This window comes from Palaemon carinicauda, chromosome 6 (assembly GCF_036898095.1).
Source record: "Palaemon carinicauda isolate YSFRI2023 chromosome 6, ASM3689809v2, whole genome shotgun sequence".
Classification (NCBI taxonomy): Eukaryota; Metazoa; Arthropoda; class Malacostraca; order Decapoda; family Palaemonidae; genus Palaemon; species Palaemon carinicauda.
The window spans coordinates 91462536-91534624 of NC_090730.1; the positions used below are offsets into that span (position 1 = coordinate 91462536).

Consider the following 72089-nt stretch of genomic DNA (forward strand, 5'->3'; position numbering starts at 1 on the left):
GAGGAAGAAGAAGAATGGGAGGGCAACTGGACCAGACATGATTCCTGTAGAGGCATGGAAAGCCTTAGGAGATGAAAGAGTGGATATACTGTACGATCTCATGATAAAGATTTTTGAGCAGGAAAAGATACCAAATGAGTGGTGTGGAAGTATATTGATCCCAATCTTCAAAGGGAAAGGTGATGTCCAAGAGTGTGGGAATTACAGAGGTATTAAATTGATGTCCCACACTTTGAAGATACTGGAAAGGATGATAGATGCCAGACTAAGAGAAGAAGTAGAAATAGGTAAAGAGCAGATGGGATTCATGAAGGGGAGGGGAACTACAGATGGTGTGTTTTGTCTGAGGCAACTAATGGAGAAATTCTGGGAAAAGCAAAGAGACCTGCATGTGGTATTCATTGACCTTGAAAAGGCTTATGACCGAGTCCCAAGACAAAAGGTATGGAGGAGTCTGAGGGAGAGGAGGGTGCCAGAGAAGTACGTTCGACTGATACAAGAGATGTACCGTAGTGTATTTACTAGGGTGAGGAGCAGTGCTGGGGAGACAGAGGGTTTTGAGGTGAGAGTAGGATTACACCAAGGGTCAGCTCTGAGCCCATTTATCTTTAACATAGTGATGGACGTTTTAATAGGTAAGGGAGGCAGTACCATGGAACATATTGTATGCAGATGATATTGTTCTGTGCGCAGAGAGCAGGGAAGATCTGGAAATGAAATTGGAAAGGTGGAGGCAAGTACTGGAGGACAGAGGAATGAGAATAAGTACATCTAAGACAGAATATATGTGTACCACCAGTGAGGGGGATGATAGAGAAAGTATTCATCTTGGGGGAGAACAGATAAAGAGAGTTGATAAGCTTAAGTATTTGGAATCCTTTGTTAACGCTGGAGGAGGTATGGAAGATGAAGTTAAACATCGGGTACAGGCAGGCTGGAGCAACTGGAGAACAGCCTCACGAATTCTTTGTGACAAAAAAATACCACTGAGGTTAAAAGGAAAATTTCATAAGACAGTGGTAAGAACAACAATGCTGTATGGAACGGAAACAGCAAGCATGAGGAAGACAAAAGGAGAAGAAGATGGATGTGGCAGAAATGAGAATGCTTAAGTGGATGTCTGGGGTGACAAGAGAGGATCGAATAAGAAATGACTACATAAGGGGGTCGACAAAGGTGGTGGAAATATCAAAGTGCATGAAGGGAGGCTGAGATGGTATGGACACCTGATGAGGAGAGATGAGGACCACGTTGGGAGACATACTATGGAGATGGAGGTTCAGGGAAGAAGAAGAAGAGGGAGACCAAGAAAGAGATGGAGGGACTGTGTGAGAGGAGACCTACAGAAGGGGATTGATGAGGCAGAGGCACAGAATAGAAAAAGATGGAAACGGCTCATCCGCAACGGCGACCCCATATAAAAATGGGAACCAGCTGGGAAGAAGAAGATAGGAATGAAATAGAATTTGTAAACATAAACAGTATCTTTTCTACCTACAGTATTTTGTATGGCAATATGGCACAGGGTTTACCTAATGAAAGAAAACAATACAAATTCATATAATTGTATAAACCTTTATTTTATGCTTTTCCATACATGACATTTAAATGATCAGGGGAATTAAATGTGTCAATTGATCGAAACCAAGACATCTTTTTAATAAGTAGAAAGCAAACCTAATTACTTTATGTGTTTACATTAATCAGGAAGAGAAAAATTAAACCGAAATGTTTTTCCACTTTCACTATTAAAATCTAAAGTACTAGATATATATTTTTCTTTTTCTTCAGAATCACAACTTTTATTTTCATCCAAGCTACTCACACCTGCTTCACAACTTTCAGTTTTAATTGTTGTATCAGTGTCTGACTTCACTTTCTGCCTTAAATATTTTGATTTATTTGGAGCAGAAGTAGTTTTTAGAGATGGTGGAGCTGAAAAATAAAATATAGTTTGTTAATAAAATCTCAGGTATGATAATAGTTTATTGAAAATAAAACCCAGGATCATTAAAGATTGATATAAATTCCACAAGGTGCTGTATATCCATATGAACAAAAAATTACAATTTACGTAAACATAAACATCAGGTAATAATAGCATAAAATAAAAACTTCACCTATTTTGACTTTCTTTTCCTCATCGGCCATTTTCTTGCGATAGTCCCCAAATAATGATCTCATTAGTTGCCGCTTTCTGATCAATGGTGCTTTAGTTCCAGAAAGAATCTTGTATGACTTGAGGATATCTTCAGCTGCAATATTGTTAAGATGGTAATTAAGGGATTTTATAATGAAAACTCAGTACCTGTAATCAACCAATATTTGTGATCTTTTAATGTCCAGGTGCACAAATACTCTTAACAAGAAAATTGTTCTTCTGTGCATGTATGGGATAAGCCTTAGGATTCAGTTAAGGAAAACCTAATTCTCTTTTGACACATACATAAGCTATAAAGAATAGTGAGTTTAGTAGGTTTGTAAAATAGAAAAAGAATTGTTTTGCAACAAATATAGGTGTCTGACTCAGTCTCTCATAGGAAATACAAAAGCCTGCAACTCTAACTATAAACTTTAAATTAGAATTCAGTTATCAAATCAATCTACTCATAAAGTTTCAAAAGGAAAACTGCAGATTTATACTGCCAAAAGGTAATCTCAAGGGTGGGAAAACAAAGGGCCAATAATATTCTTCAATCTTCTAAATACATTCCAAAAAGTCTAATCCTCAATTAAGTGGAGGTGTCATGGTACTTATAAGGTAGGGGCGAAAGGAGTGACATGGTTGGAATAGGTCATTGGATCACTGATAACAATGGTTTTTGTCTACACAGATAAATCATTTACAGTTTTTAAGGTGTGAAACTGCAGAAAAATTGCTTCAGGATCTTTGAAATTGAAAAGTGTAAGAATATTCCACCCAGTCCAAGTCAGGGGTGAAAAATTTCATCTTTGCCATCAAAAATGTCATCCTCCTCCACCAACTACCCAGAAATTTTTCACTTCCAACTCACCTTCAGTGTTCTAAAGTAGGAGAGATCCCAACTTCAAGGAAAAGTGTGTTAATATCATTAATAGAGTTTATCATATAATTTCTCTCATTTTCTCTCTTACTATAAAAAATGGTATTTTTTTTTTAGAATAAATTTTTAAACATACCTACCTGGTAGTTACATATATATATATAGCTTTATCCCGCCGATTCGTCGCGCTCACGGCAGAAATTCAAAATTCGCGGCAATCGCCGACAGGTGGCCAGGTGATCATACCAGTGCTCCCTCTATCCAGGTACCTGGAACCATTCCCATTTGTCCTCAGAAATTCCATGCCCCTGTTTTCAGCGGGGAGGAGGGAGGGACCTTTTATATATGTAGCTACCAGGTAAGCGTATTTAAAAATTTATTTTAAAATGAAAATACCATCTTTAAATATGTAACTTCCCTGGTAGTTACATATATATAGCTGATTGACACCATTGGTGGTGGGTTAGAAAACCACAACACCATCGGGAATTCGTATAATTATTAACCCTTTTACCCCAAAAGACGTACTGGTACTTTTCACAAAACTCATCCATTTACCCCCTTGGATGTACTGGTATGTCCTTGCAAAAAACTGCTCTTAAAATTTTTTTTTTGCATATTTTTGATAATTTTTTGAGAAACTTCCGGCATTTTTCAAGAGAATGAGACCAACCTGACCTCTCTACAACAAAAATTAAGGCTGTTAGAGCAATTTAAAAAAATATACTGCAAAATGTGCTTGAAAAAAAATAACCCCATGGGGGTTAAGGGTTGGAAATTTCCAAATAGCCTGGGGGTAAAAGGGTTAATTGCTACAAATTAGCTGTACCAATAATCTGGTTCCTACCTGATAAGGAAGCTGGCTTCATAGTTTTCCTGCATGGCTATCCTGGCATAGCCATGGACAATGATCTGACCACCTGACCCAATAACACATTAGAAACACACTCCATAAAACCTAACTTAGACTTGCATCCCAGACCGCGGAAGGTTGCAACAACCTTCACAGAAAACCTGTGAGATCAAGTTCAAGAAAAAGCAAGTGTATATAAAAAAAAAGGTTATAGGTTAGAGGCAGTAGTATCCTCTCCAACTACGGCGCCGGAGGCAACGTACGGACCCAGGGAACAACAATCCTCATATTGGGTCTGTACCTCCTTAAGGTAACAATCTGCGAAGATTGACTTGCTTCGCCAGGATGTCGCTTCCAAAATTGATCTCATAGACTTGTTGTGTCTATAAGCCATCGAAGTCCCCACAGCTCTTACGTCGTGTGCTTTGACTTTGAGGATTGGGAAGCTTTTCTCATCACAGTTCTGGTGAGCTTCCCTTATTAAATCCTTTATAAAGAATGCCAGTGCATTCTTTGAAAAGGGTAACAAAGGTCTCTTCACCGAGCACCAGAGGTTATCTGCCTGCCCTCTCATGTTTTTGGTCCTCTGCAGATAAAATTTTAGGGCCCTCACTGGACAAAGGCCTCTTTCCTTTTCCCGTCCTACTAAATGAGTTAACCCTGGAAAGGTAAAGGATCTGGGCCATGGCTGCGAAGGATTCTCGTTTCTGGCGAGAAAACTTAGTTGTAGAGAGCAGACTGCTTTCTCTCCATTGAAGCCTACATTTTTGCTAAAGGTTTGCAATTCTCCTATCCTCTTGGCTGTTGCCAATGCAATCAGGAATAGGGTCTTCTTAGTGAGATCCTTCCACGAAGCCTTGTCGAGAGGTTCAAACCTGCTCGAGGTTAAAAACATCAGGACTCATCCAAATTCCAAGAGGTGGTTGGGTTGTCCTTCCTCTTAACTGTCTCAAAGGACCTTATGAGGTCCGAGAGATCCTTGTCTCCTGACACGTCAATATGTCTGTGACGGAAGACGGAAGCTAGCATGCTGTGGTATCCCTTGATGGTTGATACTGCTAGTTTTTCTTGTGTTCTTAAATGTAACAGAAAATCTGAAAGTTGAGTTAGAGAGGTACTGGAAGAGGAAATGTTAATTCTGCACCATTCCCTGAACACATCCCACTTGGACTGGTACACCTTGATTGTGGACGTCGTCCTCGCTCTCTCGATTGCTCTTGCAGCCTCCCTCGAAAAGCCCTTCGCTCTTGCCAGTTTTTCGATAGTCGAAAGGCAGTTAGATTGAGAGCGAGGAGATTCTGATGGTATCTCTCTGTGTGGCTGTCTGAGTAGATCGTTCCGACAAGGTAACGATCTGGGGGTGTCTACTAGCCACTCCATCACTTCTGTGATCCAGGGTCTCATGGGTCAAAACGGAGCTATCAGGGTAATGCGGGCGTTGTTCGATTCTCTGAACTTCATGACTCTGTCTAGGATCTTGAATGTGGGAAAGGCGTACGTGTCTAGTCCTTCCCACTCCCTCCCTATTATCCTCAACATTCAGTAAACTTTCAAAATACTTCGCCCACCTTTACCTTGCCTCCTCTTCTTTTAACAACCTTCCATTTACATTTTTCACTGTCTATTCAATTCTTGAACCAGCCTTCCTTACTCTCTTCACTTCTTTCCAAAACTTCTTCTTATTCTCTTCATATGAATGAACCAATCCCTGACCCCACCTCAGGTCAGCTGCGCTCTTTGCCTCACTTACCTTGCGCTTTACTTTCACATTTTGCTCTCTATATCTTTCATACTTCTCTACAGTATTACTCTGCAGCCATTCTTCAAAAGCCCTTTTTCTCTTCCACTTTTTACCTTCACTCCTTCATTCCACCATTCACTGTCCTTCCTCATGCTGCCTCTAACAAATTTCTTGCCCCACACATCATTTGCAATCCCAACAAAATTTTCTTTTACTAACTTCCACTCCTCTAAATTACCAGTTTCTCTTACATTCACTTTGTCATATGCCATTTTCAACCTTTCTTGATATTTACTTTTTACCCCTGGTTTTATTAGCTCTGCAACCCTCACTAGCTCCCTTTTACATCCACCTGCTCTATTCCCCGACTCTTTTGCTACAACTAATTTTCCTTCCACCAAAAAATTATCAGACATACCGTTAGCCATACACCTAAACACGTGCACGTCTTTCAATTTTCCAAACATTCTTTTAGTTATCAACACAATCCATTAATGCCCTTTCTACCACCTTTCCATTTGCCACTCTTACCCATGTATACTTTTTTATCTTTCTTTTTGAAAAAGCTAGAACTTATAACCATCTCTTGCTCAACACTCATATCTACCAGTCTCTCACCACTCTCATTTTCACCTGGTACGCCATACTTCCCAATGACACCTTCTACCCCTCCAGCGCCCACTCTAGCATTTAAGTCATCCATGACAACTACATAATTCCTTCTACCCAGTCCTTCTACACACCTATTTAATTCATTCCAGAACTCATTCCGCTCTTCTTCGCTTTTCTCACAACCTGGTCCATACCCACTGACAAAAGCCCAACATTCCCTACCCAACCTAACCCTTACCCACAATAACCTAGACGATATCTCCTTCCATTCCACTACTTTACCTGTTATCCATTCACTCAGCAATAAAGCCACACCTTCTCTTGCTCTTCCCCTTTCAATCCCAGACACTCTACCAGATATTTCACCAAACATCATTTCACCTTTCCATTTTATCTTTGTCTCACACAAAGCCAATATATCCATCCTTTTATTCCTAAACATACTTCCAATCTCACATATTTTACTCTCTATCGTACTACTTTACATCCATGCACATTCAAACACCCCAAAACTAGAGTGCGGGGAGCAGTCACTCTACCCCCAGCTCCATCCCTTTGATGTCTCACAGGATTATAATACAGGAGGGGGGGTTCCCAGCGCCCTCGTCCCGTCCCTTTTAGTCGCCTCTTACGACACGCAGGGATACGTTGGCGCTATTCTAATTGTTTTTATGCCCCTGCGGCCACAGGGGTACTGAATATCATAATATCAGTTCGACCAGATCACTGAACTAGAAAATTTAGCTTTTCATAAATAGAGTAGAGTTGAATTATTTGCATTTAAGAATTTAGTCTAGCGCGAAGTTAAAATGGTAGCTTTAACTGAAAAAAATAAAAAAATATAGGTTTTCATTTCCAATGCTCAATCTCAGTAAATTTCTCCCTAATAGTGTTATATTCTACACATCACCCTTTGTCTTTTAGTTAATGTTTAGGTACAGTTATCTGCATGAATTCTAACACACACCAAGGTGGGAGAATGGTCGAAATTTAGAATGTATACTGAAATTCATAGAGATACTGTACAAGGAATCACCAGTAATACTAAACTTTTTTATTTAGCTAAGTCCATATTTCAGTTATTGAAATGTTAAATATTCTATTAAAACCCAAACTTTGTCCAGTTTAGTCGTAGGACTAGACTAGCAATAGGTAAGAGATATAATTTCCTCTGGGACAAAAGGTACGTCTAGATTCCTGCCGTTGGGTTGCCCGCTTTTTCGTGCACACTTTCTTTGGCCTTGAGGTGCAGATGGTTGCCTCTGCTGCTGGGGTGTTGGTTAATTATGCATTAGGTAACTACTCGTTTGAAAAGAGTGTCCTGACTGACTCTTCTCCATCGGTTTGCGACCTCCCGAATGTCGTTACCATTGAACAAGGAGGGACCGTTCGTTGGGGGCATTCCGGAGTTTTATAGCCTTCCTCTGGAATCTTGAGACTACAGCATTTCGTCGTCTCAGGGCCCAGTTGACCCACTGGGTGACCACGTAAGGAATTCAAGGGTCCTCGCACCTAAGAGTAAGAAGGCAAATAATGTCTCTCTCCTCTTGGGTGCAGAGAAGTACTCGTTCTTCATGAGGTAACTGACCATACCCAACCAATGGTCCATCCTGGAGACGGATTGCAAGGCACATTTAGCACCTCGTTCCATATTGGCAGAGTCCAGCGCAGAGAACTGGACTGGCAGAGTTGCTAGTTTGGACAAAGATGAGCCTTGGGTCAGAGACACAATGGCTGGATTGAGTGGAAAGGGGAAAAAGGTCGTCTCCCACCACCTCATAGTACTTTCTCTGCCTTACATATGGCGGAGGCAGAAGCTTAAAGGAAACCACAGCTCGAAGAAAGCGTGACGTACTTATAACCTAAGAGTACGGTCTTTTCTTCGCTGCCTTAACCCCCCCCCTCGACCAAGGAAGGGCTACCTCAGACTTGGTAGGTCTCAACGCGTCCGAAAACTGATCCATCACCGTGTCCTTGCCCTCGGCCGGAATCTCGTTAGGCTCTTCCAGGTAACTAACCTTCCTGATGCATGCGACCACCTGTAAATAGATACCGTCTGAGTCTTTTTGCTCTAAAGGAGAAATTTTCTGGCTGGAAAAAGCTGGCAGCGCTCCGTCTGAGTGTTCAGAGCCATCGTCAAAAGGATTTTCCTCTACCAAGCTAGCACCCATAGTAGCCCAGGTGGGTGGAGGTCAACAACTTGGTTTCTTCACGCTGAAAAGTGGGCTCTGGGGGGTAGTCCGTTATGTCTCAGTCTTACAGGAGCGGAGTGGACCAATTAACGTTCCCCTCGAGTCTGACATTCATCCATAGGATGTCAGTTCTTGGGCAACGTCTTCGAGTCCTTCCTCTCTCTTGGGCGAATTTCAAATTCGTCCGATAGGGAGGAATCCTCCTTCCCGCCCTCTTCCATTGGTTTCGTGCCTTCAGATGTTTCTGGAGGAGGAGAAACCTTCGCTAGCGAAGCAGAGGGTTCTTCTCGGTCCGCTTCTATATGCCACCTACAGTTCTCTGTCAAAGAGACCTCTGTAGGGGATTTAGATCACCTACCCATATGAGGGTGGATTGTACCTGCTGTCGGGGGGTGACGGCCACTAGGTTCCTTCTCTTCCTCTTGGTCATGATCGCAATCATGCCCAACCTCTCCCAGGCTGGATCCTGTATGTCAGAATTCTTAGCTTTGAGGCAATCCTCAAACCTTAAAGCCCTCTGGATGACAGGAGGAGGAGGAGGTAGTAATTGTTTAGCTATGCTAGATCGCCTCGGGTCCGCTAGACCGTCACCCCCTAACGAGGTACCTTCAAGGAAGAAAACTTTGGTGAGGGGTTGGCTGGGATACCAACTTTAATAAAACTAAGCATTATCCTTGGCTTCCCTGGGCCTAGGTGGTATGCCCTGGAAAGGGAGAGGATGAGCAGACTTCGAATCGTGCTGTAAGTCCTGGACCCATTGCCCACCTGTCAGTCGTTCTGGTTGAGCGGACTCTACGTGAAAACGTTGACGATGATAAGATCACTGTCGCTAGGTGACGTGAGTGCGTTGATCAAATCTTCCTGAAAGAACACAGTCTTCCTATATGTTCTGGCAAGGTGAGGAATGGTCATACTGTACATCGTAGCACATGCACTTATACCATATCACTCAGGTGTGGGAGCGTGCTTGCCAAGTGAGAAGTGGAGGTGAGAGCTGTCTTGTGTCTCTCCTCCCTCTCTCAGGTGAGCATTCACAAGGTAACCGACCACGACTGTGAGGGAGGGCGGTTGGTGAGACAAGCTGGCTCACTCGCCTGCCTCAACTTGTTTCTTCTCCCTAGAGTAGGGATCTAAGGTGTGCTAAGTCTTACTCACACGCTGAGGAGCTTTGCTCTCGTAAGGGTTATTGCGCTTACTCGACTCCAGCAAATAAGCTCTCCTTCCCTCTTCGATCGGAGGTAAGGCGCACAATGCTGCGTGAGGCCTCTCAGACCGAGATGGAGTTGCACAATCCTTTATTGGTGCGTCCAGGAGAGGGGCTCTCCTGCTCACCTGGTCTCCTGAAGGAGAAGAGCGCATCGTCTTCCTCTCCCCAATGGGCAAGGGAGGAAAGGGGGCTGAGCGGTTGAGCGACAGCAGCGAGGTGGGTTCCAACTCAGATGATTTAGTACCTGTAGGCCACGTCTAATGAGAGACTAGCCTAGCATAGCACAGAGCCCTTCGCTGTCAGTGGCGGGCACGATGACGATGTGGAAGAAAAGGTGACAACCTCCTCCCATCCTAATCATTCAGCTTAGAAAAGCTGTACTCCGATGGACTGGAGCGGGGCATGGACAAGTCTAACGTCCTTCGGCAAGAGGGAAGGTCGATCAACACTTTTCCTTCTGATGGAGCCTCTCCCCATGGGTGAAGAACAAGACGATCAGGAGGCGGTGATAGGTGTCTTCACTCGGAAGGGCAGACTGCCCAACACTTGGGGGAGAACCTTCGGGCTGCGCATTCATTTCTCCTCTGTATGGGAGAACCCGGCCAGAGCATGGTAAATCTCGAGAAGTCCTCTCTGGTTCCCACTCAAAGACTGGTATATCTAGGCATGAACATAGACACCAATCTCCACAAAGCCTTCCCATCAGACGACAGGATAGCAAGGCTGAGGAGGGTCGCAAGCCCTTTCCTCAGACGAGAAGAACTTCCAGCCCAATCGTGGTTACGTCTCCTCGGTCACCTCTCATCTTTGGCTCATCTAGTTCCCAACGGTCGCCTCAGGATGAGAGCTCTCCAGTGGCGACTCAAGTCCCGGTGGAATCAGGGTTACGATTCCCCGGACGTCATGATCCCTATGGGACCTGCGGAACGGACGGACCTCCAGTGGTGGGTGACAGACGAGAACCTACGAAGAGGAGTGGATCTTCTCGTCCTCCCCCCGATTTGATGCTGTTTTCAGATGCCTCAAAGAAAGGGTGGGGGGCCCACGTTCTGCACCACAGGACCTCAGGCCTGTGGTCAGAATCAGAAAAGTGCCTCCATATAAATCTTCTAGAGATGAAGGCCGTCTTCCTGGCCCTTCAACAGTTACAACAATACCTGGCAGGTCACTCTGTGGTGGTGATGAGCGACAACACCACAGCAGTGGCTTACATCAACAAGCAAGGAGGTACCTTTTTGAAGCAGCTATCCCATCTCGCAGTAGAGATAGTGAGATGGACCAAAGTCCACTCGATTCCACTATCGGCACGTTTCACTCCAGGCAAGAGGAATGTGCTCGCTGACAGTCTGAGCAGAGCGACGCAGATAGTGAGTACCGAGTGGTCTTTGGATCATCTAGTAGCCAACAAAGTCCTGACTTTGTGGGGTTCCCCGACTGTGGATCTGTTCGCGACAGCGTTGAACTTCAAGCTTCCGCTGTACTGCTCCCCAGTCCCGGATCCCAAGGCTCTCTGGCAAGATGCCTTCCAACAACGGTGGGACAACATCGACGTGTACGCCTTTCCCCCATTCTGTCTGATGAGGAGGGTGCTCAACAAGACCAGAATATCGGTCAATCATTCAATGACCCTCATAGCTCCGCTATGGCATCACGCAGAATGGTTTCCGGACCTTCTGCAACTCCTAACGGAACTTCCGAGAGAACTCCCTCCGCGACACGAGCTACTCAGACAACCACATGCCAACATCTTCCACAAAGCCGTAGCTTCACTACAACTTCACGCCTGGAGACTATCCAGCATCTCCTCGCTGAGAGAGGATTTTCGCAACAAGTTGCGATTAGGATGCTGGACATCTGCGAAAGTCATCCGCATCTATCTACCAGGCAAAGTGGAAAGTCTTCTGTGGTTGGTGTCGTGGAAGGGGTATCTCTCCACTCGATGCCCCTATTCCAGCAATAGCGGAGTTCCTCGTGTATTTGCGACAAGAAATGCGCCTTTCAGTCTCGGCGGTGAAAGGCTATCGCTCAGCCTTAAGTCTAGCCTTCAGGCTCAAAGGAATGGACATTTCATCCTCGCTGGAAATTTCCCTACTCATACGTAGTTATGAACTTACCTGCCCTCAGTCGGATGTGAGACCTCCTCCATGGAACGTGGTTCGAGTTCTCAGGTCTCTTAAGAGACCTCCCTATGAACCATTACACCAGGCTTCAGATCGCCACTTAACTTGGAAGACGGTGTTCCTACTAGCTTTGGCCTCGGCCAAGCGAATCGGTGAACTTCATGGTATCTCATATGACATCGACCATTCAAGGGGATGGGGGAAGGTAACATTCAAATTCATCCCCGAGTTTATTGCTAAGACTCAGAATCCAGGGGTGCCGGACCCTCGCTTCAACTCCTTCCAGATTTCGAGTCTTCGTTCGGCAACAGATGACCCAGACCATCTCCTACTGTGTCCAGTAAGGAGTCTGAGGCTATATCTCAAAAGAACGGCTGCAGTCCGTCCCCAGGTGCAGGCATTGTTTGTGAGCACTGGGAGGACTAAGAGGAGGGTCACCAAGAACCCCATCTCGGCATGGATTCGTAGGTTGATTCATCTATCCCTGAATCCAGACCCTCCTCCGTCACATTGCCCTAGAGCACATGATGTCAGGGGCGTAGCTACGTCCCTGGCCTTCAAGAAAAATTTCTCAGTGACGCAGGTTCTTCAAGCTGGGGTGTGGAAGCATCAGACGATCTTCACAGCTCACTACCTGCAAGAAGTCACCCACAGGAGGCTCGATACATTTTTTATCGGCCCTGTGGTGGCTGCACAACAGCTGGTTTAAAACCTCAGGCTCCTTAGTGGAGAAGTAGCAGAAGGTTGAGGGCATTGTAACCCGGTCTTAGTCTGCATGAATGAAAAGGTTTGTCTGGCCCTATTCTTTTCTTCATCTTCCCCTCTCTTGGGGAAAGCAGCATCCTGGGTTCTCTGCACAGCTGACCTCAAACCACTGCAGGTAAACCATGATTCCTTGTGTTCCTAGTATAAAGCTAATACTGTCATGTCCCCATACCCTGACGAGGTGGTATTGGGAGAGTCCTAGCCTAAGTTTCCATTTAAAGGACTACAGGTCAACTTCTTAGGACGAGTCACACTTTATACCTTCATACACAGCTTACGTAGGTCGCAGCCCTTGCGTAGCAAGGTTCTAGCGAGGTGCAGGGACTTCTTATTGTTGCGTGCTGACACACTCAAATACTGAGTCCCCGGACAAAGCCAAAAGCCAGTACTGGCCGGGACTTTCCACCCTTCCTAATGGGTGTCACCCCTATTAAATAGCGTGGTTTTTATGTCAGTTACGGAACAAATGACAAATTTGTAGATAATTTGTATTTTTCCTAACTATACAAACCTTAGCTATTTAATCAAATTTGCCTGCCACCCCTATCCCCATTGAAGTCCTACCTCTAAGCAAAGTGAGCTCAAGCACAGGTAGCAAGCTACCCTCCCTACCCCCCGCTAACTAGCGGTGGGGTAGTAAACCCTCGTTAAAATTCTAATGGTTCGTCATTTCAGCTACGCCGGAAATAATACAGTGAACCCTCGTTTATCGCGGTAGATAGGTTCCAAACCCGACCGCGATAGCTGAAAATCCGCGAAGTAGGGACCCATATTTACGTATTTATTTAACATGTATATTCAGACTTTTAAAACCTTCCCTTTACGTAGTACTGTTAACAAACTACCCTTTAATGTACAGAACACTTAATGCATGTACTACAGTACCCTAAACTAAAACAGGCACAAATATTAAAGGCAATTTTATATCATACGTTTCCTAAACACGCCAAAAAGCACGATAAAAAATGACAACCAATGTTTTGTTTACGTTTATCTCTGATCATAATGAAGAAAAAACGTATTTACACATCTGTGTATAGGTTAGTTTTTGCATCGATTATATTGATTATATGTTGATTTTGTTATTACCAATGTTTTACTTAATTTTTCTTAGGACTTCCAAATATATGAAATGAATGCCATTTATATAATGTTTTTCTTTATGACGCCGCCTGAAACGGAAACCTTCCATTCGTTTACTGTACGCTCCATCTTCGATCGTAATAAACAAACGAAGGCATTAAACGCGCATGATGAAAGTGATAAATAATGATATTAAAAGCTTTTAGTAAATATGTCATTACAAATATTATTTACCGTATCTATATAAAATCCTACATACGTAGCAAAGCAGGAAAACAATTTTTTTCTTTTATTTTTTTTTGGGGTTTAATCAAAATAACAAACTGCCGCTAATGACCGAATGATAATTTACGAGAGAGAGAGAGAGAGAGAGAGAGAGAGAGAGAGAGAGAGAGAGAGAGAGAGAGAGAGAGAGAGAGAGAGAGAGAGAGAGAGTTGTTTTAAATGTAATAAACGAAAAAATATGGAGTTTTTATGATAAAACAAAGTTTTATGAATACTTACCTGGCAGTTATATATATATAGCTGAGTCTCCGACTGCGGCAGAATTTAATCGAAAATCCCGGCAACCGCCTTGTGGTGGTTGTGTGGTTAGATGGTTAACAACCCTTACAGGGTGGTACTTGGAATCATTCCCGTTTTCTGTTCCTCAGATTATCTTTGCCCGACCTGTCTCCTGAGGGGAGGTGGGTGGGCTTTAAAATATATATATAACTGCCAGGTAAGTATTCATAAAACTTTGTTTTATCATAAAAACTCCATTTTTATGAATAGAACTTACCTGGCAGTTATATATATATATACATATATAGCTGATTCACACATTTGGAGGAGGGAAACAGACAGAAAAACATAGTTGGGGAAACAACAAAAGAGTTGTAGGAGAACAAACACCTTGATTCATTACCTGCTAATGTAGCTGACTTCAAAGGTAACTGCCTCTAGAGTTGCTTTCCCTTAGGAGTGTTCAGCCAGGAGTAGACCTGCTACGCTGCAAACAACTCAATCGAGTCTGTCAAAGGGGTAGGACCAACAACTTGACTAGACTTCAGAAAACTACCTTCCCATATAAAAAACCTGCAACCTTACTAAAGCTAACCATCTAACCTTGCAGAAATAGATATAAACTATCTATCTGGACTGAGGGAACCGTACCACAAGACGAGGACCTCAGACAACCATATAAAACACAAACCCATATACAAGTACATAAACTAAGGTTGAGTGGGGGTAGTAACTCCTTTGCCTAATACAGAAGCCGCAACTACGTATGGGCCCAAGGTATAACACTTGTCATAGTCCACTCTTACCTCTCTGAGGTAATGAGAAGCGAAGACAGAGTTGCTCCTCCAGAACGTTGCGTCCATGATCTGCTTAACTGACATATTTTTCCGGTATGCCAGCGAAGCAGCAATGGCCCTTACTTCGTGAGCCTGTACTTTTAACAGGGCGAAGTTTTCTTCCTCACAAAAGAGGTGGGCTTCCCTAATAGTTTCCCTCAGGAAAAAGGACAAAGCGTTCTTTGACAGGGGTTTTTGAGGATCCTTCACCGAACACCATAAGGAGTTGGAAGCACCCCTCACGCTCTTAGTGTGGGCCAAATAAGCCTTGAGAGCCCTAACCGGGCAGAGGAGGCTTTCCTGTTCCTGACCTACTAGATTCGTGAGGTTAGGGACTTCAAAAGTCCTGGGCCAGGGTTTCGAAGGGTTCTCATTCTTGGCGAGAAAGTCGAACCTTAAGGCACAAACCGCTCCATTTAGGGTGAAGCCTACACGCTTCTCGATTGCCTGGACCTCGCTGATCCTCCTGGCAGTTGCTAGAGACAAAAGGAAGAGGGTTTTCTTAGTCACATCTCGCAGAGAAGCTTGCGAGATAGGCTCAAACTTCCTGGAGCACAGAAACTTAAGCACCACATCCAGGTTCCAAGAAGGGGGTCTTAAGTGCACCTGCTTCGTTGTCTCAAAAGACCTAATGAGGTCCTGCAAGTCCTTATTCTGAGATAACTCTAAGCCTCTATGCCTAAAGACGGTTGAGAGCATGCTCCTGTATCCTTTAATGGTAGATACAGCCAGCTTAGCATCCTGCCTGAGGTACAAAAGAAAGTCTGCAATCTGGCTTAGAGACGTAGAGGACGAGAAAACCTTGCGCCTCCTGCACCAAGCTCTAAAGGTCTCCCACTTTGACTGGTAGACTCTTTGTGAAGAGATCCTCCTTGCCCTGGCAATAGCTTTCGCCGCTTGTGCCGAAAAGCCTCGAGATCTAACGAGCTTCTCGACAGTCTGAAGGCAGTCAGATTGAAAGCGAGGGGGTTTTGGTGAAATCTCTCGAAGTGGGGTTGTCTGAGAAGATCTGGACTTGCCGGGAGTCTTCTTGGAAAGTCCATCAGCAACCCTACCACTTCGGTGAACCATTCCCTCGCAGGCCAGAATGGAGCCCCTAGGATCATTCGTCCCGAATCGAGGAGAGCGAATTTCCTGACAACCAGATTGATGATCTTGAACGGGGGAAAGGCATACATGTCCAGCCCCGTCCAATCCATCAAGAAGGCGTCCACTGCAACAGCTTCCTCGTCCGGGACTAGGGAGCAGTAGTTGGGGATCCTCTTGTTTAGACCGGAGGCAAAAAGGTCTATTACTGGTCTGCCCCACAACTTCCAGAGGCTCCGACAGACATGCGGGTTGAGAGTCCACTCTGTAGGAAGGACTTGTCCCCTCCTGCTGAGCATGTCTGCCCTGATGTTTCTCTGCCCTTGAACAAACCTTGTCAACAGCTGGGTCTCGTTCTCGTTCTCCCAGAGGAGAAGCTCTCTCGCAGTTGAGAACAGAGAGAGGGAGTGAGTTCCCCCTTGCTTCCTTATGTACGCGAGAGCTGTGGTGTTGTCGAATTGATCTCCTCAGTCTTTCCCGACACCGAGGTTTTGAAGGCCTTGAGCCCTAACAAAATGGCCATCAATTCCTTCCTGTTGATATGCCAAATGACCTGACTCCCTTCCCAAATACCTGAGACCTCTTTGTTCCCTAGTGTTGCTCCCCAGCCTGACTCGGACGCGTCTGAGAATAACACTAGGTCGGGGTTCTTCTTGAACAAGGAGATCCCTTTTCCCAGCAGAGCTGGGTCCAGCCACCACATTAAAAGATCCTTGATCTCTGTCGGAATGGGAAAAGAAAAAGTGTCCTCCTGGATCTTTCTGTTCCAAACCTTTGCGAGGAAGTGTTGCAGAGGCCTTAGGTGCAGTCTCCCCAAAGGGACAAACTGCTCCAGGGAGGATAGAGTTCCCAGCAGACTCATCCACTCCTTCGCTGAGCATTCCTGCTTCCTCAAAAAGTCTTTGACTTTGTCCAGGCACCTGGTCTGCCTCTCCTGGGAGGGAGAAGCCTGAAAAAGAACTGAATTCAGAACTATCCCCAAACAGAGAATAGTCTGATTCAGCTCGGTCTGAGACTTCCCCCAGTTGACGATGAGTCCCAGGTCCTGAGTGATCGTATAAGTTTTCATTAGGTCCTCCATACATTTCTCTTTCGACTGTGACCGGATCAGCCAGTCGTCTAGATAGAAGGAGACCCTTATCCCCTCCTGGTGTAACCAGCCTGCCACATTCGCCATTAGTCTGGTGAAAACTTGGGGAGCTGTGCTGAGACCGAAGCAAAGTGCCCTGAACTGGAAGCACTTGCCCTGGAACACAAACCTCAGATATCTTCTCGAAGACGGATGAATGGGGACGTGAAATTAAGCGTCCTGCAGGTCGAGAGAAACCATCCAGTCTCCTGGACGAACTGCAGCCAGCATTGACTGAGTCGTCTCCATGGAGAACTTTGTTTTCTCCACGAAGGCGTTCAGAGAGCTGACATCTAGGACTGGTCTCCATCCACCCGAGTTCTTGGGAACCAGAAACAGGCGATTGTAAAAGCCTGGGGAGGCGAGGTCTTGAACTGGCTCTATTGCTCCCTTGACCAACATCTGGTCGACTAGCTCCAGAAGAGCCTCTCGTTTCCCCGCGTCGGTGTACTGAGCCACTAAGGCTAGGGGAGAGTCTGAGAGAGGTGGTTTCTTTAAAAAGGGGATCTTGTAACCTTCCTTGACGACTGAGAGGGACCAGGTGTCCGCCCCTCTCCTTTTCCAAGACTGCCAAAAACAAGACAGTCTTGCCCCTACTGGTGTCTGGAGGACTTCCATCTCATTTTTTTGGACCGGGGCCTAAACGCACCCCTGCTGGTCCTTGGCCCTGACTCTTGTCTTCTCCCCCTAAAATCCGCTCTCGAGGAGATCCTGCCCCGAAAGGGCTGTTGAAACTTCTTCTCCTCCTTCTTCAGAGGAGCAGGAGCAACAGGTAAGGTCTTTTTAGCCGACCGAGACAAAAGGTCCTGAGTAGCCTTCTGAGCCAGAGAAAGGGAGATATCTCTGACCAGAGCTTCAGGAAAAAGATGACGTGAAAAAGGGGCGTAAAGTAGCTCCGACTTCTGGGCAACAGTCACAGATCTAGAGGTGAAGGAGCACAAAAGGGCCCTCTTCTTTAAGACCCCTGCTGAGAAAAGGGAAGCCAATTCATTAGCTCCATCCCTTAGAGATTTGTCCATGCAGGACATGATACTCGTCAGGTCCTTCATGTCCTCCAGGAGTTCAGACTTCCTGGCCAGAGTCCCGAGAGACCAGTCCAGGAAGCTGAAAACCTCGAAAACCCTGAAAATTCCCTTGACGAGGTGATCAAGCTCCGACATGGACCACATCACCTTGGCAGAATTTAAAGCATGCCTTCTTGCCGAGTCCACAAGAGCCGAGAAGTCACCTTGGGAGGAGGAAGGCACTCCTAACCCCAAAGGTTCCCCTGTCTCATACCACATACCGGCCTTGGAAGCGAGCCAAGACGGTGGAAAAGAAAAGGTGGTCTTGACAGCTTGTCTCCGTTCCTTCATCCAATCATCCACTTTAGCGAGAGCTTTCCTGGCCGAAATTGAAAGTTTCATTTTGATGAAGGCCGAAGACTTAGTAGCTTTCTTCCTGTTAAATTGAGACTGAGGAGAACGAGGGGCCGAAGGTTGAAATTCCTCCCCATAAAGTTCCAAAAGAGAGCGAGAAAGAACCTTGTAATCACTAGAAGAGTCGGCAGGTTTTTCTTCCTCTTCCGAAATATCTTCGAGGTCCTGCTCAAGGATAACATCCCAAAGAGTTGGGCTGCCAGCAGTCTGGCAGCGAGAGCTGTTTGAATCCTGGCGCCGAGCGCCGCTAACATCCAGTCGGCGAGAAGCGGTATCGTCACGATGACGAGAAGCAGTATCGTCACGATGACGAGAGGCAGTATCGTCACGATGACGAGAAACGGAAGCGTCCTGATGATGCAGGCTGCCTTCGCCTTGAAAATGCAGACTGCATTCATCCTGTTTCCTAAGAAACGAGGCAGTAACGTCCAGGCGTTTCGAAAGGGAAACGGAATCGTCACGGCGCCGAGAACGAGAGGCAGTATCGTCCTGGCGCCGGGAGAGGGGGGAAGGAAATTCCTGGCAGCGTGCCGATGAAGAGGGTGTGCGTTGTCGTACGGCCGACGAAGTGCGCAGAGGTTTCTTGGGAGAGATACTAAAATCTCTCTTAGAAGAAGATCTCTTAACAGGCAAAGAGAGGTCCTTACGTCTGACGGACTGAGAAGGGTGGCTGAAAGCTTTAACTAACGATGAAAGTTGTTCCTGCATAACAACCATGAAAGCCTTAGCAACCTCCGCTGGCTCTCGCGGTGCCGAAGACGGCAGTTGTCGTACGGCTTGACTGGGAGCGCTGGCAGAAGAAGTAGGGAGTCTAGCAGGATTAATTGGGCTAAGGACTCTCTGTTTAGCCCTTTTAACAGGAACATCGAAATCGTCTTCCGAAGGATCAGGGTCTCTGCTACTCGAACCGGGAGAGGGAGAGCGAGACTGCACGTCCCGGTTCCACCCTCTCTTCATTGGTCTTGATTCGTAACGCCAATTACGTCTGGGAGAACGATCAGGCGAAGACACAAACGTATCCGACACGCCTTTCCTACGGCGGTCAAGAGCAGCCTGGGAGATCGCAACAGGACTGTCTGAGGCGACGACTGACCGAGGATAAGCACCTCTCACTCCCTTTCGGCTTTTGACGTACCTTCTCCCTTGGTCCTGGGAGCTTGGTAGAGGTCTAGACCTAGGGGTATGATAGATTCGATCAGTCGCCACCAACACTGCACTTTCACAAGCACTAATTTCACCTACACCCTTACCTTTAAAGTCCTCCAACTGTGCTTTAATGGCCTCCAATTCAGCAGCTAATTTAGCATACCCAGGGTCATCCGTAGGCACAGATCCTGTAGAAGGGGCAGGAGTCACTACATTTGGGGAAGGAATACCTTCCAAAGGGGTTACAAGCAAAGGGTTAATAGATAAATCTAAGCTAGGCTCACTAGCAGACTTTGACTTTGATTTAGCTCTTCTAACTCTATCAATCTCAAGTTTGCGCACATAGCGCTTCATAGCTAACCAATCATCATCACTTAAAACCTCGCATTCCTTGCACTTATTATCTAAAGCACATTCAAACCCCCTGCAACCCATACAGATAGTGTGAGGGTCAACCGAAACTTTCGGCAACCTCACCTTGCAAATATCATTCGCACAAACACGATAATGAATTTTCTCACTCATGATAATAAAGGAAAAAAGACAAAAAAAACAAAAACAACACGATTGCCAAATCCCAACACAGTGTACTTCACCAAAAACGAAGTCCAAAAAGGCGATGAAGGGAAAGCGATCCGAAAAAACTCTGAAAGGCGGACCAACGATGTTGTCGATCCGGCCGGCAGAGATAATCTGAGGAACAGAAAACGGGAATGATTCCAAGGGTTGTTAACCATCTAACCACACAACCACCACAAGGCGGTTGCCGCGATTTTCGATTAAATTCTGCCGCAGTCGGAGACTCAGCTATATATATATAACTGCCAGGTAAGTTCTATTCATAAAAATGATAGGTTATAACATGTATATTCAGACTTTTAAAACCTTCCCTTTACGTAGTACTGTTAACAAACTACCCTTTAATGTACAGAACACTTAATGCATGTACTACAGTACCCTAAACTAAAACAGGCACAAATATTAAAATGTTAGAATATTAAAGTAGTATAAAAAGATAAAGATTGTTACTGTACTCACCACGAAAGAAGTTGAAGAAAAACTTGAATGATGATGGCGATGAATTTGCTGCACAGTAGAAATAATGATGATGAAGCTGATGATGTCTTCTACTGTGCAGACAATGATAGTATTTTACGTCTCTTCAGACGGAGGTGTCTTTTCCTGGGACACTTCTTCAACTTCTTCCTGGGACACTTCTTCAATTTCTTCTGAAGGCATAGTAGCAGGAGGAACTGGCTCTTTTTTGCGAGGCTGGAAGAACATTGTGATCGAAAGTTGCTGCCGCTGCTTCTTTTTTCGCTCGAAGAGCATCCTGTGGGGAGTCATGTCTTCATCGATTTTGTTGCAGAATTCCATAGAACGAACCATATCCTCGTCCCACTCTTGCGACAATTCTTTCAACTCCTTCGCAAGGTTGCAGAGCTTGACAAGCCGTTCTAATGTTAAGTCCGTTTCTTCAACATTTTCTTGGGTCTCTTCCTGTGTTTCACTGTCTTCTTCACTGGCCGATTTCGTCAGGTCTTCGAGGTCTGCGTCAGTTAGCGGCTGGGAATGGCAGTCCAACAACTCGTCGACGTCTTCAGTCATCATGTCGCCAAACCCGTCACCTCCAATTATCGCAGCCAACTGCACAGATTTCCGTATTGCAGTGTTGAATCTCAGCAGGTTTAAATCCCTCGTCATCGTAAACAATCTGGGGCCACAACTTCTTCCAGCTCGCATTAACAGTAGCATTCCTTTCAGTGCCTTCTGGATGTTCTGCAAGCACGTGGCTATTTTGTACTTCCGCCAGTACGCTTTCAAATTGAATGTTTCATCCTCATCATCTTGGGCAGCATCCACACACGCAACGAGGTCCGCCAAGGTATTCTTCGTGTAGAGGGCCTTGAACACCCTGATAACTCCCTGGTCCATCGGTTGAATTAATGATGTTGTGTTGGGTGGCAGGAACTCAACCTGAATGCCCTCATGCAACAGATCAGTTGCATGTCCACCAGCGTTATCCATAAGGAGAAGGATCTTAAATGGCAAGCCCTTCTCTAAGAGATATTTACTGACTTGTGGGATAAAACACTGGTGGAACCAGTTGGAGGTCAGCATCTTCGTAATCCATGCTTTTGGATTATGCATCCAGTACACAGGAAGGAGATTCCTATTCTTATTTTTCAAAGCGCGAGGGTTTTTCGATTTGTAAATAAGCCCCGGCTTTAGCAAAAATCCAGCAGCATTGCCACAAATCACGAGGGTAACACGATCTTTGAATGCTTTAAAGCCAGAGGCTTTGGCTGCTTCTTTGAACAGGAAAGTTTGCGACGGCATTCTCTTCCAAAACAAGCCGGTCTCATCCATATCAAACACTTGTTCGGGCTTGTATCCACCTTCAGTGATAATGTTCTTAAATGTCTCATTCGCTTAAGTTTCAGCAGAGGTAGGGTCAGCGGAAGCAGCCTCGCCATGCAGGGAAACGCTTTTCAGGCCGAAGCGTTTCTGAAACTTCGCGAACCATCCTTTGCTAGCGGAAAAACGTTGTTTCTGAGGCTGGGAATCAGTGGATGTCCCTGCTTGAGATTCATCTAGTACATCATCTTCATCTTCTTCAGCATGGTCGCCATCGTCGTCTTGAGGTTCCTTTGCCGCAAAATTCTCATACAAACCCAAAGCCTTGATTCGGATGGTGTTCGTATCCAAGGCTATGTTTTTCTTCCGGCAGTCGGCAATCCACACTGCTAAAGCACCTTCCATACGGACGATCGTTTTATTACGAGCGGTAACAACTCGCTTCGCTGACCTGCTAAAGGTGATGGCAGCCGTCTTTCTAATGTTCGCCTCGTCCTTCTTAATGTAGCGAACGGTGGATTAGTTGACTCCAAAATGGCGGGCTGCGGCCGCGTAACTTCTGCCTTCTTTCAACATATCGAGAAGTGTCACCTTCTCGGCAATCGTCATCATTTTTCGGTGGCGTTTAGGCTCACTACCAGCCTTAGTAGAAGCAGAACGCTTGGGAGCCATTGTAGGGGTTACCTATACACAGAAAGTTCAACAAAAAGTTCAACTTCAAACAGTCACGCACAGCACAGATTAAAGTTACAAAGTAACGTAGCAGCATCTACCCGGCGAGAGAGCGGCAAACAAAGTGGCCGCGAGAAGATGCTAAGGATCGGAGAAGCGGTCAAAACACCAATCACAGGCTAGATTACAAAACTTGGGAGCTGATTCGTCATCTATCAGCACTGGAACCAATCACAGTCCGTCTTACATGCTACGTAGTACAGTGATGCCTCAGGATAAGAAATTAATCCGTTCAGGATGCGGTTTCGTATCCTGATATTTTCGTATCCTGAGTCGCGTTTTACATGCAAATAGCCTAATCCGTTCCAAGCCTTATAAAAAGTCACCTTTTCTTTCATAAACACGCTAAACTGTAGTAATAAACATGCAATGCAGCCATTTCTATCATTCAATAATTAACACAACCGTTAAAAACAGCCTAATCCATTCCAGAAACCACTATGAGATTATTCAATAATGTAGTTATAGCCAAGTTATCCCCCCCAAGCCCAAAGAAAACGGTCCGTTTTCTTTACTACTGTATAAAAGTTACGGTACTGTATGTACGTAAAGCATTTAGATCAGTGAAGGTGTATTGTTACCTGTACGTACACCTAAATTAATGATTGATACCTGTACACTCTGAAAAAAAGGTTACAGTTAATTAGTGTAACAAAAAAGTTGAAACTTACCTTTTGATTGAGACGATGTCCGATAGCGAAGTCGCGGCAGAGGAGGATGGCATAAGGCAGAAAACGTAACAAGTGACAGACTACGTACAGTAATTTACACACTTAACACATTAACACTTAAACTTTACGAAATAAAAAAATGGCAGAAATAATTAACACTTAACATTACGTATGGAAAACTATAAAATGAAAGAAAAAATTACTTTAACACTTAATGGTAACATAAAACTTAAAATTGAATTTTTTTTTTTTTTTGCTTTTTTATAACTTTACTTTTTCTTATTTTCTAAATCTCTTCTACTTCTTCATCACTTTCTTTTTTCTGTTTCTTTTCTTTACTTTCACCTTCTACTTCTTCATCACTTTCTTTTTTCTGTTTCTTTTCTTTACTTTCACCTTCTAATTCTTCATCCCTTCCTCTTTTCTGTTTCTTTTCTTCACTTTCACCTTTGTCTTGGCCTACTAATACCGCTGGCCTCTTTAATAAGAAACTATCTATTGAAGCTTGTTTCTGCCTACTTTTCAACACATTTCTAAAATCCGTTAGGCAAACGTCATTGCAGTGTTCAAGCGCACGGTTGGTATAAACTTTTTCTGGATGTTCCTTTTCGACGTAGTCTGCCATTTTATGGAAACATGCAAGAATTTCTGCCGTTTTCAAAGGTGCAACATCCTCCTCATCACCGCTAGAGAACTGCTCTTGAACATCACTCACTTGCATCGTCTCCAACTCCTTCAAGTCGTCCGTCGTCAATTCCTCGTGGTGCTCCTCGATAAGTTCATCGATATCTTCCGCGCTAACTTCCAGCCCCATGGACGTACCAAGATGTACGATGTCAGCCACCTCAGACTGCTGAATTGGTTCAGGATCGTCAACGATCTCGGCTTCTCCTCCAGGCTTCCCGAACCCCTCGAAGTCTCGTGCAGAGACAGCATCAGGCCACAGCTTCCTCCAAGATGAGTTTAGGGTACGCCTCGAAACTTCCTGCCAAGCGAGATCGATGAGTTTGAGGCATATCACGATGTTGAAGTGATCTTTCCAAAATTCACGCAGAGTGAGGTTTGTACTCTCTGTGACTTGGAAACATCTCTTGAAGAGATGCTTCGTGTACAATTTTTTAAAATTAGAAATAACTTGCTGGTCCATGGGCTGGAGGAGAGGGGTGGTGTTAGGCGGTAGATACAGGACCTTTATGAAGGAATACTCGGCCAGAAGATATTCCTCGAGGCCAGGAGGGTGAGCTGGAGCATTGTCCAACACCAGCAGACATTTCATAGGGAGGCGCTTTTCTTCCAAATATTTTCGGACAGTCGGACCGAAGCAGACATTCACCCAATCAATGAACAGTTGCCTCGTTACCCAGGCTTTTGCATTCGCCTTCCACATCACGGGAAGGTTCTCCTTAATGACTTTGTGGGCTTTGAAGGCTCGGGGATTTTCTGAATGGTACACCAGCAGGGGCTTTATTTTGCAGTCCCCACTGGCGTTTGCACAAAAAGCAAGGGTAAGCCTGTCCTTCATAGGCTTATGTCCGGGTAGCCTCTTCTCCTCCGCCGTGATGAACGTCCGACGAGGCATTTTCTTCCAGAAAAGCCCAGTTTCGTCGCAATTGAAAACTTGCTGCGAACTGTAGCCTTCCTGCAGAGTCAACTCGTCGAACGTTTTAACAAAGGCTTCGGCGGCCTTCGTGTCCGAGCTGGCTGCCTCCCCATGCCGTACCATTGAATGGATGCCAGTCCTTTTCTTGAACTTCTCGAACCACCCACGAGAAGCCTTGAACTCTGAGGGTTCCTGCTGGGATGTTCCTTCTCCTGCTCCTTCTTCGGCCTGAGCACGCACGAGATCACCGAAAATGGCGGAGGCCTTCTGGCAAATTGTAGTCTCAGTGATGGTGTCTCCTGAGATCTCTTTGTCCTTGATCCACACAAGAAGCAGCCTCTCCATCTCGTCATGCACGTGCGTTCTCTTGTTGGAGAAAATAGTGACGCCCTTAGAAGGTGTTGCTGCTTTGATGGCCGCCTTCTGCTTCAGGATGGTGCCTATCGTAGACGGATTCCGGCCATACTCCTTGGCGATCGCACTTAAACGCATGCCAGACTCGTACTTTTTAACGATTTCAAGTTTCGTCTCCATCGAGAGCATCGTCTTCTTCTTCTTTCCTTCGGCAACATTCTTGGGACCCATGGCTACAGTAATACGTAATATAATACACTACGTAACGTTATATACAGTCTATGTATAGTAAACACTAATACAGTACAGTGCACTGTAACGAATTTTTATTAACGATAACACGTGGCGTACGAATGTACTGTATATTAACACTAAGTCAAACAAGCGAAAGCACACAATGTGTGTTAACGATACCGCGGTCGGAACGAAAAAAGAGAGAGAGAGAGATGAACGCCCGTGCGTAGGCAAGCTGGGATAGTTGCCGACCAATAGGAAAGCAGGATCTTATGGCGTCAGCTAGCGTCTGAGTAGGGAGATAACCAATGGGTGAGCGGGAGGCTGTAAGTGAGTCTACCCAAGTTCAAAGTCAGGCGGCGCGCGCTTTTTAAAATTACTCTCGGCGAAGAGTTGGGATCCCGTAAGGTTTTCGTATCCTGAAATTTTATCCGTATCCTGGGGCATAAAAATCTTCGAATCACTTTTCGCATCCTGAATTTTTCGTAAGCAGAAACTTTCGTATCCAGAGGTATCACTGTAGTTACAAATTCAAATACAAGGTACTATATACAGTATGCTTTACGTACGCTATTTTACGCTTGTTTTGTTGTAGGATATGTACGCTTATTCGAGATGTGATTTTTGCAACAAAGAATATTATTGGATGCAGTATTACGTACGTATACATACAAAAGATTCATGGAAAAGATGCACATCCATTAACATTTGTAGTAGTAGCCATCAGCAGCCTTACACCATTCAAATATGACAAAGTCAGACTGCATCTGATTTGCGTTTCATGTTCGATTTAATTTTACTACGTATACTGAATTATCGTATGATCACATTCTCTTTTTGTGTTTTATTTCTTTCTGTACTGAATCATATGTAATGCAATGAACCATCAGTAAGAGCAGATATTACTAATTATTAATGGAATTAACGAAATATTTGGGGTCTTCATATATCGCGGCTATTTTCGAAATTTCCGGAAAATCAGCGATACAGTATATGTATATACAGTACATGCGTTATGAAAAAAAATCTGCGAAGTCGTGAATCCGCGATAGTCGAACCGCGAAGTAGCGAGGGCTCACTGTAACCCCTATTAAATAGCTAAGGTTTGTATAGTTGGGAAAAATACAAATTATCTACGAATGTCATTTTTTGTTTATTTATTTAAAAGAAACAATTATTATCGAGAGATTTAAGTTTTTGGTTTATAAAATAAGCTGTATTTCTGTTTAAGAAAGTATAGATAACATACTGAGCAAGAAACAAAACATAAAAAGTTGCATCATGCTTCTGGAGTAGCAGCGTAGGCTACGAGTCTTGAACGAAAACACAGAACACTTACCGTAAGTAAAATTCAGCTGTACTGTAGTAATATTACTGTACATGTATTACAGTAATATGCAGTGCAGTTTCAGCGAGTATTAGGCTATAGTACAGTATTACTAGATAGGAACAACTTTTGTTATGCAGAACAGTAAGGGGATGATGACGACTTGGTAAACTTAATGTTGCATCCTTCCGTTGCAATGCTATCAGCCTTTTCGTACTCACTTGTCCTACTTCTAACATTGAATTTTCTATTTCTTCGAAGTCCATTTCTTCTTTGTCCTCTTGTCCATTCGTCTGTCGTTCCTCTTCGCTCGGGCCAACTCCAGAGTTCTCTTCTTGCGTACCATCAAGGGAATCCTCTTCGGAAAACAAATTCTCCAAGTTCATCGCTCCTTCGATTCCTTTTTCTTTTCTTTCACCAGCCACTTTCTTCTTCATACTCCTGGTAGTAACACAACTAGGAAACAGAAACGGGTAGTCCTTCTCACCTATTCCCTTCAAAATAACCGAGTCTCCTGCGAGAGACTGATCCCTTGTACCACCACACTGGTTACAAACTGTGTCGCGCAATATCCTGACTGGGGTTCACTGACTCCCATCTATTGCTGCTAACATTCCTTCATAAATATATGGTTTAAAGGCACCCATGCTGTTTGGGTTCGTCCTGTTCGTTGTGTAAACGTTAGGTAGTTTATTTTCCTCTCCGTCCTTTCCCGATTGCTTCTTCATCTTCGCATCCTGTCAAGTCGAATTATCCTTCATCACTTGGGCAACTGCTTTCGGTTAGTTTGATCAACATTCCTTATTGATATGTCCTCTCTTGCCACACTTAAAACAGACAAAATCAACTTTTTGCACGTCTTTCATGATACTTGAAGGAGGACGATTCGACATTTGTTGCTGTGATTGATTGATTGAAAGTTTTCTGGCATCCTGAAATCTAAGGTCATTGACACCGATAGCATTTATTATACTGTATATGAAAAATAAAAGAGAATTCAATTAAAACCATAGAAGTTAAGAAGTCATTATAATAGTTAAATAGTTTTCAGAAGACCTGCTTCTGAAATAAATATAAAAATGCCGCTCGCATAGTAGGACACATCATGTCCAAGAATCTTGGCGAGGATGAACCTGCCATCCTCACCTCGAGCCTCAAAAAGATATCTATTTCTTAAGTTAGTAAAATTAGGGCATCCAGTCAACAAATGCCTCACTGTTAAAGGTACTAACCAATCCTCGCAATACGGTTGGTGTTGGCCCTTCAGCAGAAACTCGTGTGTCAACCGTGTGTGACCAATACAGAGACGACAAAGAGTCGTCTCCCATTTTCAGGGCATCATATTATACCTCCAAGGTGATATGATATTTGTTACTTCCCTCATTTTATTGCCATCTTGACTATCCCAGTGCTGTTGCCATTTATAACAAACCAATTCCTTGATGTAAGGTAGGAAATCATTACAGGGAATGGGATACCTCCTTGGTAGCAACTCGGATGCCGCATTCTTCACCAGTAAATCTGCCTTCTCATTCCCAGACACACCTACATGTGCTGGAACCCAACAAAATCGAACTGTTATACCTCTCCGTCCAATAATATAAAGCCATTCCAAAATCTTTAAAACAATAGGGTTACTAGAATTAAAAACTTCTAACGCTTGAAGAACACTCCTTGCATCACTAAAAATTGTAAAATTACCCTCCTTTTCCAAAGCTATTTTCTCAGTAGCGGTTAGTATGCCATACAGTTCGGCAGTAAATATGGAAGCTGTTATAGGAAGTGCACCTCTACAATTAAAATCATTACTATGTACTCCAAATCCAACGCCAGCATCATATTTGGAGACATCAGTATATATAAAAGTCGATCCCCTAAGTTCTGCAACATGTTCCATAAAAAGAGACCTGGATTCTAAGTCAGTCATATTCTTCTTAACTCCAATAAAGTATTTACAAAAAGATACGTCAGGTAATTTCCATGGAGGCGTTGATGATACCTTGAATGGAAGCACCTTAATTCTAATTATATCCAGATTGTTTAATAAATGTTTCACCCGAAACCCAAAAGGTTGAGGAGATTTTGGGTGCAACTCAAAGTATGAGTGCCTTACAAGGCTTGCAGTCTGAAAGGCTAAAGAATTAGGGAGTCTTTGCAATCTAAACCAATACCAAATAATAGAGGACATTCGATAAAGGTCCAGAGGCAACTCCCTAGCATCAACAAGGAGACTTGTGATAGGTGAGGTTCTAAAGGCTCCTGTGGACAATCTAATACTAGCATGATGTATAGAATCTAATATTTTTAACCGGCTTGGGGTGGCTGAGGAGTATATTTCGCATCCATAACAAATTTTGGAAAAAATCAAGGCCTTGTATAATTTTAAAATAGTATTGCGGTGTGCCCCCCATTGATGTATGGGACAATACTTTTAAAATATTCAGAGCTTCAACACATTTAGCTTTTAACGCTTTCAGTTGAGAAACCCATGGAAGTCTACAATCAAATATCAAACCTAAAAATTTGGCTTCCGATACACATGGGATCCGTTGACCTTTGATGTATATATCCGGGTCTGGATGTGCTCCCCGGATACGACAGAAATGTACAATAGTAGTTTTATTTGTCGAGAACTTAAATCCATTCATATCGGCCCACTGAATAATTTTGTCAATTGAAAGCTGTAGTTTTCTCTCAAATATTGCCATTCTGGCTCCAGCAAATATGGAGAGATCATCCACAAATAATGTTGAGAGAACATCCTGGGGAATGGCTGAGGATATCCCATTAATTGCTAGTGCAAAAAGGGTTACAGTCAGCATACTACCCAGAGGAACTCCTTCTTCCTGGCACCTACTCTCTGATAAGAGTTTCCCCAACTCTCACTTGAAAAACTCTATGTGAAAGAAATACCTGAATAAATAGTGGCAGCTCTCCTCTCAATCACATTTCATGAATGGTTTTAAGTATACCATATCTCCATTATTATTATTATTATTACTATCCAAGCTACAACCCTAATTGGAAAAGCAAGATGCTATAAGCCCAGGGGCTCCAATAGGGAAAAATAGCCCAGTGAGGAAAGGAAATAAGGAAATAAATAACAGAAGAGAACAAATTAACAATAAATCATTCTAAAAAAAGTAATGTCAAAAGAGATATATCATATATAAACTATTAACAACGTCAACAACGAATATGTCATATATAAACTATAAAAAGACTCATGTCCGCCTGGTCAACAAAAAAGCATTTGCTCCAACTTTGAACTTTTGAAGTTCTACTGATTCAACAACCCGATTAGGAAGATCATTCCACAACTTGGTAACAGCTGGAATAAAACTTCTAGAGTACTGCGTAGTATTGAGTCTTATGATGGAGAAGGCCTGGCTATTAGAATTAACTGCCTGCCTAGTATTACGAACAGGATAGAATTGTCCAGGGAGATCTGAATGTAAAGGATGGTCAGAGTTATGAAAAATCTTATGCAACATGCATAATGAACTAATTGATCGACGGTGCCAGAGATTAATATCTAGATCAGGAATAAGAAATTTAATAGACCGTAAGTTTCTGTCCAACAAATTAAGATGAGAATCAGCAGCTGAAGACCAGACAGGAGAACAATACTCAAAACAAGGTAGAATAAAAGAATTAAAACACTTCTTCAGAATAGATTGATCACCGAATATCTTAAAAGACTTTCTCAATAAGCCAATTTTTTGTGCAATTGAAGAAGACACAGACCTTATATGTTTCTCAAAAGTAAATTTGCTGTCAAGAATCACGCCTAAAATTTTGAAAGAGTCATACAAATTTAAAGAAACATTATCAATACTGAGATCCGGATGTTGAGGAGCCACCGTCCTTGACCTACTTACAATCATACTTTGAGTTTTGTTAGGATTCAACTTCATACCCCATAATTAGCACCATGCACTAATTTTAGCTAAATCTCTATTAAGGGATTCACCAACCCCAGATCTACATTCAGGGGATGGAATTGATGCAAAGAGAGTAGCGTCATCTGCATATGCAACAAGCTTATTTTCTAGGCCAAACCACATGTCATGTGTATATAGTATGAAAAGTAATGGGCCAAGAACACTACCCTGTGGAACACCGGATATCACATTCCTATACTCACTATGGTGCCCATCAACAACAACTCTTTGAGATCTACTACTTAAAAAATCAATAATAATGCTAAGAAACGACCCACCCACTCCCAACTGTTTCAGTTTGAAAACAAGGGCCTCATGATTAACACGGTCAAAGGCAGCACTAAAATCAAGGCCAATCATACGAACTTCCCGACCACAATCAAGGGATTTCTGTACTGCATTGGAGATTGTAAGAAGGGCATCACATGCTCCAAGGCCTTTCCGAAAACCAAATTGCAAACTAGGGAATAGATGATTACCTTCAGCAAACCTATTAAGACGTTTTGCCAGAAGACGTTCAAAAACTTTAGATAATATGGGAGTTATGGAAATTGGGCGGTAATCAGTGGGACTTGAGCTACCACAAACACATTTACATAGAGGAGTAACATTACCAATTCTCCAACAAGTGCTAAAAGCTCCTCTTCTTGCTAACTTGCGTAAAATAACAGATAACTTTGGAGCTAAGAAATCTGCTGTCTTTATAAAAAACAAAGGAAAAATACCATTAGGGTCTACACCTCCATAAGCATCAAGGTCCATCAACAGAGCTTTAATCTCACGAGATCGAAAAGCTAAACTAGTTAGTTTAGCCTCAGGAAAACAGGAATGAGGAAGTTCAAGTTTTTCATTACTCTGTTTACTGTCAAAAACATCAGCCAAAAGGGTTGCCTTTTCCTTTGGACAGTGAGTGACTGAGCCATCTGGTTTAAGTAAAGGAGGAACTGTTGCATCTACACCAAAGAGTGCAGATTTAAGGGTAGACCACCATTTATGTTCCTGAGTTGTACCAGAAACATAAATGGTGGTATCATATGCCTTTTCAAGGTCAAAAAGTACTGTAACATGGTGCTGTTTGGAAGCAAAGGCTTCACAAATAGAAGACTCAAGTCGTTGAGTGCATTTTTCTGAATCCACATTGAATCGATGATAAAATACCTTTCTTTTCAAGGTACCACATATGCCTTGCATTGACCATCCTCTCCATGATTTTACATAAACAAGATGTCAATGCAATAGGACGATAGTTTGCTGCTAAAAACTTGTCTTTACCGGGTTTTAAAAAGGCTAAAATAATGGCTATTTCCCAAACACTTGGGTAACTATGATCATGCCATATTCTATTAATAATGCTTAAAATAAATAGCTTTGTATTAAAATGTACATGTTTAATCATTGCATATGGAATTCCATCGGGTCCAGGGGCTGTATCATTGCAATGAGCAAGTGCGGAATCAAATTCTCTTTCAGTGAAAGGAGAATTATACGACTCTTCCCTTCTTGTTGCAAAATTTAAAATTTTCTTTTCTTCAATGCTCCTATACTGGTGACCAGGGCTCCTTCACACTTGCTGGATACATTTGAAAACTGATTAGCCACGGCATTGCTAACATCATTTGCTTCAGTTACATACTGACCATTCACCTTCAACACTGGTGGTGGGTTGGGGGTGAATTTGCCAGCTATCTTTTTTACTTTCCTCCATACAGAAGATGGTGGTGTTCTACTGCTAATGGAGGAAACAAAAGACATCCATGACTGGCGCCTTGCTTCTTTCATGGCACGACGGAACTGTACTCTACATTTCTTGTACATAATTAAATTCTCATCAGTTCTGCGTCTACGCAATCGTGTTAAGAGATCTTCTTGTGGCTCTGTGCAGGGCAGTTAGTTTTGAAGACCACCACGGGACTGGTTGTCGTTTGAATAACCCTGTTGTTTTGGGAATTGAATTGACTCCTGCTGTATGGAGAGTTCCATTCAGTAAGTCTATGGCATCATCAATATTTTCAACCTGTCCTGCATCCCCCTCAATTTCGCTTAGCTCACAAAATTTATCCCAGTCCGCCTTGTCAAGATTCCATCGTGGCGATCTCTGTAAAGGTGGACCATTGTTGGTGTTTATAATGATTAGTGCATGATCACTAGTATGCCAATCATCTAATGTCCTCCAATTGAAGTCGAGAAGGCAATTAGAGCTTACAATTGATAGGTCAATACATGACAAGGTACCTGTCTGGACATGAAAGTGTGTGGGCTCTCTTGTATTAAGGAGTCCCACATCTTCATTTTCCACAATTGATGATATGATATTTCCCCTCGTGTTTGCTAAAACATCACCCCACAAAGGATGTCTACCATTCAAATCTCCAAGTAAAAGAAAAGGTTGAGGGAGTTGTTGAATCACCTCCGCTAAGTTATCATACAAAATGTTATCATTTGGAGGCAAGTACAGAGAACAAATTGTATATTTTCTCCCTATATCAATCTTTACAACCACTGCCTGCAGAGGCGTACGAATAGACAGAGAAACTTGGGGAACATCTCGACGAACGTATATGAGACTTCCGCCATGGCTCCCCACTTGGTGATCATATGGTGTCCTATAACTAATATATTCGCGAGGACAAGGGGTATTATGATCAAGTTTGCTCTCCTGTAGACAAATAATTATGGGGGAATGCTCATGAAGAAGGAGCTTAAGTTCTTCATATTTGGCCCTTAAACCCTGACAATTCCATTGCAAAATGGAGGAAAAAACTATGGTTAATAATTTAGTAGACCCCTTGGTTGGAGTCTTCCCATTAGCAGTTTTTGATCTAACACTATTTCTAGGTGGTTTTATTACAGAGGGTCTTGATAGATTGGGTTTAGCATTTATGATTTTCTTTTTGTCTTTTTGATCTAATTGTTGAGGAGGTTGGTGGACCTCCACTTGAATTTCCGATTTATTTAAATCGACTTCCAGATCGGAAACATCAACAGATAAATCATCATATTTATTTGACGTCGTAATTTTGATATTTCTTATGGAAGGGGGCGAGAGATGGAGGTCTCTCTCTTTTCCGATTAGTAGGTGGTGAGCTACCAGGTTTTTGCACCTTCCCCAATACAGGTGCACCTGGTAACTTAGTGTCAGGTGGCATCTCCATCAAATAAGGCAAGGACATAGCCTGAGAGAGTTTAATACTACTGTTGGTAACGGGGGACGAAGGCTGTACAGAAATGGGCAATGACCCATTTTTAATACACTGTGGCAGAGCCTCAGAAGGCAATATGATTACCTTGTCATGCAGTACTTTATTATCAGAAGTTGTATTTCTTTTCTTAGGATTACTGGCAGTGCTAGGAGGGTTTGATGTTTCCTGTGGTAAATTTACCTTTGATTTTAAGGCCTCTGCATAGCTGGTTGATTTATTCAACAGTCTTTTTGCATGTCCCACACTTATGTGTTCTAAACTTGATTTGTTTAGGGCAGCTTCCTCCAACTTATACAGTTCGCATCTCCTATCAGTTGATTTATGATTCAAATAGCAGTTTGAACACCTGGCCTCAAGTGTACATTCTCCATAATAAGTTTTGGAGCAAATACCACACATTTTTCCATTTTTGCAAACTTTGGATGTGTCCAAATTTAAAACAATTAAAACATTGCAGAGGCTTTTGTTTGAAAGGTCGAACTTTAATCCTTTCATTTTCAATAACAATATGGAAAGGTACATCAGCATTTTGGAAAGTAAGTATAATTATTGAAGTTCCAGGAACCTTATGCTCTTTCCATACATTTAATGGACAAAGAAAGTATCTCCTCCTCTGTAAATTCGTACAGGTCTTTATTAAAGACCACTCCCCTTCCATTACTAAAATTTAGATGAGGTTTCATTTCCAATGTAATTTCATCACTGCCTGTCTGTAAGTTAGATAGTATTGCAGACTGAGTGCAAGATTTGGCATGGATGAGATAACTATTCTTCCCAAAATGAGATATATCTCCAGTTGCAATGGTTCCTAGTTTTTTTTTTAATAAACTTACATATTTTAAAATAATTCCCTATTATCCCTTTAGGTTCAGCTACAAGCCACATTGGTGGTTTGGGTTTTCTCTGTGAAGGCATGGGTACATTTCTCTCTTTTTCAAACCAATCAGAAGGTTTGTACACATCCAATTCCTTTGGGACCTAATCACAAAGAGCTCCCATGATGTTCAATTCATTAATTTTGATACTACTAATATTACTTATGGCATTAAATGCTTCATCATGACTATCAAAAGATATCAGAGTCCCATTTTTCATCTCCGAGTCTCATCCTTATTTCCTTTATCAATCCATAGCACTCAAATGCTCTATATATATCATCATAATTTGTCTCTAATGGGATTTGGGAAACATGAAGGAATCGTAGTTTACCTGTGTTACCCAAATTGCTAGATTTTTCAACATCAGCAAAGTGGTCCTTTTTAGTTCGAAGGTCGTCAACAGAATTTTCCTTAATTACAGTAGCAGAAGTCGTCAACAGTGCCGGGGGAAAGTCAGCAAATCCAGGCGATGGGGAGTCAGTATTTGTTGTTTTGTTGGTTTACCTGCTTAAGGGGACCGTCCGCCATGGGGTTTTGACATAACTTTCAGAAATCGAAAATTGTTTTATTGCTTCTATGTATGCACAAACATATCTTACATGCTCCCCAGAAGTTTCAGCCAATTATTTTTACAAATAACGAAGATATAGCGGTCTTTAAATGATGATGTCATCCTTACTGTATCGTCTGCATGACTGAGTTTGACAAAATCGTCTTTGTGTGTTATTTTTGCATATCTATAGCGATTTTTCTCTTATGTTTCAATCTATCGTACGTCTAGCAGAAATGGGAGGCATTGGTAGAGCGTAGTAGAACAAAATCTACTCCTAAGAGAACAGAAGCCAGAGTTTCCAAACACTTACAGAAGTTATAATGCATGCGTTTGTTTACTTGAAGTTCATATGTAGATTGTTTTCACAACGTCCTCGGGAACTTTATAGCAAGGCCAATGTTACCTAAGGTCATAAAAAGAACAAATAGTCAATCATTTTTCCAAACAATGAAGATACAGTATAGCGGTCTTTAAATGATGACGTCATCCTTACTGCGTCGTCTACCTGACTGAGTTTGACAGAATCGTAGTTCTCTCTCTCTCTCTCTCTCTCTCTCTCTCTCTCTCTCTCTCTCTCTCTCTCTCTCTCTCTCTCTCTCTCTCTCTGGAATTATCTAAAACTGCCATTTATACAAATACTATAATTCTCTCTTGAAGTTCGTATGTAGATTGTGCTTTCATAACATACTCGGGAACTTTATAGCAATGCCAATGTTACCTAAGGTCATAAAAAGAACAAATAGTCTATCATTTTTCCAAACAATGATGATATAGCGGTCTTTAAATTATGACGTCATCCTTACTGTCGTCTGCATGACTGAGTTTGACAGAATCGTAGTTATGTTTATATTTGCATCTCTCTCTCTCTCTCTCTCTCTCTCTCTCTCTCTCTCTCTCTCTCTCTCTCTCTCTCTCTCTCAATTTGAACTGCCATCTACAGTATATCAACCAAAATGCTATCACTCCAAAATTATATTCATGATCTCTCTCTCTCTCTCTCTTACTCTTATGTTTATCGTACTTCTGGCAGAAATGAAAGGCGTTGGTAGAGGACAGGTAAATGAAAACTACCAGCTACGAGAACATCAGCAAAGTTTCCAAAGACATAGAAATTATAATGCATGTGTTTATTTACTTGGAGTTCGTAAGTAGATTGTGCTTTCACAACGTCCTCTGGAACTTTATAGCTATGCCAATGTTACATAAGGTGATAGAAAGAACAAAAAGTAAGTGGGGAACAAGAAAAAAGAACCAAGAAAGAGGGAAACCTGAATAAGAGTACAAAGCTGAAACCTGCTAACTAAAACACTGGCAACAAGGAGAGATCGCTGGCAACTCTAACATAGGAATAGTAAACTGAGGGTTCAAATACCTCGTTTAGGGTGCATTTATGTAAGAATAAACAATAAAAGTTATCATAATAACATCATCTTGATTTCTTTAAGAAAAGAAGCGAAAATGTGTTGCAAATCTTTGGGAGCTCATAACTCAAAAACATACTTATTCACACTTAGGTACATTTTTCTCACTTATTTTTTGTTCGATATTAGAGAGAAAGATATCATTGAAAAGAAGAATAAAAATCCCACAATTCTGTCAGACAAAATTTTGATTTTCTTTTTATATTTTTGTTCACGATTATTTTCCGTCTAGACGAGAAAAAAAAATGAAAATTCATTAAATAAAAAACAGAAAGGAAAATCAAAATTCTGTCTGACAGAACTGTTCGGTTGATAAAGTAGTTTTTACGGTATAAGTTTCAATACAATTGGTATTATAGTAGTGGGGAAAAATGTACCTAAATTTTTGTTTTAAATCATGATTTTTGCTAATAAATCCAAAAGTTTTAGATCAAATGACTTGAAATTTTTATATGATGAAGGTATTATATATGTCTAAAACAATATAGAAATGGTGCAATTTGGATCATTAGAAAAAAATATGGCGGACATGGCGGACGGTCCCCTTAAGAATTTTAAGAAAGTATCATTCGTTGGAAAGGAAATTTGTATTCTCCACTATCGGCACAATGAGAGTATACTTCCCAGATGGTCCACTCCATACCCTAACCGAAGGATAGCATCAAAACAGATATAGAGGCACAGGTGTAAGCTAAACCCGCCTGTTAGGACTGAGACCAAGGAAATATGGAATCATCCGCCCCATATCTGTAATGATGGGCTTCTGGCCAGAAGCCAAGAGTCCCACCTCAAGGACTGTATCCCCCTGGATTACGATGACCCAACCCTTAAGAGTAGTTCCACCAAAAAGGTCCAAACCATCTTTGGGATGGCTGAGATCATCCAATACTCTCATATATAGCTTTGAATGCGAATACCTCCCAACCGTGATCCCTTCTCCCATTCATCTAAGCAGGCAGTAATAACGAATGTGAAAATATCCACGCCATTTAAATAAAATAGAAAAAAAAATAAATACATAAATGAACAAATAAAATAAAAATATATATATGCATACATCTTAATATATACATATACATATACATACACACATTATATATATATATATATATATATATATATATATATATATATATATATATATATATATATATATATATATATATATATATATACTGTACAGTATATATAATCATAGAGATAGGACAGCAAGACGAAAGAAAGTTGATAAAATTAGGAGAAGGTCGAAGTAATATTGAGCAGAAGAAAAAGATGAAAAAGAGAAATTTAGATTCGAACTGGGGGAGCAATTTCCCGAAGTTCGAGAGCCCTCTTGCCCGTCACCAAGATTCAGCACGGGAATGAAATGCCGTGCTGAAGCTCAATGACTTCATCAAGGCATTCTCTCACTAAGAGGGATTGCTGCTGTGGTACTAGCGCATTCTGCTTAGGGACAGTACCAGTGCTACTTCCGTTGTAACTGTTGAACTTGTTCCCATAGTTATTACTGAACTGGTTTCCATGGTTCGGCGAATACTTGACACTTGGTCGGAACGACGGTTGAAATTTCATGCCTGGGGACGGTTTACGACTGATAATATTATAATCTTCACTCAGCAAAGCGGCTTTATCAAGTTTCTTCACCTCTCTTTCTCTCTCTCTTTTTCAAGTAAGTTCGAATATGTTCATGAATTCTTCATAGATACTGCTCTAGTATTATCAATTCTTCTAAATCAGCCATCATTATAATATTCAGGGGTCATCTGATACACTCCATGATACTCCATCCTCTGGTCCTGAGATAGGGATAAGTAAGCACTGCAGCCTTTCCCAAAGAAAACACTCTGCATTAACATTGTCGCTGCGACTGTTTTAACATGACCAAAGAACTCATCTGGAGCCTCTTCTGTGAACCTTGGGGCATCTGACACATTAAACACGGGTTCGTGCCTAGCAGGAGTCGTCTCTGTTGGCGCTGTTGACTGCGCACAGGCATTCAACAGCTCCAAGTCCTGCACATGTCGTGCAATCTCTTTGGCCTCTTCCTTCTCCTTTTATTCTCGTTCCTTCTCTTTTCTTCTTGTTCTCTTTCTTTTTCTTCTATCCTCCTTGCATGTCTTGCAATCTCTCGGGCCTCTTCTCGTTCATTTTCTTCTCGTCTTGCTTCAATTTTCCTTGTACGCCGTGCTTCTTCTTTCTCTTCAGCCATCATCTCCTACTTGATTAAATTCTCCTCTGCTGCAATTCATTGAATCTCAGCCTCAACATCCCTATCTCCTTTCATGCCTTCATTTTGAGGGTTAACCAGTCTTTGCTTGGCTAAAAATTCTTCCTCAGCTTTCTCCAACAGTTCACGAGGTGCCACAATATTCTCTTCCGAGAACTTTCCTGAATTTATCAACACTTCTCAGGCTAGACACTTGATTTGGGCTTAAATCATCCCACTCGTTGCATGGCCGCTACATTCCATTAGGATAGAGAGCCACTGAGCTTTAGTTACATTAGCTTCTGACAATTCCTGAATTCTTGGGTTATTCAAAAACTCTTGGATATTAAACTGTGCCATCTTGTAATTTAACAATATTAAATTTCTTTCCCAAAATATATCCAAACAATACACAAAATCTTATCAACACTGTACTATTTAAACCCTTTAGTCAAAACACGGCCCTGTTATCATCAATATTTAAAACACACTCGCTCGATCCCAAGGGTCTGGGCACCAAAAGTATATATTATACGATGATGGCTCCCGGGTCTGGGCACCAAAAATACATTATACAGTACTATGGCTTGTGATTGGGAACCAAACATACAATATTATCTATAATACGACTGACAAGTTAATTAACCTCTCGAATTTCAAACTTGCTTGTTTGCTTTTACATTAAAACTGTTACACTTTGAAATATTAATACACGAACTCTGAGACAGTTAAACAACTCCCAGACAGCAACTGAATATCCAAAGGTCTCTTAAGTACACTCAAAACAAAACTGGGTAATTATTATTAAGAATAAACTTACTATGGTTCCTTAACAGGATAAGAGCATAACTATTATAAACAATGTTGATTGGAATAATACAATCTTTACAAAAATAAATATATTCTATATGAATTACAACACTTTGAAAGAATATACATAAATCAATTAAATCACTCGAAATATTAACTCTGAACAAAACTTGGATTAAGACAAAAAATGTTGCTATCTGAAAAATGTTATTTTTATAATAAAATAAATTTTTGAATATACTTACCCGGTGATTATATAAGCTGCAGCTCTGCTGCTCGACAGAAAACTCTACGTTAAAAATCCGCCAGCGATCGCTATGCAGGTAGGGGGTGTACTTCAACAGCGCCATCTGTCGTGCAGGTACTCAGTACTCAATGTAAACAAAGAACTCAATTTTCTCCTCGGTCCACTGCGTCTCTATTGGGGAGGAAGGGAGGGTCCTTTAATATATAATCACCGGGTAAGTATATTCAAAAATTTATTTTATAAAAATAACATTTTTCAATATTTAACTTAGCCGGTGATTATATAAGCTGATTCACACCCAGGGGGGTGGGTAGAGACCAGCAATAAATGTTTACATTATTATGAGCTAAGGATTTTTTATTTCATTTTAGCAGTTATCAAAATAACAAACATAAAATAAATAAGTACCTGGTAAGGAAGTCGACTTGAACAATTACTCTGCCTTTTTAAGTACGTCTTCCTTACGGAGCCTCGCGATCCTCTTAGGATGCTGAGCGACCCTTAGGAGCTGAAGTATCAAGGGTTGCAACCCATACTACAGGACCTCATCAAAACCTCTAATCTAGGCGCTTCTCAAGAAAAGAATTTGACCACCCGCCAAATCAACCAGGATGCGAAAGGCTTCTTAGCCTTCCGGACAACCCAAAAACAACAATAAAAACATTTCAAGAGAAAGATTAAAAAGGTTATGGAATTAGGGGAATGTAGTGGTTGAGCCCTCACCCACTACTGCACTCGCTGCTACGAATGGTCCCAGGGTGTAGCAGTTCTCGTAAAGAGACTGGACATCTTTAAGATAAAAAGACGCGAACACTGACTTGCTTCTCCAATAGGTTGCGTCCATTATACTTCGCAGAGATCTATTTTGTTTAAAGGCCACTGAAGTTGCGACAGCTCTAACTTCATGTGTCCTTACCTTCAGCAAAGCTTGGTCTTCCTCACTCAGATGGGAATGAGCTTCTCGTATTAACAGTCTGATAAAATAGGATAAGGCATTCTTTGACATAGGCAAAGATGGTTTCTTAACAGAACACCATAAAGCTTCTGACTGTCCTCGTAAAGGTTTAGTTCGTCTTAAATAGAACTTAAGAGCTCTAACAGGGCATAAGACTCTTTCTAGTTCATTTCCAACCATATTTGATAGGCTTGGAATATCGAACGATTTCGGCCAAGGACGAGAAGGTAGCTCGTTTTTGGCTAGAAAACCAAGCTGTAAAGAACATGTAGCCGTTTCAGATGAAAATCCGATGTTCCTGCTGAAGGCGTGAATCTCACTGACTCTTTTAGCTGTGGCTAAGCAAACCAGGAAAAGAGTCTTTAAAGTGAGATCTTTAAAGGAGGCTGATTGTAGTGGCTCGAACCTTTCTGACATAAGGAATCTTAGTACCACGTCTAAATTCCAACCAGGTGTAGCCAAACGACGCTCCTTCGTGGTCTCAAAAGACTTAAGGAGGTCCTGTAGATCTTTGTTGTTGGAAAGATCTAAGCCTCTGTGACGGAAGACTGATGCCAACATGCTTCTGTAACCCTTGATAGTGGGAGCTGAAAGAGATCTTTCTTTCCTCAGGTATAAAAGGAAGTCAGCTATTTGAGTTACAGAGGTATTGGTCGAGGATACTGATACTGACTTGCACCAGTTTCGGAAGACTTCCCACTTCGACTGGTAGACTCTAAGAGTGGATGTCCTCCTTGCTCTAGCAATCGCCCTGGCTGCCTCCTTCGAAAAGCCTCTAGCTCTCGAGAGTCTTTCGATAGTCTGAAGGCAGTCAGACGAAGAGCGTGGAGGCCTTGGTGTACCTTCTTTACGTGTGGCTGACGTAGAAGGTCCACCCTTAGAGGAAGAGTTCTGGGAACGTCCACTAGCCATCGAAGTACCTCGGTGAACCATTCTCTCGCGGGCCAGAGGGGAGCAACTAACGTCAACCTTGTCCCTTCGTGAGAGGCGAACTTCTGCAGTACCTTGTTGACAATCTTGAACGGGGGGAATGCATATAGGTCTAGATGTGACCAATCCAGTAGAAAGGCATCTATATGAACTGCTGCTGGGTCCGGGATTGGTGAGCAATATATTGGGAGCCTCTTGGTCATCGAGGTTGCGAAGAGATCTATGGTAGGCTGGCCCCATGTGGCCCACAGTCTCTTGCACACATCCTTGTGTAGGGTCCATTCTGTTGGAATGATTTGTCCCTTCCGACTGAGGCAATCTGCCATGACATTCAAGTTGCCTTGGATGAACCTCGTTACTAGAGAAATGTTTAGATCTTTTGACCAGGTGAGGAGGTCCCTTGCGATCTCGTACAGCGTCATAGAGTGGGTCCCTCCTTGCTTGGAGATGTACGCCAAAGCCGTGGTGTTGTCCGAGTTCACCTCCACCACTTTGCCTTGAAGGAGAGACTTGAAGCTTTTCAAGGCCAGATGAACTGCCAGTAGCTCCTTGCAGTTGATATGCAACGTTCTTTGACTCGAGTTCCAAGTTCCCGAGCATTCCCGACCGTCTAATGTCGCGCCCCAGCCCGTGTCCGATGCGTCCGAGAAGAGAACGTGGTTGGGAGTCTGAACAGCCAGGGGCAGACCCTCTCTGAGGCTGATACTGTCCTTCCACCAAGTCAGGGAAGACTTCATCTTCTCGGAAATGGGGATCGAGACCGCTTCTAGCGTCTTGTCCTTTTTCCAGTAAACAGCTAGGTGATATTGAAGGGGACGGAGGTGTAGTCTTCCTACCGAAACGAACTGTTCCAGGGATGATAGTGTCCCTATCAGACTCATCCACTGCCTGACTGAACATCGTTCCTTCTTCAGCATGTTCTGGATGCATACCTGGGCTTGACTTGTTCTGGGGGCCGACGGAAAAGCCTGAAAAGCTTGACTGTGAATCTCCATCCCTAGATACACAATAGTTTGGGATGGGACCAGTTGAGACTTTTCCATATTGACCAGGAGACCCAATTCCTTGGTCAGATCTAGAGTCCACTTTAGATCCTTCAGACAGCGACGACTGGAAGAAGCTCTTAGAAGCCAGTCGTCCAAATAGAGGGAGGCTCTGATGTCCGCTAAATGAAGGAATTTGGCTATATTCCTCATCAGCCTCGTAAACACAAGAGGAGCTGTGCTTAGGCCAAAGCACAGGGCTTGAAACTGGTAGACAACCTTTTCGTAAACGAATCTCAGAAAAGGTTGGGAGTCTGGGTGGATGGGGACGTGAAAGTATGCGTCCCTTAGGTCTAAAGAGACCATCCAGTCTTCCTTTCTGACCGCTGCTAGAACGGACTTTGTGGTCTCCATGGCGAACGTCTGCTTTGTGACAAAGACATTCAGCGCACTGACGTCTAGCACCGGCCTCCACCCTCCTGTCTTCTTTACCACTAAGAAGAGACGGTTGTAGAAGCCCGGGGATTGATGGTCCAGGACTTTGACTACCGCTCCCTTTTCTAGCAAGAGAGACACCTCCTGCTTCAATGCTCGTCTCTTGTCTTCCTCTCTGTACCTGGGAGAGAGATCGATGGGAGACGTTGCTAGAGGGGGTATTCGTACAAACGGGATCTTGTACCCCTCTCTGAGCAACTTCACAGATTGTGCATCTGCGCCTCTCTTCTCCCAGGTCTGCCAGAAGTTCTTGAGTCTGGCTCCCACTGCTGTCTGAAGAAGGTGGCAGTCAGACTCTGCCTTTAAAGGACTTGGTTCCTTTCTTCTTCCCACGTCTCCCTTCGGCACGAGCACCTCCTCTGCTGGAGGCTCTGCCACGAAAGGGCGGAATAAATCTGGACGCTGGAGTGTCCATCCTGGGTCTTGACAAGGTAGGCAAAGGGGTGGCTTTGCGGGCAGAGGACGCAACCAGGTCATGAGTGTCCTTCTGAATCAAAGAAGCAGCAATCTCCTTAATCAAGTCCACTGGAAAAAGGCACTTTGAGAGAGGAGCAAACAGAAGTTCTGATCTTTGACACGGTGTCACTCCAGCTGACAGGAAAGAGCAAAGGTTCTCACGTTTCTTGAGGACCCCGGATACGAACGAAGCAGCAAGCTCACTAGATCCGTCACGTATGGCCTTGTCCATGCAGGACATTATGAGCAAGGAAGATTCCTTGTCAGAAGGGGAGATCTTCCTGCTCAAAGCTCCCAGACACCAGTCCAAAAAGTTAAAGACCTCGAAGGCTCTAAATACTCCTTTCAACAGATGGTCTAGGTCCGAAGGTGACCAGCATATCTTAGAGCGTCTCATGGCTAGCCTGTGGGGAGAGTCTACAAGACTTGAGAAGTCGCCCTGGGCAGAGGCAGGAACTCCCAAGCCGAGAACTTCTCCCGTGGCATACCAGACGCTCGATCTGGAAGAGAGTTTAGCAGGGGGAAACGTAAAGGCTGTCTTCCCTAGACTCTTTTTGGACTGCATCCAATCTCCTAAAACTCGTAAAGCTCTCTTGGACGAGCGTGCGAGGACGAGTTTCGTAAAGGCAGGCGAGGATGACTGCGTACCTAAAGCAAACTCTGACGGAGGAGAGCGTGGAGCCACAGACACAAACTGGTCCGGAAACATCTCTTTGAACAGAGCAAGAACTTTTCTAAAGTCCAAAGAGGGTTGCGTGGTCTTGGGTTCGTCAAGGTCCGTATGTGGTTCATCAACGTGTGCCGCATCGTCATCATCAGAGAGTCCATCATCCGAGAATTGAGGAGGAAGCGGCAAAGGAGTAGGAATCGGCTGGTCAGCTGAGTCCGGTCGCACGGGTGCACGCGTGACTGAACCGGACGCAACGTCATGGAACTGTTGCCCAGTCTGTGAGCTGGCAACAACCATAGCAGCGCGGGGACGCACAGCGTCTACTCCAGACTGTCTAGCCTGATGTGGGCGAGCAGAGGCAACCACACTGGGTTGCGGAGGTTGACGCACCGCGTCAAAACAAAACAACTTTGACGGTTGTTGTACCTCGCGAACGTCAACGGAAGGTTCCGTGCGTCGCTGAACGTCAACATGCGGCTTGCAGGGTACACTGGAACGCATGGGTGGCGGGACTCTCTCAGCTGGAGTGCGGAAGAAGGTCGCCTCAGCGTCCACAGGACGCACAACCGTGGTTGGTTGTAGGCAAGAGGTTGGTGCAGCATCAACCTTCTCCGCACGAAAGTCCTGCATCAGAGACGTTAACTGATACTGCATGGTCTGCAGCAAAGACCACTTAGGGTCTACAGGAGCAGGTGCGGCGACAGACGGTGTGACTGCCTGAGGCGGTACCGCTTTGCCTCTCTTAGGAGGTGAGCAGTCATCGGAAGACTGCAGCGAGTCCGAACTGACCCAGTGGCTACAACTGGGCCGTTGGACTTGCGCGGAAGGGACCGACTTGCGCTTAAGAGGTCGCGAGACCTTGGTCCATGGTTTCTTACGAGAAACCTCTTCCGCAGACGAGGAATAAATGGGCTCTCTCGTCTCTGTGTGGGTGGGGCGATCTTGGGTAGATACGCCCGAAACCACGGAGGGAACGTCTGTTCGCTGATTAAAGCCTCTCGAACCCTTTGGTCGTACGACATTGCTTCTCCCCTGGACTTGGGAGCTTGCAAGAGGTCCCGGACTAGGAGAACGACAGGCACGAACAGACGAACCCTCAAGCGCAACACTATCCACAACACTATCACTCACTTTATCACTACCCACTGCACTCTTACACTTCAGCTCCTTGACGTCCGCCATGAGCTGGTTACAGTCACTAGCCAAGGACTCGACTCTCTCACCCAGAGCTTGGATGGCACGCATCATATCTGCCATCGAAGGTTCTTGAGTGCCAGAAGGGGGATTAGGAGCAACCACTACAGGGGAAGGAATAGGTTGTGGGGCATGAGGAGAGGAAAATTCAACGGAGCGAGATGAACTTCTCCTGACTCTATCTCTCTCTAGCCTACGTGTATATTTCTGGAATTCGATAAAATCGAATTCCGAAAGCCCAACGCATTCCTCACAAAGATCTTCCAATTGACAGGTTTTATCCCGACAATTGGAACAAACGGTGTGAGGATCGATAGAGGCCTTCGGAAGACGCCTTGAACAGTCCCTAGCATTACACTTCCTGAATTTAGGGACTTGAGAAAGGTCAGCCATTTTGAATTGGTCAAAGGGGAATTCAAAAACTATCCAAAGTCATCAACAAATAATCCGATATCAAAAAAAAGAATGCAAGGATTTATTGAAGAGAAAGCCTGCAAAGCGAAAGCTCAAAACTAGAAACGTGTACTTCACCAAATAGTTGTGAAAACCAATCCAGTTAGCAACAGCGAATTAGTAGGTCTTGCCGGTGGCACGACAGAGAGAAAATTGAGTTCTTTGTTTACATTGAGTACTGAGTACCTGCACGACAGATGGCGCTGTTGAAGTACACCCCCTACCTGCATAGCGATCGCTGGCGGATTTTTAACGTAGAGTTTTCTGTCGAGCAGCAGAGCTGCAGCTTATATAATCACTGGCTAAGTTAAATATTGAAAATTATATAATTACTTGACTTTAAATGTTAAATCTGAATAATCCTTAGACTAAGAAAAGGAAAGTAATACTTACAAAAATTATACAATCACTTGTTTTACTTGAAATTAAATCCAAATATAATATTTAAGTTTGACACTTAATGAAAAATAGATAACCAGCTCACAATACAAATACCTAACCTCCCTACAGGGCCAGTAACAAAATCTTTACACAATGCCCACACTCATCCTAATACAATGAATTCAAAATCACCGTTTCGTCTTACGTATCTCTTCAGCACACGATTTGCTTTGGGGTACAGAGCCACTTAGGAGAGGACACACTATGTGACTTGGAGGGAGAGAGAGGGAATCTTTGGCTCTTTCACTAGACGGCTGCTTCACTACTACTGCTATGCAGCCCTGGATGGGCTTATGTAAGACTTAGCTACTTCCAGAAGGCTCCAGGAGGGGGAATTCTGGAAGCGTGGGGGCAGGGCAAGGCATCAGAGTTACCAAGTATTGCTCTCTAAACCGTGTACTCACGTAACGCCAGACAGCTCTCTCAATCAGCTAGCTCCGCCAACCCTTTGTCCCCGAAACAAAAAAAAGATAACATCCTATCACTAGGTTTTCTGTGTAAATTCCAAAGCATATGATACCCAAAATAATTGTGTATTCTTTCTTAAACATGATGCAATACCTCATAAAAATATCAAAGAACATTACAGAAGCCCTCGTTCATATTTCACATGGTCACATAACACTCTCAAACAGTTTATGTAAGACTTTGTAACAAATTTACATTAAATAAAAAAGTTAATTCTTGAAAATTAGGTAAATTTACACATACTAACTTGAATAAAAATTATAATGCAATTAACAACGAAAGTCTTACGTAACTTACATATTAAACATGATTCTACACAAGGAGAACTCATCTTTAGAGCTCGCTAACCTCTCTTCAATGCACAAATAAAATATAAATAAAATCATCATTAAACTACTGCAATTATTCTACACAAGACTAGCTTTGTAAGAATATATACACACACACACACACACATATATATATATATATATATATATATATATATATATATATATATATATATATATATATAAATATATATATATATATATATATATATATATATATATATATATATATATATATATAAGTATATATATATGAATATATATATACATATATAAATTAAATACAGATTACCTTCTTTTGGGGTTGATTTCTTTTTCTCCATGGTAGCTTCTAACTGCTGCAAACACCATCGCAACTCTAATGGAAACCTCTCAAGAGCATCATCTGGATTTTCATCTCCTTTTTCAGAGCTATGTGATGGATTAGCATCACTGGGATCCTTTTCTTTTGAGCCATGACTGCCAAAAGTCTTTGGCTTTGGAACAGGCCCTCTCCTACCCTGCAACATTTAAATACATAATCCTCAGAAAATATTTTGGTATAATTCCAAAAAACTCAATGCTGTCTTAATGATTTCTAGAATACAAAAATGTATTTTACAACTTATTCAATAACCAGCGGCAAAAAGTATACCACTGAAAACTGACAAAACTATTGAAGAACTGAGTGAGGGTCTGCTCCATCTCAGATGCGAGAAAGCTTCCACCTCTTGCTATTCAGTTCCCAATTTATCTGCTTACATATGACTTCAATTTACATAAATAGGAATACTTTCAAACAATATAACGGTACGTTTGTATCTTCAGAAGCTATATAGTACTATTTAAAATACAGTAAGATGAGTCCTACGTGAACATACATATTTACTGGTTACTGTACCACAATGAGGCAAGAGACCCAAAAGTTCTATTCAGAAGTTATGAAATGAATTACTGTACAAAGACTGATGAAATTAATACCTAAAAATTATATACTACATGTAGTAAAAAAAAATCAACTTATATATTTTGCATGTCACTGATGATAGATGTTACAATTACATTCAGCAGGAATTCAAAAAACATAAGATATTCATAAAAACTGTCACAGTGTACAATATCAGCAGCAAAAGTCAGCAATGTAACCTGTATGAAGAGCGAATCTAAGAAAATGCAATTTTGTGCTGTACAGGATATCTCTAAACAGAAGTACGAATTCAATGAAGCTTGATAGTCATTAGGATTTAATGAGGTAGTTATCTACAACTACGCAGCCCACCTGTCAGTCAGCATGACACTCGCTTTTGACCTGGCCTGGGACTTGTTGGGTGGCTGAGATGTGAACCTTAACTTGAAAGGGGCCTTCTCTGAATTCTGATCTTGTTGGAGTATTGTTAAGATTTAAAAGATACAAGGTAACCTTAACAACTGACATTACTAAAGCTTTCCTTCAGATTAGGGTTCAGAGAGAGGACCAAGATATACAGATTTTTACGGAATTATGGTGGTACTGTACATTTAAAAAATTGGTTCAGGTTCCCTTTGGTAATACAAGCAGTCCATTTTTATTAAATGCTACCATTAAGCATCATTTGAAAAATTATCCCCATTCTGAAGTTGCTAATGAATTACAGTGATGGATCACAACACAAAATTAATTGGTTCCGTAAGGGCTTTCGTAAGGCAATTTTTATGTGTAGTGAGTTGTCTTTTACATGTAAATAGCCTAATTCATTCCAGATCATAGAGAAACACCACATTAAATGTTGATAAAATATATATGCACCACTAAACAGTACTAAATGTATGAAAAGTACTGTATTTTGATCAATTAATAATAAATTAACATTGATAATCTGAAAAATGTTATTTTGATTATAAAATAAATTTTTGAATATACTTACCCGGTGATTATATAGCTGCAACTCTGTTGCTCGACAGACAACTCTACGGAAAAACTCGCCAGCGATCGCTACACAGGTTACGGGTGTGCCCAACAGCGCCATCTGTCGACCAGATACCCAGCTCTTAATGTAAACAAAGACTCAATTTTCTCCTCGTCCCACTGCGTCTCTATTGGGGAGGAAGGGAGGGTCATTTAATTTATAATCACCGGGTAAGTATATTCAAAAATTTATTTTATAATCAAAATAACATTTTTCAATATTTAACTTAGCCGGTGATTATATAGCTGATTCACACCCAGGATGGTGGGTAGAGACCAGTAATATATGTTTACACTTTTATGAGCTAAGAGTTTTTTATTTCATTTTAGAAGTTATCAAAATAACAAAAACAAAATAAATAGGTACCTGGTAAGGAAGTCGACTTGAACAATTTCTCTGCCTTTTAAGTACGTCTTCCTTACGGAGCCTCGCGATCCTCTTAGGATGCTGATCGACCCCTAGGATCTGAAGTATCAAGGGTTGCAACCCATACAACAGGACCTCATCAAACCCCTAATCTAGGTGCTCTCAAGAAATGACTTTGACCACCATCCAAATCAACCAGGATGCGAAAGGCTTCTTAGCCTTCCGGACAACCCATAAAAAAACAACATTTCAAGAGACAGATTAAAAGGATAAGGAATTAGGGAATTGTAGTGGTTGAGCCCTCACCCACTACTGCACTCGCTGCTACGAATGGTCCCAGTGTGTAGCAGTTCTTGTAAAGAGACTGGACATCTTTCAAGTAAAATGACGCGAACACTGACTTGCTTCTCCAATAGGTTGCGTCCATTATACTTTGCAGAGATATATTTTGCTTAAAGGCCACGGAAGTTGTTACAGCTCTAACTTCGTGCGTCTTCACCTTAAGCAAAGTTCGGTCTTCCTCACTCAGATGTGAATGAGCTTCTCGTATTAACAATCTGATAAAGTCTGACCAAGCATTCTTTGACATAGGCAAGGATGGTTTCTTAACTGAACACCATAAAGCTTCAGATTGGCCTTGTAAAGGTTTAGTACGCTTTAAATAGAACTTAAGAGATCTAACAGGGCATAAGACTCTTTCTAGTTCATTGCCTACGATCTCCGATAAGCTGGGGATATCGAAAGATTTAGGCCAAGGCCGAGAAGGCAGCTCATTTTTGGCTAGAAAACCAAGTTGTAGCGAACAAGTGGCTTTTTCTGACGAAAATCCGATGTTCTTGCTGAAGGCATGAATCTCACTGACTCTTTTAGCCGAGGCTAAGCATACCAGGAAAAGAGTCTTAAGAGTGAGATCTTTCAGGGAGGCTGATTGTAACGGCTCCAACCTGTCTGACATGAAGAATCTTAGTACCACGTCTAAATTCCATCCAGGGGTAGCCAAACGACGCTCCTTGGTGGTCTCAAAAGACTTAAGGAGGTCTTGCAGATCTTTATGTTTGGAAAGATCTAAGCCTCTATGCCGGAAGACCGATGCCAACATGCTTCTGTAGCCCTTGATAGTGGGAGCTGAAAGGGATCGTCCTTTTCTCAGGTATAAGAGAAAAACAGCTATTTGAGCTACAGAGGTACTGGTCGAGGATACAGAAACTGACTTGCACCAGTCTCGGAAGACTTCCCACTTCGATTGGTAGACTCTAATGGAAGACGCTCTCCTTGCTCTAGCAATCGCACTGGCTGCTTCCTTCGAAAAGCCTCTAGCTCTCGAGAGTCTTTCGATAGTCTGAAGGCAGTCAGACGAAGAGCGTGGAGGCTTTGGAGTACCTTCTTTACGTGTGGCTGACGTAGAAGGTCTACCCTTAGAGGAAGACTACTGGGAACGTCTACTAACCATCGAAGTATCTCGGTGAACCATTCTCTCGCGGGCCAGAGGGAAGCAACTAACGTCAACCATGTCCCTTCGTGAGAGGCGAACTTCTGCAGTACCTTGTTGACAATCTTGAACGGTGGGAATGCGTAGAGATCCAGATGTGACCAATCTAGGAGGAAAGCATCTATATGTATTGCTGCTGGGTCCGGGACTGGAGAGCAATAGATTGGAAGCCTCTTGGTCAGCGAGGTTGCAAAGAGATCTATAGATGGTTTTACCCCAAGTGGCCCAAAGTCTCTTGCACACATCCTTGTGGAGGGTCCATTCGGTTGGAATTACTTGCCCTTTCCGACTGAGACAATCTGCTATGACGTTCAAGTCGCCTTGGATGAACCTCGTTACTAGGGAGATGTCTTGACCTTTTGACCAGATGAGCAGGTCCCTTGCGATCTCGTACAACGTCAGTGAGTGGGTACCTCCTTGTTTGGAGATGTACGCCAAGGCCGTGGTGATGTCCGAGTTAACTTCCACCACTTTGCCTCGAAGGAGAGACTTGAAGCTTTTCAAGGCCAGATGTACTGCCAACAGCTCCTTGCAGTTGATATGCATGCTCCTCTGACTCGAGTTCCACAGTCCTGAGCATTCCCGACCGTCTAGTGTCGCGCCCCAGCCCACGTCCGATGCGTCCGAGAAGAGAACGTGGTTGGGAGTCTGAACAGCCAGGGGAAGACCCTCTCTTAGGTTGATATTGTCCTTCCACCAAGTCAGACAAGACTTTATCTTTTCGGAAACCGGGATCGAGACCGCTTCTAGCGTCTTGTCCTTTTTCCAGTGAAAAGCTAGATGGTATTGAAGAGGACGGAGGTGTAGTCTTCCTAGTGACACAAATTGTTCCACGGATGACAGCGTCCCTACCAGACTCATCCACAGCCTGACTGAGCAGCGTTCCTTCTTCAGCATCTTCTGGATGGATAGCAGGGCTTGATCTATTCTGGGGGCTGATCGTCTTGTTGTTCAGCAACGTCCTCATCAGAGGGTTCCTCATCCGAAAACTGATGAGGAAACGGCAACGGAGTGGGCAACGTCTGGCTCGCTGAGTCCAGTCGCACTGGTGCATGCGTGACGGAGCCGGACGCAACATCATGGAACTGCTGCACAGTCTGTGAACTGTCAACAACCATGGGTGCGCGAGGAAGCACAGCGTCAACCCGAGACTGTCTAGACCGTCTGGGTTGTGCAGTCAACACCCTACCGGGTTGCTGAGGTTGACGTACTGCGTCAAAACAAGTCACCTCTGCTGGTTGTTGAACGTCCTGAACGTCAACAACCACTTCCGAGCGTCGCTTAACGTCAACGTGCGGCTGGCAACCCACACTGGGTCGCATCGGTGGAGGAACCACCTCAACTGGCAGACGCGAGTAGGTTACCTCAGCGTCAACAGGGCGCACAACCGACCGGTTGGAAGGTTGTTGGCCAGAAGGTTCGGTAGCAACCTTCTCCGCATTAAAGTCCTCTATCAAGGACGCAAGCTTGGAATGCATGTCTTGCAGCAAAGCCCATTTAGGGTCTACGGGAGCAGGTGCGGCAACAGACGGGGTTAGCGACTGAGGCGGTACCGCTTACCATCCCTGAAAGCCTTGTTATGCATGACATAATTGTACAGCAAAACTTCAAAGGCTCGAAAACAGCTGTGAAGTTGACCTGTAAAAAACTTGGAGCGTCTCCTGGCCAGGCGCCAGGGAGAGTCTACGAGAATTGAGAAGTCTATCTGGGCAGAGGCATGAACTCCCAAGCCGAGAACTTCTCTCGTGTCAAGACTCTCGCTCTATAAACCAGTTTAAAAGAAGGGAAAGCAAAGGCTGTATCCCCCAAACTCCTCCTGGTGAAAAACCAGTCGCCTAGCCAACGTAAAGCTCTCTAGGAGAGCGAGAGAGCACTAGCTTAAAAACAACGGCTTCGAAGTAGCTAGGCCTAGTGTAAGCTCTGACGTTTAGGCGAACGAGGAGCAGCAGTTACAAAAAGATCCGGACAAAGATCCTTAAAAAAAATCATCATGATTTAATTAAAGTCCATAGGGGGCTAAGCAGCTTTAGGCTCCTCTCCATCTGACAGAGTCCTCAAGGGAATATCAGTAGGAGGGGGAACAGCAACTTCCTCATCTACAGGAACCTTGTCCGATAAAAGCTGAGTCTCAAGCAAGGGAGAGACCTACCGTGGTGGCAATGCTTTACAAGCAGAGTCCACACTCACTGGTGCATTAGTAGCGGACCAGAACGCAACGTCATGTAACTGCTTGACAGTCTGTGAACTGTCAACAACTGAACTGTCAACCACAACAGGTGCGTGAGGACGCACAGCGTCCACTCGAGACTGCTTTGACTGCCTAGACTGAGCAGTCAAAACAACTCTAGAATGCGGAGGTTGACGCACAGCGTCAAAACAAGTCAACTCCGATTGTTAGTGAACGTCTTGAACGTCAACAGGAGCATCAGCAAGTGGCCTAACGTCCAAATGCGGCTGAAAAACCACACGAGACCGCATCGAGTGTGGTTCTAAACAACCTGACTGACGTGACTAAGCTACGCCAACGTCAACAGTAAGCACAAAGGAACGTTAGGTTGGCTGAAAGCCAGGATATCGATGAGATAAACGGCTAGACTCAACGGACTAATCGGCAGAATAGTCTTCCATGAGGGAGGCAAGCATATACTGCATGTCTTGCCATACAACCCATTAAGGATCAACGGAAATGGTTGTGGTAAGAGACGAGGGTAACGTCTGTGACCGCAACACTTTGCCAACAAAAAAAGACTCTCGGAGTCTGTGTTACGCTTTTGTTAGGCGGCGAGCAGTTATCCGATGACTGCATAGGGTCAGAGCTGTCCTAATGATTGTAATCAGGACGCTGGACCTGTCCTGAAAGGACTGACTTTCGCTTAAGGGCTTCGAAACCTTGTGACAGGTTTCTTATGCGAAAAGCCTTCGGATGACGAGGAGAAACAACATCTCTCTCGTCTTATGGTAGGGGAGATCTTGGTAAGATACACCCGATACCATAGAGGGAAAACGTCTGTTCGTTGATCAAGGCCTCTCGAACCCATAAGTCGTTTGACATTACTTCTCCCCTGGGCTTGGGAGCATGCAAGAGGTCCCGGACTAGGTGAACGACAGGCACGAACAGACGAACCCTCGGACGCAACACTGTAACACTTTGCGCATATCACTTTATCACTTCGATTTTCTGTTTTGCACTTATTTCACTGAAATCGAAATTTTTACTGATTTCTACCTGAAACACGCAATTCTACCCTTCATTAAAAGGTAGTAACTGCGAAATCAGTCGTATAATGCAAGCTCATTAATACCAGCAAAAAACAGAAAACATATTTAAAGATAAAAAAATCAGTGGCTGGGAAAGAGACTAAACACTAGTTCATATAAACTACGTTTTCAATCTCTCACCGCACATAGCCTGGGGACGAGAATAAAAAACTAAAAACGTTTTATCCTTCCTCCCCTACAGCGACTAGGGACGAGAGTAACTCGAGAACAACGTTACCCGCTTGAACGGAACGTTTTCTCTCCTCTCTCTCCCTCCGTCTCTATCTCTCTCTCTCTTTCTCTCTTGATTTCCCACCTAAGAGAAGAGCCCAATTATATTTCGTCAAAAAAACATGTTATTTGACTAAAGGAAAAAACTGAAAGGTTTTTCAAATAAAAAGTTCCTTTAAAATAGAATTTAAAACATTTAAGCTAAGAAAGAATGAGCAAAACGTCAGAATCGATTTACTCTTACTGCAAAGTGAAACCGTGATACACTCTCTCTCTATCGTAACGATAGAGCGCATGTTGAACGTCCTGAACGTCAACAACTGCGTAGCATAAATAAACTAAACGTTAGTTCATCTTTGAAAACAGTACGAAGACTATCAAAGAAATTCTTTCATAAAATATTACATTTAAAAAGTTTTAAATCCTTAGCTCTTTAAAAGCTAATTACGATATAAAGGGCTCAACGTTGATTAACTTCGGTATCCAAGTTAGGACCGCCTACTCTCAGGAAAGGTCGCATATAAACAAAACATTAAAATTTATTTTTATATGTTTATAATAAATGGAAAGTTAATCGAAGAGGCCTAATAAAGGCGGAGAGATATAAAATATATAGAGGAAAATCTATAACGTGATAAGATAATTACTAAAAGCCTAAACACACTTCCGTCTAAGGGAAGGGTCGGCCATTTAAAAGTGAAAGAAAGTCCATACTCTCTTTGTCACCATAATTAAATCTATCCAAAACGAGTTCAAGATTTAAGATGAAGATAAAACTCCTGCATAGCGAAAGCTCAAAACTAGAATATAGTACTTCACCAAATAGATGTGAAAAACTCCAGTTTAGCAACAGCGAGTAAAGTACGTCTTGTCGACACCTCGACAGAGAGAAAATTGAGTCTTTGTTTACATTGAGAGCTGGGTATCTGGTCGACAGATGGCGCTGTTGGGCACACCCGCAACCTGTGTAGCGATCGCTGGCGAGTTTTTCCGTAGAGTTGTCTGTCGAGCAACAGAGTTGCAGCTATATAATCACCGGCTAAGTTAAATATTGAAAAAGAAGTGTTAATTAGAGCAAACAGTAAAAATACAGTAACAAAAATGTGGAACCTTACCTTTGGAGTGAGGCGATGTCCGAGAGTGAAGGATGAAAACGGCAGAAAACGTTTACATAAAAGTGGTAGAAAACGTAAACACTTAACTTTACAAAACAGATCTAAAAAGTGACAGAAAACATTAACACTTAATATTAGGAAACAAATCTACAAATGGCAGGAAATATTAACATTTAACTTTATGATAAATTTAGAATAAAATTTCTTTTTTTTTCCATTTTTTCTTTTACTTTACATTTTCCATTTTCTAAATTTAATTACACTACGTATTTTTTTCATCACAGCCACTTTTCTTTCGTTTCTTAGCTGGCGCTTGGTCTGCTTCTACCAAAGGACTCTTACTAAGATATTCGTCTAAAGAAGCTTGTTTCTGCCTGCTTTTTAAAATTTCCTGAAATAACGAGGCCAAACTTCATTACAGTACTCGAGCGCACGACCTGTAAGAATTTTTTCTGGGTGTCTGTTTTCTACGAGAGCCACCATTTTCAAGTAGCTATCTAGACCCTCTTTAATTTTTGCCGTTGTCAGTGGGACGTTCACTCGCATGGCCTCCAACTCCTTCAGGCTATCCGTCGTAAGTTCCTCTTGGTGCTCCTCGATAGGCTCATTGATGTCGGCCTCATTAACTTCCAGACACATGGACTTCCCAAGTATAATGATCTCAGCAACTTCAAATTGAGCAACAGGTTCAGGATCGTCAACATTTTCGGAATCGTCTTCAATTTGGCCTGCGTGGAAGCCCTCGAAATCTTGTGCAGAGACGGCATCAGGCCACAGCTTCTTCCAGCCTCGAAACCTCCTGCCAAGCTTGAGCGATCATTTTGAGGCATATGACAATATCAAAATGCTCCTTCCAATATTGACGAAGTGTGAGGTTTGTGCTCTTGATGATTTTGAAACATCTCTTAAAGAAATATTTTGTATAAAGCTTCTTGAAGTTTGAAATCACTTGCTGGTCCATGGGCTGGAGGAGAGGGGTGGTGTTCGGTGGAAGATAGAGAATCTTGATGAAGGAATATTGTGCTGCAATATCTTCATGGAGGGAAGGAGGGTGAGCAGGGGCATTGTCCAGCACCAGCAGGCATTTCATAGGGAGGCGCTCCTCTTTCAAATACTTTTTCACAGTCGGGCCAAAACAAATATTTATCCACTCGATAAACAATTGTCTTGTTACCCAGGCTTTTCCATTAGCCCTCCACAACATGTTTAGATGTTCCTTAGTGACTTTATGAGTCTTGAAGGCTAGAGGAGTATCGGAGTGATACAACAGCAGGGGTTTCCCCTTGCAATCCCCACTGGCATTTGCACAGAGTGCAAGGGTAAGCCTGTCCTTCATAGGCTTATGCCCAGGTAGCCTCTTTTCTTCTGCCGTGATGTACGTTCGTTGAGGCATTTTTTCCAAAAAAAAGCCCAGTTTTGTCGCAATTGAAGACTTGGTGGGGACTGTAGTCTTCCCGGACAGTCAACTCGTCGAACTTCTTAACAAAGGCTTCGGCAGCTTTCGTGTCCGAGCTTGCAGCCTCCCCGTGACGTGCCACCGAATTAATACCAGAGCCTCTCTTAAATTTTTCAAAACCACCCACGAGAAGCCTTGAACTCTAGGGGTTCCTGCTTTAATGTTCCTTCTCCTGCGTCGGCTTCAGCCTGAGCAAGCACTAGATCACCGAAAATGGCTCTGGCTTTCTGGAAGATTATCGCTTCCGTGATAGTGTCTCCAGCTATTTGTTTGCCCTTTATCCAGACAAGCAGCAGTCTCTCCATCTCATCATGACGTGGCTCCTCTTGCTGGACAAAACAGTCACGTCCTTAGAAGGTGTTGCTGCTTTGATACCTTCTTTCAGAATTGTTCCTATAGTTGACGGATTTTGGCCATATTCCTTCGAGAACACACTTAACCGCAACCCAGCCTCATATTTCTTGATTATTTCTATCTTCATCTCCATGGAAAGCATCATCCTCTTCTTTCCCTTGACATCAGCGACTTTCTTGGGACCCATGGCTAATGATGTATTGTAAGTATCACACACGATAACAGTACGTACTGTAAAATTGTTACGAAAGCGAAATCACAAACACTACATTGATGCGTAAGATACCGCTGCCGGAACAAAAAGACATAGGAACGCCAATGCGTAGATGCACGGTGGGATACAGTACAGTAGATGCCGACCAATAGGAGAGCAGGACCTCATGGTGGTAACTAGCATCCGAGTAGGGAGATAACCAATGGGAAGGCAGGAGGATGGTAGCGAGTTTACGGGCTGGCGGAGCGTGAATTTTAAAATCTGTCTCGGATACGGTCAGGCTCCCGCTCCATACCGCCTTTCGTTGTCCGAAACACTTTTCGTGATCCGAGTCGTAAAATTCTTCGCGTCTCCTTACGTAAAGTGAAAATTTCGTAACCCGATTCTTTTGTATCTAGAGGTTTGACTGTATCTAAAAACTTGTATGTAGATGATTGGTTGTCAAGTGCTGACAGTGGTGCTGAAGCATGTGTTAAGGGGCCTGGCCGGCTAATGCCGTTTTTATAATGACAGAACTTTGACATTCATACCACTTAATAAGGTGGCTTAGGACATCTCCAAACTGCATAGGATTTTTGCCCCTGACCTTCAGTTTTGCGATGCCAGGCCGATTTATCCTGAAAATGAGTATTATTCAAATTCTATCGCCACTCTTGATAATTAATATTAACACCTGGGATTACTACCCTAAACTGTATAGACCTGATGTAGACCTCCAATCAAAGGAAGAGTTTTTTTCTAAAAGTAATTTTTTTACCAAATATGAATTTTTTCATTACGGTAAAATAATAAACCCTAAAAATCAAGGAAAAAATTCAGAAAAAAAATATGAAACAAAAATCTAAAAAAGGGCTTAATTTTATTGTTTTATAATGTCTTTCTAAGTTATATACCAAATTTCAATGCTATATCTTTAAAACTAAGGGAGAAGATAGAATTTGAAGGTTAATAAGTATGGTTTTGAGATACCGGCGTTCAAAGTTTTCCTCTGTATTTTTACAAAGACTGTATTAATATAAATCACGATTATTATGAAGTTTATGTTCTTTTTTTGGATAATAATAAACAAAAACAATGTTAGTTATCATAATAAAATCATAAATGAAGATCCCTTTGCTTAATATCTTGCTTTTTCAGGCTCCTGTCAGGCAAGGCGGCCGCTCCTCCATCCACACCCACTTTCTCTCTCTATGTCACTAACTCCGCTAATTTTGCCGATGATACCAACTTCTGAACTATTATTAGAGCCAATTTTCTCATTCCTTATGTTAGCAAGATGTTGAAATTGTCATTTCCTGTTTGGCATGATGAAATTCTTGTCAAACCCAAGAAAAAACAGACAAAAAAAGAAAAAAAAAAAAGTGAATGTCAGTGGTCAAACTCAAATGTGCACTCTCCCTAAGGTTTGTAATAGTACTGAAGGTCGAAGGATGTAATACTTTGTCTTGTGACTCATGGAATCTATACAGATGCCATTGCTCAAAATTTTTTTTATAATAAAATGTTATGATTATCAAAATTTACATTACTGCATTTTCCTGTAAGGATCAATTTGTTCTGTGACTATACAAACCTTAGCTGTTTCATTGGGGTATTAGTTTCGGCGTAGCTGAAATGACGAGCCATTAACTTTCAACGAGGGTTTACTACTCACACCGCTAAGGGAGGGTAGCTTGCTACCACTCCCCCTCACACACCTGTGATTGAGCTCTTATCCTCGCCGTCATTTTGGCAGCCATTAATGCTTTTTGTTCTTTTCTTTTTCTTACACTGTGTACGTGAAGTTGGTCTCTGCGACTATGCGCACCTGCCCTGGTCTTCCCGACTGCCCCTGTGGAACATTCATGTCGGCGGTCGAGACCGATCCTCATGCCCTTTGTCCTTCTTGTAGGGGCCAACTGTGTGATAGTGCCAACAAGTGTAGTGAGTGTAGGGAGTGGTCTGCTTACCAGAGGGAGAGGTTTTCGCAACGGCGGAAGAAAAGTCCAAGCAGGATGTTTCTCCTTCGAAGGTTGCTTCGAAGGAAGAAAAACCCAAGGCCTCTTCTTCTGTCGCCCAAACCTCCTCCGAAGCTCCTACTCGGTCGGTCTCTTTCGAGAGACCGTCGAGAGTAGCGTAGACCGAATTATTTCTGTCCAACCTCGGGTCTCGAGAGATGACGTTGCTTCCCCTAGCAAAGCAGCTCCACCTCTCCCGCCGGGGAGGCTGTGTCACTAACTTCCCTCTTTCAGATTTGGTCCTCCTTGGGGCTCATGGGTTCGCCCTCCAAGGAGGTTTTGCTTGATTACATCTGCCTGGGTGCTGCTGTCAAGCAATCGTCGTCACCGTCAGAGGTAGATTCCCTGACTCTTGTCGACGTTGTTGTGTCAGAGGTGTCCAATGAGGCGTCACCCATCTCCTCTTCCACTCCAGACTCTACGGTAGCTGACGGCTTAGTTTACCCCGTTCCTGACCATCCTCCAAGGGGGAAACTTAAGTTCATCATCAGTCTCTCCTGCGAGTGTTTCTCCCCCTTAGGGGAGTTCACTTACAGAGACTCCTCTTCGGAGGACTGCTGATGGTCAGCTTGCTGATCCAACGCGCCCCAGAGGGCGCATCCGTCGGAAGGCTCGCCTTCCTCTTCCCCATAGAGGCCTTCCTTCACCTGCGGTGAGGAGGCGCCTCTTTGGTTCAATGTCGTCTATGCAATCCCCTGCAAAGGAGCCTCTAGACCGATCGTCCATCACTGCACCTGCATCCAGTCTTGTGACTTCGGTCCTGGACCTCTCTGCAGATCGTTCGCGATTTCCTTTGGTGGATGGTCGTCCTTTTAAAGGACAAGTCGACCTTCCACCCGACAGACCTGCCGACCTTCCATCACCGTTCCCTGCATGGGCCTAACAAGGTTCAGCGCGCTAACGGTCCGCGCACCACGAGCAACTGACCAGCGCTCATTAGTAGCTTGTCTGGCCCCATCACTGCAGCGCACCAACCACCTTGCTTGCCCTAACAACCTAACGCGCCAACAGGAGCAGATCTCAACCATGAGCCATGCGCGCCCGCATGCCCACACGCGCCAGGGGCCTCCTGCACCGACGCGCCTACGCACCAACGATCTCCTACGCGACAGCGCCCACCTGCGCGCCAGCACTCACCTGAGCGCCAGCGCTCACCTGAGCGCCAGCGCTCACCTGCGCGCCAACGTTCTCCTGCACAACAGCGCTCTCCCGCGCGCCAGAGCTGTCCCGCGTGCCAGAGCTCTCCCGCGCGCCCTACATCACTCTCTCCTGAACGCCACCCAACGCGCCAGGCAAAACCTGAGCGCCATCAATCACCTGTACGCAAGTTCGTAGGTGAGGTAACAGCCCTGCTGCCCTCACCCGCGCCATCTTTTACCAATGCGCCAGCGCTCACCAGCCTCGCACTCACCTGCTCGCCAACCTTCTCTTGTGCGCTTTCACTGAGATACGCGTGCGCGCCCTCTCCTAAGGATGTGCACCAAGATTCTCCAGCGCTCCCACGCGCACATCATGATTCTACTGCGCGCCCGCACGCTCGGAGACATTCTCCTGCACGCGCGCGCCTTAAGTCTTTAACAGACAAGCGCAAACACTCTCCCGTGCCCATGCGCACATCGTGATTCTCCTACGCGCCCGCGCGAATATTCTCCTGCACGCGAGCACCAATATTCTCCCTCGCACGTGCGCCAATATTCTCCCTCACGCAAACGTCAATATTCTCCCGCGCGTAGGAGAGCGCTTGCGCGCAGGCGATAGATAGCGCGGGCGCTCAGGAGATCGCTGGCGCGCAGGAGGGTGTCGACGAATAGACTGCTGGGGCGCAGGATCAGGTGACGCGGCGACGCACAAGGAAGAACGCTCGCGGACGGGCTCAGGATGTGAAGGCGTGTGGGCGCGCAGGAACTCTTGAAGTGCGCGCTGGAGAGCGTGCGCACTGTTGCGCAGGTGAAGATGGACGAACAGGAGCGCGGGGGCGAGGAGGAGTCAGGTCCTTGCCCGCATCCAGTTCCGAAGATCTAGGGCGCGTGGGCGAGCGTTGGCGCGCATCAGGAACAAGGTGCGCAGGTGCGCGTTGACGAGCAGGAGATCGTGTGCGCTCAGGAGACCGATGGCGCGCAACAGGAACAGGAGGGTGTTGACTGCTAACAGGAGAGAGCTGACGATCAGAAGAGCGCTGGCGTGGCGAGTCAGGTGGCTGCAACTCTGGCAGGGCGCTTACGCGCAAGGGAAGTACCCACACCGTGGGAGACATCCCTTTGCCCCGAAGGGACCGGTGCCCGTCGGATGACGAGATTAGAAGGCGCCTGCTGCGCATCTGCGCCGGAGGTGGAAGGTCTGGTAGGCATATGAGATCGCGAGCGATCCCCGGAGAGGTCCAAGGACGTGGTTGCTACGGTCTGCTCTCGACGAGGAGAATCCTCATCAGAGGAAGGAGGCGGTGAAGACTCGAAGAGGCGCCTCTTGACTCCCTTATAGGGAGACGGGAGGCCCCTGGGGCGAAGAGGACGACGAGCCTTACGGCGAAGGCAGCCACGAGGGAGGTCATCCGGATCGTCGGTCCTCCGAAGAGAAGTCTCTGTCAGTGCCCTCCTCCGAGGAGGAGGCGTACCCGCAGGAGAGACCGTGGGACCCACCTTCACCTTCGAAGGATGTTCAAAGGGGGAGGAGGGCCTTCAGCAACGTCCGCAACATCAGCCACAGCAGAGGTTTGACCAGACCCGTCGGAAGCCTCTGCCACAATCACGTCGACAATAGACAGAGGGTCTACCTCTGCTATCACCGGCGACTGTTTGACAGCGGCCCCCAACTGGTTAAGGTCAAACAGGGCTTCCTTGGAGGGCAAGCCCTTAAGCCCCAAGGAAGCCCAAAGGTGAAAGAGATCATCATTAGACACACCATTAGGGTCATCATAATGAGAATCAAAATCCTCCCCCGGAGGAGGAGGGGGAGCCGCCCCGCTATGGGAGGCGACGCCCTTTCCCGCACCCCGAGATCGGGAAACAGAACAAGGGTCTACGCTACCACTCGGCGGTCTCTCATGAGAGGCCGGCCGAGCGGGAGCTTCAGAGTAGGTTTGGGCGCGGAAGATGAGTCCCTGGAGCTTTCCTCTTTCAAGGCAACCCTTGAAGGAGAAAGGTCTCTCTTGGACTTCTTCTTACGCCGCCGGGCAAACCTCTCCCACTGGGAGGTAGACCACTCCCTGCACTCACTACAAGTTAATTCCTTATCACACCGTTGACCTCGACACTGCGGGCAAAGGGTGTGGGGATCCGTCTCGACCGCTGACATGAAGGTACCACAGGGGCGGCTGGAGAGTCCAGGGCACTTGCGCATAATACTGTAGTGACAAAGGGCGAAGCCAACTTCCAAACACACAAGTACTGAGGAAAAGCAAAAAAAAGATTAAGGCTGTCAAAAGCGAGGACGAGAAACAGACACGTCTGCACATCGTCTGAGCCAAAAGTGAAGTGAGACAACTCACCGGTGTGTGGGGGGGGGGGGTAGCAAGCTACCCCTTCCCCTACCCCCTTGCTAACTAGCGCAGGGGTAGTTAACCCTCGTTAAAATTCTATTGGCTCGTCAATTTCAGCTACGCCGAAAGTAAACCCAATGTAAATAGCGTGGTTTGTATTTCGGTTACGGAACAAACAACCCTTTTTTTCTCTATACATTACCTTCTTGGATAAACTGATGAAAAAATATGGTAATATTGAGCTGCGCAATCTAACATTAGCAATGTTAGCATAACATGCTAACATTAGCAGTGTTTTTCATTTATTTTTTGTCATTCTACTGGTCAGTTGTCGTCACTCTCGCTCGTTCGTTTGTACATAGCTGGTTTCGACCTTCTGCGCATAATCTCCTCCCCCCTGCGCATAGATTCCACCTCCACCAATAGGATTTCTCCTTCTCTACCTGCCAAATATGACAAATTCGTAGGTAATTTGTATTTTTCCTGACTATACAAACCTTAGCTATTTAATAGGGGTTATTACTTTCGGTGTAGCTGAAATGACGAGCCATTAAAATTTTAACGAGGGTTTACTACCCCACCGCTAGTTAGCGGGGGGTAGGGAGGGTAGCCTGCTCCCCCCCCCCCCTCACACACACACCTGTGCTTGAGCTCACTTTGCTTGGAGGTAGGACTTCAAGGGGGATAGGGCTGGCAGGAAAGTTTGATTAAATAGCTAAGGTTTGTATAGTTAGGAAAAATACAAATTACCTACGAATTTGTCATTTGTTCCGTAACTGACATACAAACCAAGCTATTTAATAGGGGTGACTCACCCATTAGGAAGGGTGGAAAGCCCCTGCCAGTACTGGCTTTTGGCTTTGCCCGGGGACTCAATATTTGAGTCTGTTCGCACTCAGCAATAAGGAGTCCCTGCACCTCGCTAGATTCCTACGCAAGGATTGCGGCCTACGCAAGCTGTGTGTGAAGGTAAAATAAAGTGTGACTCACCCTAGGAAGTTGACCTGTAGTCCCTTAGAAGGAAACTTTAGGCTAGGACTCTCCCAATACCACCTCGTCAGGGTATGGGGACGTGACAGTATTATCTTAATACTCGGAACACAAGGAACCATAGTTTACCTGCAGTGGTTTGAGGTCAGCTATGCAGAGAACCCAGGATGCTGCTTTCCCCAAGAGAGGGGAGGATGAAGAGAAGAGTAAGGGCCAGACAAATCTTTTCATTCATGCAGACTAAGACCGGGAAACAATGCCCTCAACCTTCTGCTACTTGTCCACTAAGGAGCCTGAGGTTTTAAACCAGCTGTTGTGCAGCCACCACAGGGCCGATTGAAAACGTATTGAGCCTCATGTGGGTCACGTCGTGCAGGTAGTGGGCTGTGAAGGTCGTCTGACGTTTCCACACCCCAGCTTGAAAGACCTGCATCACTGAGAAATTTCTCTTGAAGGCCAGGGACGTAGCTACGCCCCGGAGGAGGGTCTGGATTCAGGGACAGATGGATCACCCTACGAATCCATGCTGAGATGGTGTTCTTGGTGACCCTTCTCTTAATCCTCCCAGTGCTAACAATGCTTGCACCTGGGGACGGACTGCAGCCGTTCTTCTGAGATATAGCCTCAGACTCCTTACTGGGCACAGTAGGAGAAGGTCTGGGACATCAGTTACAGAACGGAGACTCGAATCCGGAAGGAGTCGAACCGTGCATCCGGCACTCCCTGATTTTGAGTCTTAGCACCAAACTCAGGGACGAATTTGAACGTTACCTCCCCCCATACCCTTGCATGGGCGATGTCATATGAAAGACCATGAAGTTCATTGACTCGCTTGGCCGAAGCCAAAGCTAGTAAGAACACAGTCTTCCAAGTTAGGTGGAGAACTGAAGCCTGGCGTAATGGTTCATAGTGAGGTCTCTTAAGAGACCTGAGAACTCGAACCACGTTCCATGGAGGAGGTCTCACATCCGACTGAGGGCAGGTAAGTTCATAACTTCGTATGAGTAGGGAAAGTTCCAGAGAGGAAGAAAAGATCATTCCTTTCAGCCTGAAGGCTAGACTTAAGGCTGAGCGATAGCCTTTCACCACCGAGACTGAAAGGCACATTTTCTTCCCGCAAATACACAAGGAACTCAGCTATTGCTGGAATAGTGGCATTGAGTGGAGAAATACCCCTTCCACGACACCAACCACAGAAGACTCTCCACTTTGGCTGGTAGACAGATGCGGATGAATTTCGCAGATGTCCAGACATCCTAATCGCAACTTGTTGCGAAAAATCCTCTCTCAGCGAGGAGATGCTGGATAGTCACCAGGCGTACCGAAGCTACGGCTTTGTGGAAGATGCTGGCGTGTGGTTGTCTAAGTAGATCGTGCCGTGTAAGTAATTCTCTCGGAAGTTCCGTTGGGAGTTGCAGAAGGTCCGGAAACCATTCCGCATGATGCCATAGCGGAGCTATGAGGGTCATTGAAAAATTGACCGATATTCTGGTCTTGCTGAGCACCCTCCTCATCAGACAGAACAGGGGAAAGGCATACACGTTGATATTGCCCCACCGTTGTTGGAAGGTATCTTGCAAGAGCGGCTTGGGATCCGGGACTGGGGAGAAGTACAGTGGAATCTTGAAGATCAGTGCTGTCGCGAACAGATCCACAGTCGGGGATCCCCACAAAGTCAGGACTTTGTTGGCTACTAGATGACACAAAGACCACTCGGTACTCACTATCTGAGACGCTCTGCTCAGATTGTCGGCGAGCACATTCCTCGTCTGGAGTGAAACGCGCCGATAGTAGAATCGAGCGGACTTCGGTCAATCTCAGTATCTCTACTGCAAGATGGGATAGCTGCTTCGAAAAGGTACCTCCTTGCTTGTTAATGTAAGCCACTACTGTGGTGTCGTCGCTTATCACCACCACAGAGTGACCTGCCAGGTATTGTTGGAACTGCTGAAGGGCCAACAAAACGGCCTTCATCTCTAGACGATTTATATGGAGGCACTTTTCTGATTTTGACCACAGGCCTGAGGTCCTGTGGTACAGAACGTTGGCCCCCCCCCCCCCTTCTTTGAGGCGTCCAAAAACAGCATTAAATCCGGGAGAAGGACGAGAAGATCCACTCCTCTTCGTAGGTTCTCGTCTGTCACCCACCACTGGCGATCCGTTTGTTCCGCAGGACCCATAAAGATCATGACGTCCGGGGAATCGCTACCTTGATTCGACCAGGACTTGAGCAGCCACTGGAGAGATCTCATCCTTAGGCGACCGTTGGGAACTAGAAGAGCCAAGGATGAAAGGTGACCAAGGAGACGTAACCACGATTGGGTTGGAAGCTCTTCTCGTCTGAGGAAAGGGCTTGCGACCCCTCTCAGCCTTGCTATCCTGTCGTCTGATGGGAAGGCTTTGTGGAGATTGGTGTCTATAATCATGCCAAGGTAAATCAGTCTTTGAGTAGGAAGCAGAGAGGACTTCTCGAGATTTACCATGATCCCCAGATCCTGGCAAAGTCCTAGAAGTTTGTCTCGGTGTCGAAGAAGGGATGACTCCGAGTCTGCTAGGATCAGCCAGACATCCAGATAACGGAGGAGACGGATGCCGATCCTGTGTGCCCACGATGATATTAGGGTGAACACTTCTGGCGAAACCCTGTGGTGCTGTGGAGAGACCGAAACACAGCACCTTGAACTGGTACCCCTTGTGGTCTAGGCTAAATCCTAAGTACTTCCTTGAAGACGGATGGACTGGGATCTGGAAGTACGCTTCCTTCAGATCCAGTATACACATGAAGTCTTGCGGTTTCACTGCAAGTCTGATCGTGTTTGCAGTCTCCATGCTGAACGGAGTTTGCTTTAATCTGGACCTCTGCCCTCAGGGCCCGCCCCCTTGCTGATCCCATGGCAAGGGAGCTAAATGACACCGGATTCGTCCTCAGGGGGGTAGATATGTTGTGAACGGGACGCGATATCCCTGACTGATTACGGAAATCGTCCAGGAATCGGCCCCGAGTTGCTGCCACCTGTCTGCGCACCCTTGTAGGCAACCCCCCCACTGACGGACATGCAGGGGGACTGCCAATCCTAGCGTTTGCGGCCTCGGCTGCTCCCTCAAGGATTCTTCCCTCCCCTGGAGGACTTCTTGCCTTTCTTGTCCTTGACCGGAAAGGGCTTAGACACCACTGTCTTCGCTGCCGTTGTCGGTTTCGTGGTCTTGGTGGGACGTGGCTGCTGGGGTGCTGAAGGTTTATAGGGCTTGAATGTCAAAGCCCTATGTAGGAGGGAGTCTTGGTGACTTCCTCTACCTCTCAGCAGCCTACTCCACGTCCTTAGGCTCAAACAGGTTCGTTCCCATAACGGAAGAATGTCTGAGCCTGTAGATTTCGGTGCTAGGGGCCTCCCGGTCCTTAGACTCCCTCTTGGGAGGGATGCAGGCTCTTCTCCACCCTTATTCGAGAAGACTTTACCGCGTGAGGTGGGGTTTCCCTCAATGGTGTGATGGGGGGAACGTCTCACCTCACGTGACTCCCCTAAGGACGGGAAATCCTCGTCCGAAGGGGAGGGAGAAAAGTCTGAGGGGGGAGGGTGCCTGCCTCGAAGACTTACAAGGAGACAGCTTCGTCCTCGGAGAAGTTACCGCGTCCCAAACTCCTCTTTTCCTCTTCAGGGGAGTAGATGCAGCCAAGGATTTGTGGCCCAACTCAGAGAGAACAGGCTCGAAAGCCTGTGCTACCACTCTGATTAGAGCCCCAAACCAGGGCTGCTGGCTGACGGTTGAGCTGTCAGACACTCACTCTGGAGGGGGAGTCGCCTGTAAGAAGAAAGAAGATAAGGAAGAAATGTCCCTGGACCTTTCTGGAACCTTCCCCCCTACCGGCAAGCGCGCTGTTCTGCGCTTCCGGAGGGGGGGGGTATGCGGTGATGGCACCCTTACCGCGCAGTGTCCTGCAGCCTCGCGCGTGGGAGGGTATTGGCGATTGCCCTGGGGAATACCCGGCACGGGAAACTGCTGGAGCGCTCGTGTGCGCGAGGGCGATTGCGCGGCGAGACTTCATAGAATGCGCAGGAATCAGATTGCGCGTGCTAAATGTTCACGCGCGGGCGCGAAGGATCAGAATGAAGAGCCCGTGCGGGCAAAAATAAAAGATCGTCGGCGCGTACTCGCGTACCAGAATGTTGGCACGTGTGCGTACGAGTTTGTTGGCGCGCGTGAGGAAAACTATCGGCGCGTGCGCGCAAGACTATTGGCGCGCGCAGGAGATCATCGGTACTCGCACACGGGAAAGATCGTCGGCGCTTGCGCCAGTAAGAAGATCGTCGGCGCTTGTGTGCGTATGAAGATCGTCGGCGCTTGCGCGCACAAGAAGGTCAGCGAGCGCACGCGGGAAACCATCGGTACCCGCGCGCGGAAGCTCGTCGGCGCTTGCGCGCGTAAGAAGATCGTTGGCACTTGAGCGCGTATGAAAATCGGCGAGCGCGCGCGCTTCACGCGCTAGTAGGATGAAGGGTCAGCTAGCAGGACGATCAGGAACTGGGATGTGTCCTTTAAAAAAGGGCGGGCATCCCCCAATGAGGACCGTAAGCAGGTATGCTTTAGAGTCCAGGACTGAAGTCCTTTGTTGCAGTGCAAGGTTGCGCTGGTAGATCGGTAGGTCAGCTGGCAGGACGATCAAGAACTGACATGTGCCCTTTGGAAGGGCCAGTATCCAACGATGGGACCGTAAAAGGTCTGTGTTAGAGTCCAGGACCGAAGTCCAAAGGACCACGTTGCAGTACAAGGTTGAGGTCACTGGAAGTTCTGCTTGATCCTCTGAGGCGGAGTATCTATGAGAGACCTCTCCCGTGAACGAGAGAGGTGCCCTTCGTAGAAGAGACCTGAAGACACTCGTGATGACGCCCCTTAGGGCCGTTGGATCAGCAAGCTGACCTTATCAGTAGCGATCCTCCGAAGAGGAGTCTCTATGAGTGGTCTCTCTTGCGAACGAGAGAGGTGACACTTCGTAGAAGAGACCTGAAGACACTCGTGGTGACGCCCCTTAGGGCTGGTGGATCAGTAAGCTGACCTTAGCAGTAGCGATCCTTCCAAGAGAAGTCTCTATGAGTGGCCTCTCTCGCAAACGAGAGAGGTGAACACTTCATAGAAGAGACTTGCCAAGACTGTGCTCCACCCCTGAAGGAAGAGAAACTTAGCAAGGGGGGAGAAAAGTCTGGCCGAAGGGCAGCAACAGTAGTCGAAGGCGATGAATTTATTAAGGTATGGGAAGTTCTCCCTCTGAAGGGAGAAAACCTCACACCTGGGGAGGAAACCTCCCTCGGAAGGGAAGTTGTCCAACCCCTGGAGGCGAACCTCCATTAGCGTTCTAAGATGATCTGAAGTGCAGGCATGTTGTCACGGGAGTACTTCTAAGGAAAGGGATAACGCCCATGACGACGTCCTCTGAGGAACGGCAGCGACAGCAGAATCCCCAGGCATGAACAGGACAGCTCTGCCTAGTTGGCACTCTTTAGTCGAACGAAGATAAACTGCATAGTTAACTGGGAAAATAAAATTAAATAATTATCTTAACAGAAATTCCCTAGGGAGGAACTCCGAAGAAGAACCCCGAGAGAATAACATAAAATGACAAATTCGAAGATAATTTGTATTTTTCCTAACCATACAAACCTTAGCTATTTACATTGGGTTTACCTTTTAGCGCAGCTGAAATGACGAGCCAATAGTTTTAACGAGGGTTAATTACCCCCGCGCTAGTTAGCGGGGGGTAGGGGAAGGGTAGCTTGCTACCCCTCCCCCCCACACACCGGTGACTTGCTTCACTTCACTTAGAGGTAAGACTTGACTTGGGGGTCAGGGATGGCGGGCACATATGTGTAAATAGCTAAGGTTTGTATGGTTAGGAAAAATACAAATTATCTTCGAATTTGTCATTTGTTCCGTAACCGAAATACAAACCACGCTATTTACATTGGGTGACTTACCCCTTAGGAAGGGTGGAAAGTCCCCAGCCTTACTGACTTTGGCTTGCCCGGGGGCTCAATCCCTCAGTGAGCAGCACTAGAGAAAAGGAGCCCCTGTACCTCACAAGTTCCTAGCATCGCTAGGAACGAGTGGCCTACATAAGCAGTGTGTGGAGGAGTGTGTGGCTCGTCCTATGAAGTTGACCTTGAGACCTTCAGATAGGAATTCTAAGATAGGACGTTCCCAATACCACCTCGTCAGGGTATGGGAGACGCAACAGTATTAAGCTTAATACTAGGAGCACAAAGAAGCATGGGTTACCTGCAGAGGTCGAGGTCAGCTATGCGAGGACCAGGATGCTGCTTCCCCAAGAGAGGGGAGAATGAAGAAAGAAGTAAGGGTCAGACATACTCTTTCATTCACGCAGACTAAGACCGGGTGACAACGCCCTCAACCTACTGCTACTTGTCCAAAAAGGAGCCTGAGGTTAGACCAGCTGTTGTGCAGCCACCACAGGGCCGATAGAAAACGTATCGAGGCTCCTGTGGGTCACGTCTTGCAGGTAGTGGGCTGTGAAGGTCGTCTGACGCTTCCAGACCCCAGCTTGAAGTACCTGCGTCACAGAGAAGTTTCTCTTGAAGGCCAGGGATGTAGCAATACCCCTGACATCGTGTGCCCGAGGGCGACGTGACGGAGGAGGGTCCGGATTCAAGGCCTGGTGGATAACCCTTCGAATCCAGGCTGAGATGGTGTTCCTGGTGACCCTTCTCTTAGTCCTGCCTGTGCTCACAAACAAAGCTCGCACTTGGGGACGGACTGCAGCCGTTCTCTTCAAGTAGTGCCTCAGACACCTCACTGGACATAGTAGCAGCTGGTCTGGGACGCTTGTTACAGAACGGAGACTCGCGATCCTGAAAGAGTCGAAGCGAGGATCCGGCACTCCAGGATTCTGAGTCTTGGCAACAAACTCAGGGACAAACCTGAACGTTACCTCCCCCCATCCCCTTGAATGGGCGATGTCGTACGAGAGACCATGAAGTTCACTAACCCGCTTGGCTGAAGCCAAAGCAAGTAGGAAAGCCGTCTTCCAAGACAGGTGGCGATCGGAGGCCTGGCGTAATGGTTCGAAGGGAGGTCTCTTAAGAGACCTGAGGACTCGAACCACGTTCCAAGGAGGAGGTCTCACTTCCGACTGGGGGCAGGTAAGCTCATAGCTACGTATGAGTAAAGAGAGTTCTAGCGATGAAGAAATATCCACGCCCTTCAGCCTGAAGGACAAGCTTAAGGCTGAGCGATAGCTTTTCACTGCCGAGACAGAAAGGCGCATTTCTTCCCGCAGATAAACGAGGAAGTCCGCTATTGCTGGAATAGTGGCGTCGAGTGGAGAGATACCCCTCCCACGACACCAACCACAAAAGACTCTCCACTTTGCTTGGTAGACTCCCTCAGAGAACCTTCGCAGGTGCCGAGACATTCTCTCCGCAACCTGTTGCGAAAAACCTCTCTCCGCGAGGAGACGCTGGATAGTCTCCAGGCGTGAAGCCCAAGCGAGGCTACGGCCCTGTGAGGGACGCCGGAGTGGGGTTGTCTGAGAAGCTCGTGTCGTGGAGGAAGTTCCCTCGGGAGCTCCGTCAGGAGCTGCAGAA

At 44.7% G+C, this 72089-nt stretch overlaps 1 protein-coding gene across 1 annotated transcript; it reads right to left on the reverse strand.

Annotated features, from left to right (window-relative positions):
• Positions 1-1555: 1555 nt before the first annotated feature.
• Positions 1556-48133, reverse strand: LOC137642598 (UPF0488 protein CG14286). Its single transcript, XM_068375295.1, has 3 exons — positions 47917-48133; positions 2121-2255; positions 1556-1935 (listed from the first exon to the last, which is right to left on the reverse strand). The coding sequence occupies exons 1-3, from the start codon at positions 48131-48133 to the stop codon at positions 1700-1702; spliced, it is 588 nt and encodes a 195-aa protein (XP_068231396.1). The 3' UTR covers positions 1556-1699.
• Between the last annotated feature and the right edge of the window lie 23956 nt (positions 48134-72089).

Bases quoted from the DNA above. Each gene is read 5' to 3' on its own strand.
- LOC137642598 (XM_068375295.1), bottom strand. From the start codon at position 48,133: ATGTTGCAGGGTAGGAGAGGGCCTGTTCCAAAGCCAAAGACTTTTGGC. The intron at 2,256-47,916 runs GTAATCTGTATT...ACAATATTGCAG, and splicing joins GAAATCAACCCCAAAAGAAG to CTGAAGATATCCTCAAGTCA. The intron at 1,936-2,120 runs GTGAAGTTTTTA...TTTATTTTTCAG, and splicing joins GGAAAAGAAAGTCAAAATAG to CTCCACCATCTCTAAAAACT.